This window comes from Cotesia glomerata, linkage group LG10, assembly GCF_020080835.1.
Source record: "Cotesia glomerata isolate CgM1 linkage group LG10, MPM_Cglom_v2.3, whole genome shotgun sequence".
Classification (NCBI taxonomy): Eukaryota; Metazoa; Arthropoda; class Insecta; order Hymenoptera; family Braconidae; genus Cotesia; species Cotesia glomerata.
In genome coordinates, this window is record NC_058167.1 from 6,521,048 (window position 1) to 6,591,908 (window position 70,861).

The following is a 70,861-nucleotide window of genomic DNA, read 5'->3' on the forward strand; positions in this document are numbered from 1 at the left end:
TTTGGAGTTTAATTTTGTAATCCAGAAAATAAAAGTAAAGTAGAGTCACTGTGTATGGAGAAAGAATTGGGTTGTGAGTGGGTGAGTGCTACCAGCGTTCCTTCGCATACGATTAGTCTCTTTGCGAGGTGTTTCGCTGGCGTAGAAGCCGTTGTATAGACGCCAAGTGGGGTACAGCGGTAGTAAGGTAGAAACCACAGTATAGTCGCTCCATAAGAGGGTACTGTGGGATTAAGTAAATTTTTTTTGTAAGCTCGCGGGAGGACATCGGTCTACGTTTAGTCACTGGGTCGACTACTTTCGTGAGCCGAATTAGAAGCCGTTGTATAGACGCCAAGTGGGGTACAGCGGTAGTAAGGTAGCAACCACAGTATAGTCGCTCCATAAGAGGGTACTGTGGGATTAAGCAATTTTTTGTAAGCTCACGGGAGGACATCGGTCTACGTTTAGTCACTGGGTCGACTACTTTCGTGAGCCGAGTTAACGAGCCTTTGCATACGATTAGTCTCTTTGCGGGGTGACAAAGCGGTAGCGTGAATTTGAGGAGAGTAGTAATAAGTTGTAGCATTAAGTGAGTTAGTTGTAAGTGAGTGTGTGTACGTGCAAGCGCACGAGTTGTTAAATTCTTTTGTTAATAAATTTTGGTACCGTTGTTAAATAAAAATTTATTCATTTTCAGAACCACCTTCCCCCAACTCTCTCTTCCCTGTAGATTAATAGAATCAGCTCTGGTATCCGGTTCCAGGAACCGAGAAAATAATCCTGGTGGCGCCCTTGTTAATTTAGAATCATTTTGCTAGGTATTGTTTTATTTCTATTAAATTAATTAAGGGGCCAATGAGCGGAAGTAAAACACCCGTTACAAACTTTTTGCTGGAGAAACTGCCAACTGAGCAAGTAAGATATGAATCAATGGACAAAGTACTAGAGGATGGAGAAGCTGTCCACTATCCTGTTGAATTCTTACACACTCTCAATCCACCAGGGATACCACCTCATGTTCTTCAACTCAAGATTGGCACTCCAATAATGTTGCTCCGCAATTTAAATCCGCCAAAATTATGTAATGGTACCAGGCTTCAAGTCAAGGTCTTACACAAAAATGTCATTGAAGCCATGATTTTCACCGGAAAATATGAAGGAGAAACTGTATTCATTCCAAGGATTCCTCTGATCCCATCAGATTACCACTTCGAATTTAAACGTCTGCAATTTCCTGTCAAATTTTCTTATGCCATGACGATTAACAAGGCACAAGGGCAGAGTTTAAAGATGACTGGTATTGATTTAAGAAATAACTGTTTCTCTCATGGCCAACTATACGTGGCATGCTCAAGAGTAAGTTCACCTGACAGCTTGGTCATTCTTCAACCAATAGGAAAAACGAAAAATTTTGTATATAAAGAAGTTTTAAGTATTTAATTTTCTATTTTTGACTATATTAATGATTATTTCTTTAAATTAAATCGATAGAATCAGAAAATAAACAGTAATTCAAATAATAAATATTCAAATTTTAAAAAATTTTTGGATCTACCGCTAGAGTGGTTTTTAATTCAATTATTTTAAATATTTTATCTATATAATAATTTCTTTTTACTGTTACAAAAGAAATGTTTATCAAGCTTTCAATTTTGTTTAGTGTTAATTGATTGGATACATTTATAAATTTCAAAAGAATAGATATAATAAATAATATATTTTAATAATTTTCAGGTTTATTGTAAAGCTAAAACTATGAACAATGTGTTTTTTGGATTTTAATTTAGGTTTCTAATATACAAAATTAGTGATCAAAAAAATTTTAAAACTATGAAAATAATAACAGTATAAAAATAAGAACCAATGCTAAAATAGAAAATGCTAGCAATATGCTAAAAAGTTCATAGTTTTAAATTTATAACCAATGTTCATTTAGAATTAGTTAATAAAAAAGGTATAAGTTAAATTACTGTCTTTTTATTTAGCACGACAGAGTATTGATGCCTAGGTTTAAGTTGTTTCTATCCAATCTATATTTATATAGATTTGATATGTATAACAAATTCTAAACTTGATGGCATTGACACTCACGTCGATCCATGGTGTAGGCCTACTGGGGATCCCGCCATGTAAAATAATGGGAACGCATCGTACGACACAGTACCTCCATGGTGATGTGGAAAGCTGTGTTATTTATTATTTTAACTCATATAAATCGATAAGACCCTAAGTAGTTGAGGGTGTGTTAATTTCGTAAAATCCGTTTATGATAAATAATTAGGCAGCTAGATAACACAATTTAATATTTCTTTCACTTGGCATGTATTTTATGCCACGCGAAGCGGGCGGGTAACGGCTAGTTATTATATATAAGTATATATAATTATATACAATCATACATGATTATATACCGAATTGTATATGAGGTTATAAATAATCATATATAATTATATATGACTATATATGGAGCAATATACAACCATACATGATTATATATGGAATTGTATATGAGGTCATATGTAATCATATATAATTATATATGACTATATATGGAGCAATATACAGCCAAGCAAGATTATATATAGTTCCATATATAATTATATATGGAACTATATATAATCATACATGATTATATAAGGAATTGTATATGAGGTCATATATAATCATATACAGAGTGTCCCAGAAGTAACAGACGCCATTGTAGCATCTGATAAACAAAATAATTCTGAGACGAAAAGTCCTTAGCCATTTTTTAATCAGACGCATAGATAATTAATTATTAATTAAAATAACGTCCTTTTATGCGTTAGAGAGAGAGCGCTAGTGTCAAGTCAAGTGCGTTCCAACGAAGACGCTTGCAAGCGTGAATGTGTAAGTAAATATGTGTGACTACGTTAGCTATAGAAACTAGTTAGTCATACAGTTAGTTGTGTCTTTGTTTGGCACATACTTTACTGGACACTGGCACTCTCTCTCTAACAAATAAAGAGACGTTATTTTTAATTAATAATTAATTATCTATGCGGTTAATTGAAAAATGGCTAAGGACTTTTCGTCTCAGAATTATTTTTTTCATCAGATGCTACAATGGCGTCCGTGACTTTTGGGACACCCTGTATAATTATAAATGACTATATATGAAGCAATATACAGCCATCCAAGATTATATATAATCCCATATATAATTATACATAAGTATATATAATTATATATGCTTATATATAATTAACATAGATAAAAATTTTTTCTTGGAAAAAAAATTTTTTTTGGTAATCACAAAAAGTGTAAAATGATGTTTATAATTACGTTTAAATAATTCTGAAATACAAAATTTGTTACATTTCCTATGAGATGTTTTGGTCTGCTCTGCTACTACCTAATAGTAAAATCATTATTTATTTTATTATTTAAATAAGTGTTATATTATAATGAGATTCGGTCAAATAAATAAATTATGAATTATGACTATCCAAATATATTATAAAATCAATTTTCATATTATATTTTTGATAAACCCATATGATACATTATGTAGATCATAGAATCATTGTCATCTAAGACAGCAGCACAGCAGACATAAACTTCAAGACGCACGGAGATCATTAAAGTTAAGCAGCATTGAGCAGGGTTAATAGTTGGATGGGTGACCGCTGGTGTTATAGCCCTAGCGGTTTCGGTGCCACCGATAAAACTCTGTGGAAACTCGTCCGAAATTCAGCGTAACGACGGAGTATAGCCGGCGTATATGGGGAGTAAACTCGGAGTATTGTGTGCAGTTGTGACACATAAAGACGATAGGGGTTACTTGGTGTTTAGTTGGTATCGCAACGGAGTTTGGTTGGAGTTCCGCTGGTGTTCTTATAAAGTTTTCCCTGAACTTTATCAGTGTTTTTTCGGATTTTCTGTCGAGTTTAGTCGGCGTCTTCACCGAGTTTTTGTGGAGCTTTCTAGGAGTATTTTGCGAGTTTCATCGGAGTTTTCCGATGGATAATGAATGAAAAACTGAAAAAATAATTTGGACAGACCGGGATTCGAACCCGAACCATTTGGTTCCACGTCAAAGGCTCTACCGGTTAAGCTATCCCAGACATCGTCCATACCTTCTATTCAGTCACCTAATAAGACCCACCGAGTAATAAACACCACTGTCTATCTTACGGAAACCGATTAAAGTTTTGAATTGCTTCATGTATTAATAAAACTCTAATTTTAGTCATGATAATATTGTTTCAGTGTATTATCAACTGTAAACTTTTGAAAATTTTTTTTTTGATGTCACTTTTTTTGTAGATCGTATATTTTACTTATAACCTTTATAATATATTTACAAATAAATAAATAAATCAATGAAAGGTATACCGTAAGTGAAAAATGATGTATTTATAGTCATCTTTGTGAAATCAAAATTAATTTTCATGCTATAAAGTATTATTAATCGCGAGTGAACTCCACAATAACACTATTAAAACTCCGAAAAAACAGCAGCGAAACTCTTATAAAGCTCCGCAAAACATCGAAAAAAACTTGACAAAAACTCCATAGCAACTCCGAAAATACTCGACAAAAACTCGACGAAAATGCCAAAAAAACTCCACAGCAACTCCGAAAATATTCAACAAAAACGCTAGGAAAACTCCATAGCGACTCCGAAAAAACTCGTCAAAAACTCCAACGAGAGGGAGTTAACTCCATAATAACTCCGCGTAAACTCCGAGTTTACGCTGAGTCGTCGAAACCGCTAGGGAGCCGTAAAATTATAGCTAGATATTTTTTTTTGCATTTTAATTGATTACAGAGAATTGCGTAGGACCATATTAAATATATACTCTATCCATAAAATTAACCCAATAACTAATTAGATGTAACAAATATATAATTAAATATTGTTATATATAATTATATATGATTAGATATGATTATATTTGGTCATTTTTCATATATAATCATATATAACCAATTTATATATAAATATATATAAATATTTTTTCTCGGGAGTTGCAGGGATGGCCAACAGGGTCAACCGTTTTCCTAATTTTTTTTTTTAATTATACACTAGTCACAAAAATTAAGGGATATAAAAAAATTCCAAATTTTTGGGTGATTTTCAACGAGCTGTTACTCCGAGGAAAATGGTCGTACAGAAAAAATAAAAAAAATAAATGTAGCTCCAAGTGCCTAGTTTTCAGAAATGACAATGAAAATTTTTTGTCATGTCCAGGTCCACGAAGCCTACATAGAAGAAGGACGATCGTAGTGTTATGAAAACGTCCACGAAATTACAGAAAGATAGGATAACTTATACTGCCACCAGAGAGCGTGTCGGTGCGACGGGTCAGGTTTTTCAAATATATATTATAGCTGTATAATGTCAGTGAAAAATAAGACATAGTTAAATATAATAACAAAACGATTAAATGTAAATTAATAACAACTAATAATGGTTTTAATCAGTAAAATTATAATTTTTAAAAATTTGGAACGATTTAGAGATAAATCGGTGCTTTTATAAAAAAATATCAAATAAATGAAATGAAAGGATCTTTTTTAGTAAGAAAATGAGTTAATTGATGTCCTGAAATGTCTAAAAAAAAAAAAATTATAATGATAACAAATAAAGAAATCGATGTTAAAAAATTTTTTGATCGACTGTAAGTTAATGAATCAATTAATTAATAAGAAATAAGATAATATTTAATTTAATTGCAAATTTATGCCATTTAAAATGTATAAATTTTATTAAATAGAAGTAATACTGATAAATTTTTTATGAATATTAATAAAATTATAACATATTTATCATCTACGCCAACTTTGCAGTTTTGCGGTGTTTTCTAGTCAGAATTTTTCGTTGATTCAAATTTTTATTGAATAATTTAGCCAGAAAGTGACCTCGCATGACTATAAAGTAATTAATGACTTTCACCATTAATTGCTTAGTATGTTTGGCGCACCCAACAGTAGGAAGCGACTGTCGTAATGATATCTTAACCAAAATCTGATGCATTGTATTACACTTAATAGTTTTCGTTCCTACAACAGATAGAACGTCTTCTTCAAGGCTTTGAATAAGGAGAAATAAATTTTCACTTGGGTAAATTAACGCACCGTCACTCATCAGTTCAATAAATTTATCTCGACCACTTGTAGATATACTTGTTGACTGTAAAGTTTCTATGCAGGTAAAACACTTAGAATATCGACTCGTTTTCCTCACCATGTAGCCAGCAATATACGCGATAATTTCGTCACTAGATTTAACGACATCATAGTCATGGTCATGATAAGAGTCTTGAAAAGAAGAAATATTTAACTTCTCTTGATTATCATTATCATCACTAGAATCACTATCATCCACTAAGCTTTCAAATGGTTTCCTATTGCATGGTTGCTGAACTTGATGCACTTCTTCGTCTTCTTCGTCACTAGTATTGACACGACTAACAGAAGGTACATTGCCAACATTTGTTCGCCCGTCTGATATGTTGCTATGGTTAATAGTATCACCTTCGTCGCCATGCTGTGTACTGAAATTGCGACCGTCTCCAAAGTCGCAAAAATCAATCCCTCCGTCAGATATACCACCGTCTTTATCAATGCCATCATCAAGTCGTTCATTAGGTTTAGGTATTTTCTCGTTGATACCATTTTCAACTATGGCATCAAGTTTTTTTAACCATTCATTCTTCGGTGCAGAAGCCAAAGCCAAAGAATCTTTTGTTTGCATTAACGACTGCAATAATTCACCAGCTGTAACATTGGAACCCTTTGGAGGAGTTGCAAGAGAATAGGAACACAACAATCGATATACTTGAGCAAATAGCATGACGTCGGAATGATCGTTACATCCACAGGCACTTCTCATAATTCCAAAGAACTTCTGTAAATGAACGTTTTATAATTAGATTTAGATGTGTCTACTCTCAGGTAAGCACGCACGGTAATTTCATACTTCTGTCCTATACTTCACTATGGTCTAGTGCAGTATAGTATAGGATAACAGCATGAAGTTACGGTGCGCACTTACATGAGAGTAGGCACGGCCTTTACAATTAATTGATATTATATATTTAAGTAATTTGTATTACTTCTACTGAAAGAAAACAAAAAAAAAACCTAGGATCGAAGGGAGAAAGAAAATCAAACATCAAGTAAAGTATATTTACCTCTAAAGCATCTTGAGTGAGACGTATTGTCATAAGATAATCGTAGTTACATTCGTTATGTAAAAAATCAATAAGTTCTAAGGTCGCCCCAAGAGAGATCTTTAATCCAGTCAGAGTGCTTGGGGTGATTGCAAAAAAAAATTTTCCAGGTAGTTGATCCTCGTCTAAGCTTTCCCGCAAGTCTTTGTACCTTTTCTTTTCTTCTATTGCATGTTCTTCCCATTCTCGGAGATACTTAATAAAGTCAGTGATAGCCTACCACAAAAACGTAAAAAAAAACTTAACACATTTATAGTTATTCAATATACAAACAAAATGTTTTCATGATATGCAAGTAAAGTTTGTAATAACACAATGAACCACAAGTATCTCAATAGAAAATAGCAATCAACGAAATGAATTAATTTTGGCATGCGATCCTGTTAACATGATAGTCATAAAAGAAAATATTGAAATGAAAATACAATGTGTGATTGAGGGGTAACAAAATGCATGTTAAATGTTTACTTTAGTTAATGAAATAATCAGAGAACTTAGTATTCACGTCTTTCAGTTATGAAATAATTTACTTACACTTATCACAATTATCGACGAAAGATTTATAATAGATAGATATAAAATACCTTTCTCATTTCACATGAAGGATCAGCGCGTAAAGCATTCATCGGAGTTCTTGAAGTCATAGCAGTAATAAGTCGATCAACCCTCTCCATAAATGCAATTGTAGATTCACATCCTCTAAGCTCGGGGCAATTGTCCGCATACATCTCCATTGTCACTCTCAATCGCTTTGAAAACAACTAAAATGAAAATAATTATCATAAAAGAAAATACAAAAAAATTATAATTTAATTTACCTTCATAGCCAAAAGAACGTTCATTTTTTGATACTGCTCCGGTTTTATGTGACCAGGTGTTAATTTATATGTTACGGATAAATTTGCTTTAAAGCTATTCTCGTAAGTTAACAGTGCCTCCCAATATTTACGGTAAACAAAACCATCTGGTGTCTGTGAATTGAAGTAATATATAGAATCTACATCTGAAAATTTATATCGAAATATTACCCAAAAGAACGGTGTTTCCATGATTTTATTTCTCAGGTTTTTTAGTAAGTGGGAAAAGTCCGAGAGGAACCATAAACGCCGACTCGGATCATGTGGATGCTGACAACTAAATTTGTAGTCTTCAATACCAAATAACTTCCATGCGCTTCGATTCCATTGAGCTCCATCACAAGTAACTGCATCAACTTTAAAACCAGCATTTTCCAGCAGTAATACACATTCAATTATCAACTTATGGAGAATTTCGCTGATAGTCGCACTTCGGCTGAGAAAGCAGCCTATCACTTGCACCCAATCACCTTGAAAAGGTTGAAACATGAATACTAGTGCGTGGTCAGCTCGAGTGTTGAGATCCTTTTCCGGTGTATAAGAACCCAAATCAACAAAACCATCGAGCTGCATAGTTCGTTGATTTAAGTTTGTAGCTTCACTTAATGCTACTTCATCAAGCAAAAGTGTGCCTAATAAATAAAGAAAATTATTTTTTATTAGTACATGTCTAATGAGAATTGTTGTTTTAAGCGTTATTAAAGCTTGTACAAAGTTTGAAAAGGATAGATAGAATAGGTTTTAAAGCAAGGAAGAGCGAAAGCTATTTACAGCACAATAGAATGATTTAAGAGTAAATGTAGCAATAGCGATCAGAAATTAATTTTGAGTCAGTTGATAATGTTTGTAAGATTATTCAATTATTAATTGCGAGAATGTCAATATTTTATTGTCATGTGTTTAGTTGTAAGCTTAAAAGTACCTTATTTACCATTGTTAGTTCTACTATCTGCTGCAACACGCAAGAAATAAGTAAAATTTAAAATACCCCTCTTCTCGTTTACTTCCATTCGAGAACCTTTTAATTTAAGAGTTTCAAAAAGAGCTTCAGAAAAACCAAACGCGCTGTCTAGTTTTTGAATGTATTTTTGAAGTGTATCTTTACAAGGAAGGGGTAAAATTTGTCTAGATCGGAGTCTATCATAAACAGAGGAACTCTTTATTCTAATTAAGAGGCACTCATATACCCACTCAATTGTATATCTCCGTTGTTTAGAGTTTTTAGCTTTTGCAGCTGCAAAACAAGCTTTAACCGTTTCTTGTTAAATAGGAGGCAAGTTTAAAATTTCTTGGTTGATTAGTGTTTCAGAAGCATGAGCACACCTTTGTCTTTCTTCTTCAACGGTTAGTTTTAAAGTTTCATTCTAAAGTTATTAAGAATTTTACGAAGGTTATGAATAAAATAACTTTCTTTTTACTTTACTAACAATCATGTAGAGAACGAATTACGTACCTTATTAGTTAAGCGAATATTTTTCTTTTTTACTGAGTTTAGCTTAAGTTTTAGTTTTTTATTTTTCGCATCAATATCCAATTTTGGTCTATACAATTGATTACCTATTTTTTTTCTCACTTGTCGACATGAGTCACATCGATATATTGCTGCCTGTTTCTTATATAGTTTTTTCGGCTCTAACAATACCGTACATGCTACTGAAGATCTACGATAAAATAAGTATTGTAACTCAATTAAAATGTATTACAAGGGAAAAAGTTCTTAGTACGAAAAAAAAATAGCTATAAATACTTTTTACTATCACATCCACTTCCACTACACATTTGAGAAGCTTCCAAAAACTCTAACAATTTCCAAAAATCACACATATTTGAGGTAACATAATCAATTTTTTTTGTTTGGTTGATTTTTACATTTGTGACCTATAAAAATATACAATTAATAAACTTCTGTATAAATTTAAGAAAAATATTCAAAAATGCTTACTGTTATATTCAAGGCTTTATCAATTTTCACACGGAACTTTAGGTCATAACATTTATAATCCAAATGGCAAAGAATAACTGCTGGTGGATTCAAATAATCATCAACCCAGCTCCATTTTTTAGGTAACTTTTGCGTCTCTAAATTTTTCATTAAATCGTATATCGAAAAGTTTGTGCATGATTCTGATAACTCGGAATTTCTACACTCGGCCTAAGTAAATATAACAATATTAGAAACAACAAAAAAAGGTTCTGCATTTAATCAAATTCACAGACATTTTTAATTACAATGGCAATGGAAATGTTATCGAATACTATCAATGTTTATGAGAAACAAATGGAATAATTTATGTAAAGTCTTCACTCAAAAAATTTTATAATATTATTATCCATTTCGTTTGAAAGTTATAATTATTATCAAAGCTTTTGTAGATACGGTATCAAATTCATATTACATAAATTTATAAGTAGGTAAAACTTTGGAAATATTTCCCTTCATATTATCGCGTCTTCCAAATCGATTGCCACCATATAATCTTATTTAAACTTTTAGACATACTTCTCCAATAACATTTGGTTCAATAGTACGATTTTCGCTTAGTAAATGAATTAATTCCTATAAAGAAATTTAGTTAATTATTAAAGTTTTTTAAATCGCAGATTTTTATTGTGTTCAAAAAATAAACCTGATTAACGACAACAACTTCATCATTTGTTACTGCCACACTCTCACATTTATTACTTGAAGTACTTTCCTTTAAAAAAACCAGTAAAATATAAATGAAAACGATAAAGTTATACCCAACAATAATTTCAATACATCTAACTGCTTTGGATCAAATAATCGTAAAATTCTCTCACATTTCTAGGCATTTTCAGTAACTAGAGATATTAATTGGAGATTCTATCACCTGGTCAGAATATTTTTATCCTCTGAATATTGACCGAATAGCATCACGCTTAAGAATAATTTTTTTTCCTTTCAGGAAACAAATTTGGTTTCTGACCTGGTATACTTATTACATCAAGTTTCTGATATTGTAATCTTCCTCAAAACATGTTTCATCATCACATATGAAATTGATTACATTTTGAATCGGACGCTAAATCTTGTCCCAATATTTGGCTCCATTGTCTTATTACTTCAGGATTCTACAAACAAATTATGTTAATTTTTGAATTGATTTAAGATATGTGTGGTTTCATAAAAAAATAATTTGATAATAGTAAATAATATTAACATGATAAATGCAAATGGAAATGATAGACAATTGACTATTTTGATCTCTAAACTCTCTTAAATGAAAAATGCAATAATAAATACAATTTTACGTTTTTTAAGAAACTTCTTTTTTCCCATTAATACATACCCTTGCAACCTTCAACTCATTCTGGAAACACTCTGAATTCAGAGTCAGAGTAGAAACAGACTGAATTCAGAGTATTTTCAGAGTGGTTATGTAACCTTTTTTTAGAGTAAAATCAGAGTGGTTTCAGACTTGATTCAGAGTAGATCAGAGTGAATTCAGAATGAATCCAGAGTGAATTCAGAATGAATCCAGAGTGAATTCAGAATGAATCCAGAGTGAATTTAGAATGAAATTAGAGCGTTTGTCGAATGAAACTATTAAATAATCAGAATAAGCACGAAAATTCTTTAGAGTGAATCAAAAGTATCCTCAAAATAGAACTAGAGTTTTTTCGAAGTGAACCCACAATACTTTTGATTGAGTCTTACACAGATTCATAACATATCTTTTAGAGTGTAATTTGTGTGGATGTAAACCAAGTCCTCGGTGAATACGTAATTTTTCTGAAATAGAAATTTAGGTAATATGATAGTATTTTCTGTATAAAAATTTAGTATCACAATGTTTGTTCGCGATGAACTACTTAACTACAAAATCGATAGATAGATATTATCTCAATTTTTAGATTATTTGTATCTTTTTGTTTTAAATTATTTGTTCGTTATAGGTTAACGAGTAATAATTATCTATAAGTTCTATAATTTTCTAACAGATAGAACACAGTTTTTCGATATCCTGGTTAGACGAGGTTTCTACAGATAAAGCTAAATCAAAACTCCAATCGTTTTATTTATACTCCTAATTATGTATTAAAAACATACATGCATACATACATATTTACAAATGATGTTATCAAATCTATGAATCAATCAGTAATTATAAAAAAAAAAAAATTGTATCTAATCCCGAAGAGCAAATGAAAATCTCCATCAATATGTTGGAATGACTGGTTTTGAAAAATGTCATACTAAGGGGTTTTTTTTTTCTAATAATTTCGAGATTTTTCAATCAGTCGATTTTGTACTGCCAACAATACTTTTCGATCTTTAAGATAATGTTTAAAATTACCCAAAAAAATGCAATTTAGAAAGTGAAAAATTGGAACCACAAATTTTTAAAACCGCATTTATACCGAGACATAATATTTCAAGAGCTCAAATTAAGTAGGGAATTGCAGGACCCTCCGTTGTATGAGATGGTTATCTCATTGAAAAAGTGAATACTTTTTATTTTTTAAATAAATATACGAAATTTTACCGTTAATTTTCCAAAGAACCATAAATTCTACTTCGAATTTATGACAAGAGTAGAGAAAATATTTTTTCTTTTCATACAATTGTTAAAATAGAGCAAAAATAATATTTAAGCGTTCACTAGTCTCATTTTAGAATAAGCCGAAATTTCGTCTAGATTCACTGTAACAATATTTTGGATTCACGCTGGTGTAACTCCGAAAAAACTATGCATCTATCCATAAAATATCATAAATTTATTCTGAATCGATTTATAATTTACTCTGACTTCACTCTGAAAACAATTCGGAGTAACCTGCCTAAATTTTATGGTTTCACTAAAAAAACTATGAAAATACTATGAATTCGTTCTGATTTAACTTCAAAAATATTCTGAAAAAAGGAAACAATTTAACTCTGAAATTACTCAAGAATCATCGAGGTTACAGAATAATTTCTAAATAATTCCAGAGTGTTTTCAGAATGATTGTAAAACCGCAAGGGCAGATGTTTCAATGTTCTATCTCTTCGAAATACTGTATAATCTTTCAAACTAAAAATTGAATTATCATGAGATGGTTTAAGCCAAGTTTCTGTTAAAGTTATGATATGAGGTTTTATTTCCGCAACTAAATTTATTAATTGTGCAATATGACCATTTACACTATTTATATTTAAATATAAATAGATATGATTGTATTTGATTTTCGGAAATTAAAAAAAATTTTATTGTAAATTTGAAAATTAAAAAAAAAATTTTGGAACGTATTTAGTGTGCGTGGTTGCAAAATATTCTACTTTTAATGAAATTTGTAAAATCTTTTTACTAGGACTTTAAAAAAATTGAAATACACAATGACGCACACCAAGTACGTTCTAAAATTTTTTTTTTAATTTTCAAATTTACAATAAAATTTTTTTTAATTTCCGAAAATCAAATACAATCATATCGGTTACTTGGATTTTTTTATTTTTTTATTTTATATCTTTTTGTAAAGAAAAAGAAATTTTTTATCTTGATAGTCTTATGAACGTGGACTTGGCGCGATTTTTTACAGTGAAACTGTTTTTGTTCAGATTTTAGTATTTTTGTAATTATAATAAAAATTTACAATTGGTACCAACTTAAATCTCGCGTTGGCTGCATTTTTTATAGCAAACTATCCCCTTGAAGCTACAGTTTATGTCAAAACAATTCCAGCGCACCCTGGCGGATGTAGATGCAAGCTGTGAAATGTATTTTTTTAACTGTAGTTTCCCATCTATTGGAAGATTACCATGAATTCTCGAATTATTTAGTCTGTGGCATGTCACTTTTTACATAGAAAAAAAGTCAGGATCGAAATTTTTGAGCTTGCTATAGTTTGTGCTGATAAAATTTAATAATTTCAAGTAGATTAATTGTTATAATTGAATATAATTAATTAATATCAGTAAAATAAAGCATGAATTACTGTTATAATATAAAATTTAGGAACAAGAAGTACCGTAGAATTAAATAAAATTTTGCAACCTCAAAATACCGTTCTGCTTACAGTAAACACAGTCGGTAGTCTCGCGCTTCGTTTACAACGAATTTGAACGGAACTTGGCGCCAGATTCTACCGAATCTGTGGAAAAATACCGTTCTGCTTACAGTAAACACAGTCGGTAGTCTCGCGCTTCGTTCACAACGAATTTGAACGGAACTTGGCGCCAGATTCTACCGAATCTGTGGATTAATAAATGCTCGTGATGATGATGGTTTTTCTTATTAGTACGGAATTTTTTGATATGCCGCGAATAAACTCAAAATTATAGCTGATAAATATGTGCACTTTATATTCTTGTTAATCGTAGGCAGTGCTCTGATATTTATTCAACAGTAAAAGACAATTCAGATACTTAAAGACTCAATATGGTGCCTTACAGAAGCTGCAGTAAGATATTGGGAATGTTATTGTCTCATTATGATATTATAGACAACTCTAAAGTTCCGTATAATGCGACATTTCCATTGAGAGATCATAAATCATCAGACATCATTTAAGCCGATTTAAAGATGAACAGCATTAATGGAAAAATTTTTGAAAGAAAAAAAAAAGATATACTATTGAATTGATTGCAATGGACTCGGATATTAGAAAGATATAGAAACAAAATTTCATCCAGAGAAAATTAAACAAGGAAGTTATCCTGTGCGGTCACGAAAGTATTTTCTTGTTTAATTTTACAGTAAAACGTTGTAATTATATAAAAATTGAAATTATTATTGAAGAATAAGAGCCTTAATGGACGCCTTATAAACGCCTAATAAACTTTAAATATATTTATATTAACAAAGATAAAAATTATTATTTCAAACAACTATTTAAACAAAGGATAGGCAGAGCTCGGATAAGAATTAATATTAAATATATATGTATAGTTGAATACCTTAAAAAGAACGACTATTAGAGGAAAACTATCTATATCCATTTATTTTTCACTATTAAAACATTCATTTACTAATTGCGATTCAAAATTTAAATTGATATGTCATATTATTCTAAATTCAAAGATTCATATGGAACAAATTTTTTATATTTAATTAATTTCTAATTACACTATTTTCCACTCGTGCTAATTCTATTTCAAAGATATTCCAAAATTAAAAACCAAAAAAAAATTTTAATACATTCAAGATCCTGCAAATATTTTTTTGCTGCATTGAATACCGTCAAGCAATTCAAAATCGAACGACGCATTTAAAAGTTATAGTCATTTGAGAATTTCGAAAAAATCGTTTTTTTAGGATAACTTTGAATTTCTTTGACCTCATCAATTCCAGACTCCAAAAACATTTTTCAGCCTTAAAAAACTTCGTCATATGTCGCCTAGAACTAAAAGTCAAACGACGTGTTCAAAAAAACTTAAAAATCAACCGCACTTGTAAAATTTTTGGGCGTTTGGAGCTCGAAAAAAGCGGAAAGTTTCAGGGATGGCCGACAAGGTCAATTGCTTTTCAGATTTTTTTTTTATTTTTTATTACAGATAATTTTTACTCTTCGGTAGAATTTTGTCTCATAATTTAAAAGAAAATAAAAAAAAGTCCGATCGAAATTCATCGAACTCGAAAAGGATCTATTTCAACCATGGTTGATTTTACATGGAATGACCTGTACATATTTTTATTATTTTATAGAATGTTTTTGATAAAATGATAGCAATCGTAAATAAATATTCGTTATGTTTTGTAAGATGAATACGATAATTATGTACTGCTTATTAAATATTTATCAAAAAATTTTCAAACATACAAGGAATATATTCCAATACTTAGATTCAACCAAATATTTCATTAAATCTAAATGTACATCATAATCAAAATTTCCCAACAAAAATTTTCAATTATAAAGTAATTATTAGTACTTCTCGGTAAATTTTTTCAGTCAATAAAGTAGGAAGTTAAAGACGCATTTTTTCGCTTATAATATTCCTTACTCTGAAGATAAATCTAAATATATTAATATAATTAAAATACTAAAGAATCCAACATAAACGGCTATGTAATATGATTATTACAAAACTTGGTCTACTTTTGCTGAAAACGAAGTTCTGTGATAATCATAATAACATTATTTGTAAAAGTATTCGGCCCGAAGTTAAGACTTCAGTGCTTAACATGTTCGCATAATACTCATTACTCTCAAAAATCTAAATATTCTGAGGAAGAATATATGGAGTAAAAAAAAAGTTGTTACTACACAGTAGAAAAAAAACATTAGATCATCTAGGTCTTGTGTGTATTTGTGTCGAAAGCGTAATGAATAGGATAAAGTAATCGTTTCGAGAGTTACAATGCATCATGATTCGCTCATACTCCATTTTTAGAGTTATTATGCTCGGTAACATAACAAAATAAATTGAAATAATAAAAGTATTTTGTAATAATTTAATTCTTCCGGGAAGAAATGTATAGAATTTAATTAAAGTTTTTATTATTACAAATAAAAAATAAAAATTACATTACTTGATAAAGCAAAAATGGTTTTATTTATAATTTATATATCTATAGTAGTCATAAAATATATTTGTTCAATAATTATAACGATTTAACATCACCAGTAATTATAGTATTTTCTTAAATCACTGGCATTTTACTAATTATACGTATAATTTACAAAAAATAATTATCTGGATAAATAATAATACATAAATAACCAATTATAAAATAATCGATTGTAAAAAAATTTATGTAGTTAGTGATATCATAAATTTTTGATTACCACAATATTGAGATAAATTTACAATTATTTATACATATTAAATAATTATATTGTATTATTTATACTTTTAAATATAATTAATAAACAAATTGCTTGTAATTATTGCATTAGCTCTAGATAAATTTCTAAAGACGTTCTATAATCAATGACCACAATAAGTTTAATTTGTGAGCCAAAGAAGAAAATTTAAGAACGTCGAGCACGTGATACCTCATTTGTTATACGCCTGTTGCGTATTTTTACGATTAACAAATTATTACATCTATCTGTTCCATATATTTGGACAGAAGATCATTTTTAACAGCCAATTTTATGCAGTAACGATGCCATTCGAAATACTCTCATCCAAGCAAATATTCCAGTTGATACAGTATTGTTAATTATTCGATTAGATGAACATCCATGTACTGAATTTTTACTTCGAGATGTCCTCGAAGGCGTCGCAATCATAGATGCAACCTCACTTTCTGATTTTCGTTCTTTTTGTTGTTGTTGCGGTGAGTACTTCATTCTAAAATAAAAAATCCGTGTTATTATTATCATTACTATTATTAAATTTTTTAGTTTATCATTAAAAACTCTTGTATTACACTTTTAATCATTAGATAAATAATATTTTATTGATTTTTGAAAAAAAAAAAAAATAAAAACATTATTACATACATAATATATATATATATATATATATATAAACTCTATGTAATAAAAATTTGCTCTAGATTTAAAGACCTTCACCCTTCTGCTTGATTACATAGTGTCGCAGTTATCCAGGAGCAGCTTATTCACTCTTACATTACATAGATAGAACTCCAGTATTCGAATATCACGAAAGTAGGACATGGCTCCTGTTGCTACCCGTTGAATTTTAAACTTTATAATTTATGTCATTATAACATAACATATTGTTTATTATCATCACTATCTATTTTTATATTGTAACAAACATAAAATATTAGAAGCTTATTCCAGAATTTATTACAACGCAAATTAATGTACATAAGTATTGTTATCATGGGTACTTAAATATTTGACTATAACATACTGTATTTGTTTCAATTAATAAAGTCGATAATTGAAAATCTAGGCCTGAATTTTCTTATCATTTTGTATGCACGATAATAGCTATACAATCACCAGCTGACGATTGATAATTTGTCTATATACAAGTATATATTTCTATTTTTTTTATCATCAAACGCAACGATTAATTGAGCAAAACATCTAGTTTAATAAATAAAAAAAAAAAAAAAAAAAAAAAAAAAAATTAAGTAAATAAAGCTTTTTATGGTAAAAGTTATTTCATGCCGATATTTTTTTTTTATTTTCAACTATAAATACTCGACATTGCTAAAGATAGTTCTTGCAATTTTGCTTTATTAACATTATTGAAACTCATGTAATGAAATTATATGAACTAAATATTAATTTCGTTGAATTTAAGGTTTATTTTTTATTTCGTAACAAGTGTAAAAATGTAATATATCAACAGAATTGATATAAAACAAAACTGCTGACCATGAATGAATATAAATAAAAGACTATGCATATACACTTCTGATACGTGGAATGTCAAAATCAAGAATAACAGCTATTAATAATAGAAGGGTGGCTTATGATTTTAATAAGGGGTAGTATTGCGTGGGATGTATGATCAAGTCATAAAAGTTGAAAGGTGTCCCTGTCTGTATGTCGCGCAAACGCCTTCTTCAGTCAGCTGATTCCCTAGACCTACTTTTTCAACTGATGATGTGATGATGTAGGATCCACACACCATCAAAATTATGTATACCAACACATTGTTACTTTCCCTGATAGCCAGCGCTTTCTCAGTAAGTGTTGACTTCCAGTAGTTACGGTTAATTTATACATCAAGTTGGCGGTAATTCTTCACTCAACAACAGTTGTAAGCAAATTGACGGAAATCTACGGCCGCAACTTGAATACAAGTTAACAATCAAACTTGTAGTTAAATTTCCTTTCAACTTTACTACAATTTAACGGAAATACTTGTACAGTAAGTTTTGACGTCTATTTGCAGAGTAAGTTATAGGTAACTAATAGGTAATCGCTCGCTTTGCCAACTCTTTCCGTCAAGTTTGCTTCAAATTGCGGACGTAGATTGACAGTAAGTTATATGTAAGGTGGCTATCAGGGTTAATACCTTAATAAATACCAGTATGAATGCACAAACACATGACACTCTTGGATATATCTAGTAAATACTAGCTAGCTCAATGCGTTACGTATTTAAACGATTGATGTTGAAACACGTTTTATATATGTGTATATAAAAGACATGGAATTTTGGACTTTCATTCATGTTCCGTATGTTCTTATTGACTCAAGTGTCATACTTTCGTTTTTATAATCTAATAGAATCGACATGTACAGCAACAAAAAAAATATCTGATATAGACACCAATAAGAATCGGTGATGTGAAACCTTAACAGTGAATAAATCTACTTGATGCTCATTAAAATTTTTTTTTTTTAACATATACATTTTTTTAATAGGACTGTTATAAAACTATCATACTGTCAATTGAAATTTATTGTGCTAATTAAATTCATTGTAACTCTATCAAAGTTTATTAACAATTAAGAACTTAATACGGAAACATGAAATAGCGTTTATTAGTAAACATTACATTAGTGTCACTATTATTATGTAATAATTATTGGGATGCGTTTAAATTAAGATAAGGAAATCGCAGCTATATTTATTGATTATAAAATAGTGTAATTATCGAATTAACGTAATAAATGATGAACTTACCTTTTTATTTGTTTGTTGTCCTGTTGAATGTTGAATAAAACAATATTACACTGTAGAGTCTCTGCGTGTTGTGGCAAACGGAGGTGCAGTCGGGTATCAAAACCTTGCTAGCGAGCAATGGTAGAGGTGAGAGATGGAGGTGGAGCAGCGTAGGAGAGGCTCATACTACCATCGCACGTGTACCCGGACCCCACTAAACATAAATGGAAGCTGGTATCTCCTGAAAGTGGGGAATGCTCTTGTAGCGCCGACGCTGCATCGACCCGATAGTTTTCGGGTGAATTCACGAGGAAAATCCATTGTATGTCGCTATTGTAAACTTATTAGATATCAAAGTATTGGTGACCTGAACTTAAAGGCCACGTGCGCACGAAAACGACCTAATTCTTAGGACTAGAGGAAGATATTACGACAGATACAAATGCTCAAGTTTCGATAACATCAAACGTTTTATCATATTTTTTTCATTTGTTCTGAATTATGAGCATCAACTAATTAGGCTATTCTAAATTTTTAAAAATAATTTTGTAGTCCTTCATAAAAAATATTATTATTTTGAGTTTTACTTGTATACCGTTATCTGGTTTTTACAAGGCTGATATCCCCACTCTTTTTTGGGGAATCAACTATATCTCCACTCTTTATTGCAGCTGTGGACCGACTTGTGCCTTCTGTATACGGAAGCCGGGTTGGCTCATTGGTGACTGGTAGACTAGTGGCACCGCGCACGGGCACTTCCAACATGTGCACGCGTGCACATGTGTCCGTGTGCAGGATAAATGCAGATTTCTACCTTATCCCGGAACGGTCATTAAGCTACGTATACTTTTCATCTGTCTTTTAATTGTCAAATTCTGTGAGCAGCGTTACTTTGTGCATTAAGATTAGGCGTAGCTAAAGTTTTGTTTATAGCGAAATGAGAAAGTAATAAATGAATTTCAAAGTAAAAATTAGAAATGAGTTTCGTTAAAATTAAAAATGAAAATGTTCATCACAGGTAATTTTACGGTAACATTTTCATTTTTAATTTTAACGAAACTCATTTCTAATTTTTACTTTGAAATTTTTTTATTACTTTCTCATTTCGCTATAAACAAAACTTCAGCTACGCCTAACCTTAATGCACAAAGTAACGCTGCTCACAGAATTTGACAATTAAAAGACAGATGAAAAGTATACGTAGCTTAATGACCGTTCCGGGATAAGGTAGAAATCTGCATTTATCCTGCACACGGATGCATGTTGAAAGTGCCCGTGTGCGGTGCCACTAGTCTACCAGTAACCAATGAGCCAACCCGGCTTCCGTATCTGTACCGTACTCACCCTGATCCTCACCACTCGGCTATTGGAACAGTAACATGGGAAAACCACAGAGAAAACCTATGTTAGTACAGTCGGAGCTGGGTTAAGTCCCCTGATAGCCAGCGCTTTCTCAGTAAGTGTTGACTTCCAGCAGTTACGGTTAATTTATACATCAAGTTGGCGGTAATTCTTCACTCAACAACAGTTGTAAGCAAATTGACGGAAATCTACGGCCGCAACTTGAATACAAGTTAACAATCAAACTTGTAGTTAAATTTCCTTTCAACTTTACTACAATTTAACGGAAATACTTGTACAGTAAGTTTTGACGTCTATTTGCAGAATAAGTTATAGGTAACTAATAGGTAATCGCTCGCTTTGCCAACTCTTTCCGTCAAGTTTGCTTCAAATTGCGGACGTAGATTGACAGTAAGTTATATGTAAGGTGGCTATCAGCTACAGTGATTGATAAGGAAGTCTTCTTTATCGATCACTGGAGCATTAGGCCCCTCTCCTAGTGTGCAGAGATCCCTCGCGCTAGCCAACGCCGACTAGAGTGGTCACCCATTCAAGTTGTTGCTTAAATGTGTGATCGCCCAAGTCAGACGTGTGCCGCCCAGCTATCTCTGCCACTTCCAGAGGCTGGCAACGTAACGCACATATTTTTAATTATAATCACTGAAAAATTTTGGTGCGTGCTGGGATCGAACCCGGGTCCCACTCTTTCGAAAAGCGAGCACCGAGCCGACCAGGCTATTGCCAGCCTTCATAAAAAATAATTAAATTTTTAAAATAAAAATTAAAAATTATTATCAGCTATTTTTCGATTTTAAATAGTATCAAAATATTTTATTGTAATTCGATACTCACTTATTTTCATCATTATTTTCAGGTGGCTTAATAATTTCCATAAATGTTAAACTGTTGATGGAATCATTACAAGAAGTTGAGGAAACGGATGATCTTGGTGAATTTGACAATATATTTTTCAAATTATTATTCTGCCATGAGTACCGAGTCTTTATTGCTGAGCTGATTTCAGGTGAGTTGGGAGAATCCGACAAATTAGAATATCCAGGGCTTTTTAGACTTTTTAAACTGCCTGAACTGAACACCCGAGTTAAACGGAGTCTAAGACTACGTCGTACTGGATTACGTTTAAATTCACTTTCATTTGATTCGTCATTATTTAAATGTCCATAATTACTGCTCATTATGACAAAAATATGTAAAGTAGTTATTTAAAAAAGAAAAAAAAACACTAGAACTGCTCTACTTGAGAGTTACATTAAAACTGGTAAAAAAATTAATCTGTTTACTGGCTTCTATTCGCTAATTGGGGTAAACCAAGACAACATCCGTAAGTTACGACCACATCCTCCTTTTTTTTTCCTTCTTTTTATCAACCCAGTATTAAAAAAACATTTATTATCACTTATCACTAAAAATTTTATAATTAAATGGGTAATTCCGTATTGATCCACATTTAAATTTATACTGAATATTTATTAATGCCGACGAATCAATCTAATTTCATTAGTTTTTGAATTTGTATTTTAAATCTATTGACGAAAATATAAATGATTTATATGAATTCATTTTACAAATTAAATACAAATAATTATTTATGACAAAGAAAATTAAATTTAAAAAAATGCTTACGATAGAAAAAAAGAGTTAAGTATCTTTATGTTTTTCGGCAACAGGTTCAACTCGATCACTACTATATTGATACCAGGACGTAATCTATTGTGTCCTATGAATCATTGTGCAAAGTAGGTTTGAATTAGCAATAGCATTTAGAAATATTAGATAAATGTGAATATATTCCTGAAAATAAATTTTGTGTGTAAAGAAGTATTTCACCAATTTTTTTAAAACAATTGAACATGTGTAAAAAATACGCCGTAAATAATTTTTGTTAATTTATGCGGTATTTATAAAATTTCAAATTTTTTACTTAAAACTTTCTTAGATAGGAAAATTATCATAGTTAAAAATAATGATTACCCGTCAGAAACTGAATATTTTAAACTTCAATATTTTTGCCGCTCCAGGATAATTTACAACACAACAACTCATTGTTCAAAGATGCTCTAGTATCTCTCAAACACTTTTGCTTTGATTAGGACATGCATTTAACATAAAAAATTTTTCCTGAAAAATAATAAATTGCATAAAACATTCAATCAATAAAGGAATAAATTATTATAATCTAAACTTTGAAATTATTGCGAATTTCCAAAATAAAATTAGTAATAGTACTGAAAGTAAAAGTAAAAAAAAAAATTTCATATTTGTGTAAAAAGAAGATGCCCAAATTTGATATTAGAAAGTCAAGTAATACATAAAGTGGCTTAATGAAATTTTGTTAAAAGTTTAAGTTGTCGGTTTATAAATGATACGTCAAGCTTACATAAAATCAAATCTAGTTTTAAGCGTGATCAAAAAGAATCTTTTTCTAATAGACTATGGACTGATTAAAAATTTTTCTTCAATCGAAATAAAAGTAAACCCAAAAGATTTGACTGATAAATATTGTAATTAATTTATACTTATGATATCCTTGTCGAGGCAATGGAATGTATTGTTCCCTATCTGTATTATTAAGTATTTGGTCACAAAATAAACTCAGGAAGTTTCAAAATGTTAATAGTTATCAGAATTTTGACCCTTATCATTGTTGACTAGATATGATGAACTGATGTTAGCTTCTCTATTAGAAGTACGTAGTCACATTTTGATGATTTTTAACTGAATGCCGAGGTCTCTATAAAAGAGAATCAGTTATTCATTTCGGATAGTATAATTATTACTATAATCTGCATCTTTACTTGCACTACACTTATATTACGAAAACTTTTACTGCGGATCATCAAAAAATGTCCCAAAATCGTTTTTAGTAAGGTATTATCGATAATTGAATTATTATTATTGTCATTAATCGTCATCAAGAATCATATTTTTGAATAATTATTTTTATTTTTGCTTAATAATAGTTACATTTAAATCTCTAATAAAAAAATTGAATACTTAGTTTATTTTTTGAATTGATTTAATGCACAGATAAATTAATTAATACTGTACTTTTACTTCTAATATTTCGGCTTGCTTTCATCACAATCACCATATTGGTTTTTTCTGTCAACGTTTTGAAATCTTTCTGGCTTCATCAAGAATATTTTGAACAGATGCTTGGTTCCGTGTTGATATATAAATATTAGTAACAGCAAATTTATCAGTTTTGAGAATATTATATAAATTTCTTAAAAAACAACAATTCATAATAATAATATAATTGGGCTATTGAAAAACTAACATTTATTTATTCAATAATTTGGCACGGTTACACTCCAATCCTCGAAAAATACAATAAAAAACACCCCAAGCGGCACAAAAATTTTTTTGGTGATGTTTCGTTTAATATAAGTTGACAATTATAAATTTCTAACTTCTTGTTAAATTGCGTTAAATTAAATATCTGAAAAAGTCAACATTTTTTTTTGTGACGCTTAGGATCTGTAGAAAAAATCTGAATGGCGGTTTATCCTGCAGGCCATTCCTGTAACTTCCTGCTAAGTTGAGTTGTTCTAAGCTGAAAGCATTCAAAAATATTATAGTGTTGATTTTTAAGTTTTTTGAGATTTTTGATCTCTAGAGTTCAAAAATCTGAAAAAGTCAGAAAAGTTATTTTCTAACTGGTAAAAGCATCACATCAATTTTTGAAAAGCTATAACTTTTGAACACTTTGATAGATTTTAATTTTTGACACGGTATCCAACGCATTTTTTGAGATCTAAAGACATTGTACAAGGTGAAATATCGATTAGTTAAGAAATTCAGAAGTTATTATTAAAGAGTCGGAAGAAACATTTTTTTCGAAATATGTTGACTACGATATCACAGTAACGGATGAACCGATTCTGATCTGCCAAACGGCATTCGACTTCATTTTTTTTTAAGATTAAGAGCTGATTAGGTTATGGAGACGATTAGTTTAGCAGCTCGAAAGTTATTTTGAAAAAACATGATTTCGACAAATTTTTTTTCGATTTTTTTGGAATTTCTCAAAATCTGTCGGGCCGAACCGATTCAAATTTTTAGGAAATCCAAGTTGAGTGGAACCCTTTCGATTGCCGTCAACCACGTTTCGATCAATCAGGCCGTTCAAAAGTAATAAAAGGTTTACACACACACACACACACGCGCGCGTCAATAACTTCCCTAGTTTTTTGAGGCTTTTCACTTTTCTTAGCGTGAAGTTATAAATGTTTAAATTAGTAAAAGTAAATTTGAGGTTATACATCCAACTTAAAAATTAAATTTTATAATAATATTTATAATATAGACATGGCTATTCATAATACGTAAAAAAGGCCCTTAAATCCACGCTGCGTGAATGTAAAGGCCCTTATATTTACGCGGTGTGGATTTACCAGGACGTTTTTATGTGCGAATAGACGCGTCTATTAATAGAAGTGTGCACTTCTTTATAATATTTATGAGGCTTGTAATAGTTAGAAGTTATAAAGATTAAAAATAATATATTCATTATTGAAATTAATGATTTCATTATGATTGAATAAGTACCAAAATCAAAGAAAGTGTCAGTAATGGGGTCTTTTACCCTATATGACAAGACTAAAAACTAATAATTGAAAAAAAATTTTGAGAGACAAACTTATAGAACCAACAGACTATTCAAAACTGCTTCAAAAGCTTAACATAACAAATTGACTACAAGTGAAAAATATATAAAGTCGTGAAAAGGCACAAATTCATGTCAAGATCTTTCTGATGACATTAAATTTAACTATAAAAATGTCCTTTAAAATAAAGACATGTTAATCACAAAATTTTCCTTATTTTTAAACTCCCCGCTATATTCGAGGTCAAAGCTAAAAATAGTTAAAAAATTTTCGACCAAGTTTTGAGTTCTTCGAGCACACACACGTGCGTGCAAGAACATCAGGACATCTTCGTGGAAATAATCAGAATTATTTCCTCGGGCCTTAAAACGTGAAGATGGCCTTAAACCAATAACTTCCCGAATTTTTGAAAATTATTGATTCGAATCTATTCAAAAATACTCGCAAAACTTTAGATAATAAATGAACTAATACTGAAAATTATATGAAACCTTGAAAAAGCACAATGATACTAAATTCATCTTCAAAAGACTATTTTATCATTTAACTACGCCGAAGACAAAATTTATCTTATTCTTTTAATCATATAGATAATATTTCTTTGTCGGTATTACTGAGATACAGAATTGTGTACTTACCTGTCTCTTCCAGTATATTTTGCATGTGTAAAAATTATAATAAAATCATCAAAAGAGTTGAACAGGTTGATTATTTTGATGAATTTGGTATTTTAAAATTTTTTGAACTTAATACCCGAATTAAATAAATTCTAAGACAATTTCGTTTAAATTAACTCTTATTTGGTACGGCATTATTTGTTTATAGATACTACTATACTTATTATAATAAAAATGAATAAAATAAAACAATTCAAAAATAAAAAATTATAACTGTTGAACATAAGGGTCAAATTCAAATTATTTTGAAAAAAAAAAAATATATTTTGTTTACTGATGTTTATTTATCAATCGGGATAAACCAAGGCAACAACTGCAAATTATGACCAGATTTGCTTTTATTTTCTTCCTACTTGTCGACCAAGTTGAAAAAAATATTTTTCATCATCATATTATTATTAAAAATTGTCTAATTAAGTGTGAAATTTCGTTTGGATTTATGTTTATTTTTACCACGAATTTCTGAGTTGCAATAAATAAATTCAATGAAAATAAAAAAAACAGACATGAAGTTGTTTTAGAATTTATATTTTGAATCTATTGACGAAAATGTTGATGAATTACATGAATTGACTGTACACAATTAAAATAAATAAATAATGACAATGATTTATTTTGATCACAAAGATCTAAATAAATTTCAATTCGTTAACAATTGAGATTTTCGTTTTCTCAAAATGCACAAATTGATATCTTTATACTGTTCAATTATCTACTTATTTTTAATAACATTTATTTACTAATTTCCCATAGCAACATCCCTAAAATTATTCTTCACGAAGACCATCGAATAATTCCAAGATGTTCAGGGATGGATGATTCGCATAGAAAGAGAATTAACAGGAGAAAATGTTTACCAATTGACTGGACAGAGAATACGCAAATTTTAAAGATGATAATTTAACTATTTGATCAATTTGCGTCTTCATTGATGAAATTTGTTCATGCATTGAAGTTTCAATTTATATTTTACTTGCTGGCTTTCTCAATGTAAGCAATAAGGTCAGCCCGTTCTTGGGGTTTCTTCAATCCGGCGAACACCATCTTTGTACCTGGAATGTACTTTTTCGGGTTCTCCAAGTACTCGAAGAGCGTATCTTGGTTCCATGAAATACCTATTAAAATGTTCAAAATACAAGGGTTAATAACAAAGTATTATTAAAGACTTTTTTTTTAATCTAAAAAATATACCTTTAGCTTTGTTGGCTTCGGTGTAAGTGTATCCAGGTGCTTGACCTGTCTTTCTACCCCATATTCCATGTAAGTTAGGACCTACTTTGTGTTTGCCACCTGCCTCAATGGTATGACATTGAGCGCATCTTTGAACGAAAAGCTAGAACAAATCAATATAAAGTTATTTACTCAAAAATGAAACAAATTATAATAATAATAAATATTTTACCTTCTTTCCTTTTTCAAAATCACCAGCAGGAACTCCCATTTTGCGTTGCTATCTGTAATAATAAAATATGATTTAGTTTCTCACATAAAATTCACTAATTATTCATTTCAACTAAGAAATTTCGTGATATTGATTGTATTATGAATAATCAATCAAATTAGCGTTTCATTATGACACGACAATGACACTTTGAATCATTCATTGTTACAGCATCTGTATGACGTATGATTATCTAACTTTAGAATATATTTATTAAACTCGTACGTCTGCGCGAAGTCATTTTTTTCTTTCAATCAATTATTTATCAATTTATTTTTCAAAAATTAGATATTAAATTAATATCAATTAATAAAATCAATAAATTAATTCATAAGTTAAAAAAAAATATACATTTATTTCTTGATCAAAGTCGAATTTGACTGTCTTGACCTTGAACTAATAATGCTAACATTCAAACTAAAAATACTTTTGCTTAAAAGTAATGTATGCATTTTTTTCAATTAATTAGACTTAACTTTTTTTTTTTTTTACTTTTGTTGACCAAATCAAGATATTGTGACAGAAAATTTTTTAAAATAAAAGGTGAGGGCGCGTGGCAAAATATGAGGCAGTAGGACATGGCTCAGGGCCAGACATATTATATAATACCCAATTGACATAATTTTTGACTAAAAAGAAATAAAACCAATAATAAATATTGTAAAAAATTCAACGATTTAATTTAAAACCAAGCGTGAATTTGAGGTTTCAAACTAACGAAATAGAATTCCACGTGGTTGAATTCAAAATTAATCATAGATTTTTCCAGACTTCCGCTTTTTTTGAATGCTATCCACTAAACAATTACTCAAGTTGAGTATTATGGTGCAATAGGAGCGACGAAAAAAAAAATTACTCTAAAAAAACTTTGAATTTACTATTAGTAAAAAAAAAAGAAAGAAAAAGTACTTTTGATTTACATACCTGAATTGTCTTAGCACCGATAGTTAAACTAGACGTTTGTACTTGCTTCTCGTGACTGAATCAGTCGAATCGATGACACACGCACTGATGAAACGTTTTTCTGTTTCCACTTGCTGGTTCTTATCTATGGGCTGATGGGCTGATGCAACTCATGGATGAAACTTGCAACACATAACCGTCGCATCAATTGAAACATTGCCTTTATGTTTAGTTTAAATTTTATTCAAAGGTGACGCATAGACTATAAAAAAATTGCAAATATGTAAAAACATTGAAATCGAACTTGTATAAATTTTATTTCGGAATAATTATTAATATTGCTAATCCCGTACTATAGATATACTTATATAGAATTTTAGAGTAATAAATATGTAATTTAATATTTTTAATATAGAACAAGAACATAATCTAAATTTAGCGCTAATTGATGAATTTCATGAGAGCTGCGTAAATAAATTACAAAATTGCAAAAATAAAATTTTCACCATTAATATTTCTAACGTTATGTTATTACGGTTAAACAGTTGTCACTAAAATAGAGAAAGACATAATATCCATATGATGCTTCTTAATAATTTCTTACAATTTAATTAAAAAAAAAAAGTATACTTTAATTGTAGACATATGATGGTAACCAATCATTTATCATGATAACAATATTTTAATATTATACCATCGAATGAACAAGAGAATCATCTTCGGGCTTTCTCGGGTCTCATCACAAGACCTAAGTAAATTGTTCGGGTAGATTCGGGTTCAATGTTGATACCGTGATCAAGTTTCCACGGAGCTTAGATAGATTTTTTTGGCTATACTTAATATTTTTAAAATTTTTAAAGTAATTAAATCGATAATTTTGAAAAATGGTGAAGAAATGTGCAGTTAAAAATTGTATGAGTGGCAGTATAGCAAAACGAAAAATGAAGTTGAAGCAAAATAATCGTCCAACGGCTTTATTTCAAGTACCAAAGGTAAGATAACCTATAGTTTTAAATTATTTCCATTTTCAAAATTAATAACTGTGATTTAATAATAATAAAAATTTAATTTTTATTTCATGTAATGGTTTAAAATAATAATTAATGTATATTTTTTTAACAATGATCACTGTTAGTGACAAATAACAGTATATAAACAATATGTTGTTAGTAGGAGTGAAATGTATAATTTATAATGTTTTTTTTTTTTTTTTTTTTTTTTTTTTATATAAATACTAAACGTAATGAAAAGAAAGAATTTTGAAGTCTGTGTTTAAAAAAACTAGAGTCTAGAAATAAGATAAAGTTTGTGGATTATTAATTTCATATACTATACATTTTCATATTTGGACTTTGAAAAATTCTATCCATTCACTTGCACTAATAAAAAAACTAAACTTTGGGAAAAAAAAAAAAAAACAATATTTAGAAAAATTAAATTCTTTAGGTCGAAGCATTAATGTACATGTTTTCAAATCAACATAATATTAACAAATAATTAATATGGAAGTAAATGTTTTTTCTGTTTGAAATTAGTGTCCGAGCATGTTGCAAAAATGGAATTTGGCATTGTCACAGCAACTTCTTCCTAAAAACTTCGTTTGTGAATTGCATTTTAAAGAGGAAGATATTAATAAAAAATTTGACAGAATAATTTTGCCTAATGGTGATATTTACGACATCAAAAGCCAGATTTGATTTAAAAGTAGGTGCGATTCCAGTGATAGTAAATAATACTACTGATGTTAATATGTTACAATGCACGGATAATACCAATACTTCTATGCATGTAAACTCGGAGCAGATGATTGTAGACAAAGAAGATAATGATATTACTATAGCTGAAGACCAACAGTATGAAGAAAATAATGTAAGCAACAATTTGTCCGAGTCTAGCGAACAGATTTTTAGTTCAAGAATTATTGACGGAATAACTGCAGATCCAAATTGTTTCGAGGCTGCAGAACTCGCAGGACAAACCAGCACCGATGAAAATATTTTTCGGGCACCTACTATTGACAATTCTGAAACTTTTTCATTATCTGTCATAGTACATCTGAGAATGTAAAGTAGTTAGTTAATTTGAGATGAATTAGACTTTAATTAGTCAATTTGACTAACTACTTTACATTCTCAGATCATAAATACTTTTGATCCTCTTGGATCAACTCACTCGATCTTTCAGATCAAACATACATTTGATCCTCTCGGATCAAAATTCTCAGATCTTCTCGGATCATCATTAACAGGTCGACGGTTAACCTAAATAACCTATCGGCGGCTGAGATCATCTCTCACCCCTATTGTATCTTCAATACAATTATTTCACTTATACACACACATATTCATATCATATACGACTGTATCTATCTTCGAGGAGTTTTTCTCTAGTCATTACTAGAGTTTTCTCCCATTGGGGAATAAATTATTTATAATTATTCGCCCCAACACCGAGTGTTTTATTTTAAATTTAGAATTCCTGATCCTGATTCCTGAATACTTAAGAAGAGAAAATAATTACGGAAATTCTCCTTCTTGGAGAGTTTACGACAAAACATCTTCACTTATGAGATCGCAATTTTTTCAACTGAAACTTTCAATGCTCATTACAAATTTTTTTTTTCAAATCAATTATTATTTATTTTTGTAAGAAAGACTGCGGAATGTTATAATGATTGCACATTAAAAGTTACAATTAATATTAGTTTGAATAATTACATGGATAAAAGGTGCATTCGAGCTAATGCAATTTATAAGTTTCTGTCTAACGAAAATAGTTTTAACTTGTATTATTATTCTGATAATTAATTACTCCATTAATCAGCCCCACATATACTAACATCTAGACTGCTATGTGTTAAGAGCTTCATTAAGTAACGATAAAATTGCAATCTGTGATTATTGAATTTCAAGTAGCTAGCTAATTGTAGATATATAATGCTTTCCTGTGGCTATTTTGTTTGCAGTGTTAACTGTATACACTGTGCTTCACTACATAACTATCGCTTTTGCTAAATAATGATTGCAGTTTTCTAAAAAAAGTTCTTGAATTGTATATATTATCAATGTTTTTCTGTTTACAGGTACTTTATTAATTGATGAAATTGCCTTAAGTGAAGCTGTCAAATTGAACACTAAAACTATGGAGTTCAATGGCTTTGTAAATTTAGGTGATTACACACCACAGAAATTGGTTAATAAGAGAGCTGACCATGCACTTGTTTTCATGTATCAACCCTTCCGTGGTTCTTGGGTTCAAGTTTTAGGGTATTTCTTGAGTAAAACTGCAGTGACGAAAGATATTCTGCATAAGTTAATTATAGAATGTATCATTCAGTTAGAAAATGCTGGTATGAAAGTAGATGTTGTTACCTCTGATGGTGCTCAATGGAATCGTGGAGCCTGGCAAATTTTTGGTATCTCCGACCAAAAATGTAGTTGTACTCATCCTTATGATACAACTAGACAACTGTGGTTTATGTCCGACTTTCCTCATCTGCTGAAATGCTTTCGCACAAAAATTCTTGAAGGGTCATCATTTTGGGTAAGAAAGAATCTTCTAACATTCTTTTTGAATAATCATATGTATCTCATGTAATATGATACTTTGGTACTTCTTTTAGACTCCAGATGGTATGGTACAAAAGAAACACTGGGAAGTTTTATTGCAACATGAGCTTAACTATAGACCTAATTTGAAGGTATCGTACAAATTGAGACCTCAGCATCTAAACTCCGAGGAGTATCAAAAAATGAATGTTCGTTTAGCAGAAGAGGTATAAAAAATTTTCCTGATACGTTATATTTCCTTGATAGTTGAAACTAAAATAACAAATTGAAATATATCTATATTTAATAACTAATCTCCATGCTTTTTTTAGCTATTTTCTAAGCAATTAAGAGTAGCAATGGTGGCTTGGCAAAATGAATGCACTGAGTTGAGAGATTGTGGACCAACTGTTAGGTTCATGGAAAGAGTGGATAATTTGATTAAAGCTATGTCTTCTCTTACCCCGGAAACCGGTGTACAACCCAAGGAAGAATGCCTGAGGAGAAAGGTACCGTATTCATTACAATAAATTCATGTTAATTTTGTATTTTAGTGCAATTACAAACGATAATAAAATCTATGTGGCCGATCTACCAACGAACAAAACAAATTTGGAATGACTCCAAATCATTTTTTCTTCATCACTATATCTGTCCTAAAGTGTAAGTACAAAGAAGTACCAAGAGAAAGGAGATAAATTCTAGATACACTCATTTATCAAGCTCTTCATATCCTTAACCCTATAACAATAAGTAAAATCATGTGTTTATCATGTGTGATTTTTTAAATCTTGTCATTATTGTTAAAGATTTCTTTTAGTTGATTGAATATGCTAGCATACTAAAAAATATATGCAACTTTCATAACATTAGACGCTTACATGTAATTATTTTTAATGATTTCGAATTTTTAGAAATTTTCTTGAACTCTTCATTGTTTTACGGTGTTCTAGTATTTTGTGTTTTCATGCATTTCTTCAAATATTTTTTTATCACAACATCTGTATTTGCAAAAATTATATTTTTTGCGCCATAACATTGCATGATAATTTTATTCATCTACCTAATTTATTAAAAATGTTATATTTTGACCCTGCAGGTTATTGTTGAATTCCTCGATTCTTTAAGAGAGTGGGAAGCTAAAGCTATTGAAGAAAACAATCGACGTAAGCAACTGATAAGAGAAAGTAAGAGACAAAAGATAGACCACAATGATGAACCTGGAATAAATTATCTTGCTGTTACTAAAAGTACTTTAACTGGGTTAAAGATCACTTTAGCTGGAACGATTGAACTACTGGACTTTTTGCACGTGCAATGTAATTTCGATTATTTAATGACTGCTCGACTCAATCAAGACAAACTTGAAGTAAGTACTATTGATAAGAAATAGGTACAGAATGAAAAAATCTTAGACTCTCAAATAAATTTTTTTATTTTATGAAAATTCCTTCTTGCTCCAAATCAATTTGTCTTTCTGAAAAATTTTAAATTCACATAATTTTTCTGTGTTTAAGATTTAAAAAATAATTGTAATATTAACTTTATAAAAATATGTAATATTTATTATTATCATTTGTAGCAATTTTTTGGAATTGTCAGAAGCGCCTGTGGATGTAATGAACACCCAGATCCTATTAGATTTGGACAGATGTTTCGATTACTATGTTCTTACTCATTAGTAACACCATCGAAAAGATCTAACGTAACTACAGTTGAATTATTATAGTCATTGATGGAAACGCGGGAGCCACTGAGGCTAAGCAAAGATAAAAAATTGAAATGGCTTGAAAAAATTGATTCTATTATCGACAGTGGATTTACAGAAGATGAGAGAAATGTTAACAAAAATAGTGTTGCAGCTGAACCTTTCGAGAATTTACTGTATTTAATGACTCAAGTGAAGATGATCTTGACCAAGACTTAAATTATGATGCTGTATTAAATTCGCGTTGTAATGATTATAGTTCTAAAACAAGTGTACCAAATAAACCTTTCGAAAGCTTAATTGATGAATCAAGTGAAAACGATAATAACAACTTTGTTTCTAACTCAGCTAACACGATTAAACCGTGTTCTAATGATCCCCATGAGGATCATGATTATGATGTCACTCAAACCAATGAATACGTCGTTGCCTATATAGCTGGTTACGTTGCCCGAAAAATGCACCGATTTTCGCGGTGTGAAAACTGTCTCAAAAGTCTTGAGTCCGAGACATCATCTGATAGAGATAGAGTTATCGACTTAATGGGTGAACACTGTAAACGTCCAAGTGATAATTTATTTCTTCTCATCCAGAAATTAGAAAATACTGTTTTAAGTGTTATCGGGAATAAAACTGTAAAAATCGATACGATGAATCAAATTGTTGATAAAATTTCAACAAAGAAATCATTACCTTTCTTAGGATGCAACGAACATCAATCAATGTTGATGAAAAAAATTTTAAGTTATTTTATTACGATTAGGGGCCACTTTTTAGCAAGCCATATTAATAAAAACTATAACGAAAAAAAAATGAAAAATAAAAAGTTACGAAAAATTTCGAAGATAGTGTAAATCGTACTTATGTAACTTAATCGTACTAATTAAAATATTATTTACGTGACATAAGCTTTTTGATAAATTATTATCGTATATATATATTTATATATTTATTTTGTATTTGTGTTAAATTAAAAAAGCGTATAAAAATATCATGTAACCTATTTAAGTGTTTTTATTAATTATTCACTATTCAATCTAATTTTTAAGTCTCTATCTATTTATTATTTTTGAAAATTCAGAAATAAAATGATTAATTATTATTATCATTTTTTAAGTTAAAAATAATTTCTACGTTAATTGTTAACAAATATTATTTAAACTAAAAAACGAATACTTTCAAACTATTACTTTAATTTACTTTGCTCTGCAACTCGGCTGCCCAATTTCAAAACACTGTAACTACCATTTAAAAATTTTTTTCAATTTTTCCCATTAACAAAAATTTTGCCTGCCATATTGATGAAAAATTTGATTTGTGAATAGAAAATACTTTAATATAAATATTTTTAAAAAGAAATACTTGAAATTATGGTTTAAAAGTTATAAAAAATGCAACAATACTAGAAAAAATCAGGTATAAAAATTTTGCGGTTACTGTATTTTAAAATTGGGCAGCCGAACTTTCCCTGAATAAAAAAAAGTATAGAGACAAAGAAAAAACTATTGAAAAGTATTTGATTGACTAGAAAACCAATACTTTTCAATACTTTTGTCTTTGTCTCAATACTTTTTTTTATCAGGGTTCTTAAAATAAAAATTAATATGTAATTTTTATTTTTAATTCCTATCAAATAACTATTTCACCATACATAATAATAATAATTTAATTATTAAATAACTATTAACTAAAAAGTAAATCTTTTTGTAATGCATTTGACAATTTCAAGACATATTGAAATTATAAAGCAATATAAAATTAGAGGTTTCTTTTATAATTAATTAATGTATTATTAATTTACGGAACATTTACGTATTTTGAATAATTTCACCCCATGAATTACAGTTTTAATTATCCTTTTTTTTTATAACAATTATTTAATCCTAATCATTATTTTTGGTTATGGATAAAGTATTTGATCGAATACTTTTAACCGCTAAATTTAAAAAGTGGATCGAGATAGTAGTAGCGCGCTCTGTAATGAAACTTTATTTTCCCCTTATTTCGAGGACATCTTTATACATTGCGTGCGTTCTCCTTCTATCTAAGCTCCATGAAGTTTCTAACGGTTTCGAATAAGTATACCTTCATACAAACATATATCTACCTATATATTTCTCTATCGAATGTATTTTTAGCAAGTGTTTTCGATTAAGGTTGTCACAAATTTTGTACGTCAGTGTATTGTATGATTGGGTTTGAATTTAAATCAGTAAACTCTAATCAGGTAAAAAATTAACTCTTTATTTTTTTATAATTAAAAATTTTATTCTTATATCTATAATTTTATCTGATCTACATACCTAAATTTATTTTTTTTTATTTCTTATTTTTCTTTTGTTACATGCAATTGCATATTTAAAATTGCACAATAATTGTAAAATTTTATGTATATTCTCTCATTGCCACTTGGCCTCGGCTTTGGCATAATTAAAAAATAAACTAAACATACATAGTTTCACTAAGTTATGTGTACTGTACATTGTAAAAAAAAATGCAAAGAATGATTGAGAGAAAATTATATGTTATTATATTTAGTACGTGATAAATTTCTTATTATTTTGTTTGCTAATTAAATTTCAACAACACTATGCATAAATAAAATAATAGTTATACATACATATATATATATATATATATATAAATCCAGCTGCTCCAAAAGCACAGAAATGGCAGTAGAAGTTGGAGTTTCAGTAGATGATGATAGCCCTAAGACCCGATTTGTAAGATATCTTTACATTGGTAAAGAGTATCCAGTTTATTATTCAGGAACATGGACCAATCAAAATCACTTTACAATGGCCAAAGTAACGTCTATTGTCGAATTAGCTGCAGACAAAGATACGGAATTATTTCCAATTACTAACATAAAACAGGTAATTTTTTAAATTACAAAAACAGTAAATTTTTTTTATAGGCGGACAGTTAAAAAGTATGATAATATATTCACTTTTAGTTATTGGAATCAGGATCAGTACCTAAGCCTGAAACTTTAATATTTGCTCTAGCTGTATGTGCACGACAAGAAAAAAGTGAGAAATTACGACAAGCAGCATATAATTTTATTTCAGAAGAATGTAAAAATTCAGAACAGTTTATGTTATTCATTGAATATGCATCTCAACTAAGTAAACAATCATCAATTGCTAAACATGGTTACGGACATGGTTGGCGTAGTATGGTAAATAAATGGTATTTATCTCATGATGTTAAAAATTTGGCTGAATGTGTTACAAAATATAAAAGTAGGCACGGTTGGAAACACAAAGATATTATAAAGCTCTCTCATCCAGTAACTAAAGGCCTTGGTCCAGACATGCAAGCTGTTTTTAAATACATTATGTTTGGTTTAGATAAAGCAAAATTGGAATTCGGCAATGAAACAAAAGCAATAGAAATTTTACATTTTATTGAACGGGTAGATAACTTTCGACAGTGTGAAGATGCTATACGAGCTGCAGGATTAATTAGAACATGTAATTATAAATTAGATCATGTTCATGCTAGTTTAATTAATTCGCCGGAAGTTTGGGAAGCTTTAATCGAGTCAATGGATTTGCCTACTCTTGTTGAAAATCTTCAAAGAATTCATAATCTTGGTTTACTTATACCATCATCTCAATTAACTGAAAAAATATTAAGTGCCATCACAAACAAAGATCAAATACTAAGATCGAAAATTCGTCCTGCGGTTATTCTTATGGCTGTTAAAACTTATGAAGATCCAGATAAAATACCAGTATTTACAAAACGAAAGTTAGGAAGAAAAAATAAACTTAAACATCGACAATTACCTAATCCAGATAAACGTATTATTGATGCTTTATATTCGGCTTTAAATATTTCATTTGCAAACATTGAACCAACGGGTCTAAGAGTTTTAATAACTGTAAGCACAGAAAGCTGGAAAAAGAAACAAATTACTCAGATGTCAGTTGATACTTTCAAACCCTGGGTACTTGAAGCTGCTTGTATTATTGCACTCGGCTTATTACGATCTGAAGATAAAGTTACTGTATCCGCTTTTACTGCCACTGAAGGTTTAAATGCACGACCAGTTCATCTTGACAAAAATGCAACATATCAGGAAGCCTACGAAAAAATGCGTGTCCGAGTCAATGTTCCACCAAATCTTGGTAAACCAATTCTTTGGGCAGCACATCATCGAAGAAAATATGATGTTTTTATCAATGTTGTCGATAAGATGCGTGAAAAATATGATTTTACATCTCGAGCTATGGATCTTTACAAGAAGAAAATGAATTTACCTAACACAAGGTAATTAATATTTATCATTATTTGCATTATAAGTCTATTACGATTTTCGTTATGAAAATAACATTAAATTTTATCGTTTGCTATATATCATAGTGATTATTATATAAAATTAAAATGTATATTAGAATGTTGAAAAAAAAAAATTATTTTCATTTACAGATTGGTAAATTGGGTTGTCGGCACTACATCAACATACATGGAAAGCAAATATGTTAATGATGTGTTAACAGTTTGTGGTTTCGATGTTCATGTTCCAAAAGTTATTGAAGCTTTTGCAAAACGTCAATTTTAATTCGCGATAAGTAAAAATAAATATTCATGAACAGAAAAAGAAAATCGTAAGTAATGGCCTAAAATAATCATAAACAGCGATAAAAATTACAATTAAGTTTTCACCGTACTAACTACTACTTCTAAGTTTTATTTATATTTCACAATTTTCAATGGAAAATTTTTAAATATTTTTAATTTAATTTGCGACGAACTTAAAAGCTATTATTGAAAAAATCAGAAATTATCAATATTTATGTATTGAAAAGTATAATTTACTAACTTCTAGTTAACAATGTACTATTTAACGAATATATTAACTGCATGTTTTTAGAATATACTGCACAAAATATGAAAATTAATAATGTTTTTAGTAGCTATTTTTTGAATCGATTATACAGATAAAGAAACGAAAAATAAGTAAAATTTGAAATTTTTCTTTAAAATACAGTTGGTTATAAGTTTTATATATTCTGAAATTAATTCGATATTAATTGAAAAAAGTTTAAAAATACTTGAATTTGACACTTCACAAACTGACAAACTTGAATAGTGATTATTAATTTACTTTTTAAGAGTTTTTACTTTAACTATGAAAAAAACAACTATAGTATCAATTAATATATTCCAATCTGCAGCATAGATATGTAAAAACCTATTTTAAGATTACACAATAATAACAAAAATAATAACTTAATGAGTAGAATGTACCTTTTTATATCATAGAATACGTTTATATCTATAAATATGAATATAAAAACAAAAAAAAAAGAACAAGAAAAATACAAATTTTAAAAATGCGCTTAAATATTATCGCTAATTTGTTTAAATAAAGTATTAGAAATCAATAATGACAAATCACAGTGTGGTCACATGAAAAAAAAATAAAAAAGAAAAAAAACAGTGTGAATACTAGAATGATGAAAATTTAGATTTAGAATAAAAAATAATAGAAAGAAAGGGTGTAAAAAATAAATGGAAAATGATTCGCTTACTTATAGGTATGTCTCTGAATGGTATTTAATAATTTAGGAAAATGACTTTTTCTGTCAAATATCGTAAGAAAAAAAAATAGTAAGAAACAAAATAAAATATAAAAAAATAAAAAAGAAAGAAAAATTTCTTTTACTGTGATACGCATTTAGCCCCAAAGAGTTATAGACTTACATGAGTTTTATTTAATTGTTATATGTTTGATATATGCCATATTCAAAATACTAATGTCAAAGCAACAAATATTTAGTACTCCTACTAAGATTTAAACAACTGTGATATGACAGTCGATGTTTGTTTATAATGAAATAAATAAAAATAAATAGTGAGAAAATTAAATCAGAGACATGCCGTCGAAAATACTGTTATTTAATTAATACAATTATTACTCTGGATTTATTTAGATAAATAAAAAAAATGTAAATCTAAAGAATCTCATTTGTCGATAACACAAGTACACCCTCTAACGCTTCTTGTTATGAGGCGTACAAAACTACTGGCGATACTTAACTATAAATTTTCACGTATTGTTTTTTTTTTATTTACAAAATTTATTTATATTATACCTTAGTATACAAATATTGCAAAAAAAATACATGTTTTGTAAACCCTGGATCTTGTTATGCGTTTCGCTTGTTGCGTTATTAAATTAATTGAATCGTGATAAAACAAAAATAAACTATAAATGTATTTATAAATATTACTCAATAATTCATACAATGAAAAGCATATATTTAAGTTAAATAATCAATCAATTATAAAGGACGACCGATAAGAAAACGATAAAGTGTAGAAATATAACTATACATGTTTCAGTAAAGTTTTATTTTGCTTTTTCTCTTGGTCATGTCCTGGAATTATTAAACGAATTAGAAAACGAAATCAAACATAATTTTTACGAATTTACAAACGCCAAGTTTAAGAGGCGTTATAAAAATAAACAAAACAATACATTTATGTGTTCAATCTAACAATTAGAATATACGAAAGAAAAATGAAAATTTTAAGAAAATCATTCATTAAAAATCAGTTATAAAGTTATCATGTTGAAAAATATATTTCTCTAATTTTACAAGATATACATACTAGGTAATCAAGTTTAGGTAAATAAAATTGGAAATGAAATTTTTAATAGCAAAAATACAATAAGAATCTTTTCTTTTTGGCTGCTATTATTTTACGATCGTTATTGTTTGCTTTATTAAATACATAACTGGAGGAATAGTAGCTCCACATTATATTACAACAAACTATATTGATTTATTTTATGCATAAAGATTGTAGAAATGCCTTACATTATATCCCCCTGTTATGGGACGTTGTATCCCGATAAACAGAATTCAATAAAAAAAAAAAAAAAAAAAAAAAAAAAAAAATTAAATACATAACGTCCTAACTAACTAACTAAGAGATAAAAATATTTATCGAATATAGTAATCGAATAACCATGTATTTATTCGTATAATATATACTATTTGCATTAATATAATATAGTGTATTTTAAAGATACTCTCATGATGTTCCCCATTTTTTTATGAATGTAATTATTTATTTATTTTTTTTTTTTATTTAATATAATCATATTTTAATGTACTCATAGTTAAAAAAAATAGTTGCAGTTAAAATTTTGTCAAAGTTTAGATTTACAAAATAAACAAAAATTTATTAATTTTTATAAATTAATAGAAATTTTATTTGATTCTCAGAAATTTTTTCTTACAGATTAAAGTTTAGCAAAACGATTACTACATTAGCTTCAATATTCTTTTAATTTGTTCTTAGTTTTAATAGTAAAAGTGTGAGGTACTTTAAACAAAAATATCCTTATTTGGAGTGGATAAGTATGAGAAAAAAATTTCGGAGACAAAAAAATACTTTGATGAAAGTAAAAGTAAAAAAAAAAATTACCCGTGATTAGAAACATACTTAACAAAAATTTTGTAACTCTTGATGCATTAACTAATATATATACTAGGGTGCTTCATTTGAGACGACTATTTTTTTTTCTCACTCCATTGACGAAATATTGTTCTGAACATAGAAAAAAAAATTCTCACCAAGGGATAGTTCTTAATTTCAATTTTAAGTACTCGCTGGATGAATTTAAAGTTTTCCCATATAATTAACCCGTTAAAATAATTTTTTTTGCTTAAATTATCTATAGCATAGCGACATTTCATGATATTCATTTGACCATGGGCAGAAGTTGTAGAGGAATCCTTCCTCTTTAAAAGCTCTGACAGCTTATTTCCAATTTATGAGTTACCTTGCCAGTAAAAAATTGTACATTCGATTTTTGCTAAAAAGTCGTGGTTTTTTTATTTTTTCTCTTAAACTATTGATCTGACACCTAAATTGTGCAGGACATTTTTTGTAAAGAATTTAATTTTCTACAAGATAGATTGATAGCTGAACCCTTTCAATAAATTGCCTCTGAGATAAATTTCATTAATTACAAGAAAACAATAAATGACACTATTTTATCGTAATTTTTATATTTTTTAATAAAACAACAGTTGATAAAAAAAATTATAACATTGTATATTTTTATAATCAAATATTGTGATATCGTTATAATGCCTAAATTTTTAAAATTTTTAATTGTCTGACAAATATTCTAATAAATATAGTTGTTACATAGAATATATCCAAAATATATGATCATATATAACTCCGGCACACAAAAAAAAGTGGTATGTACTTTGGATTGCACCTACCTATCGAAATTAATATTGACCCATTGAATCCGAATTTCAAGTCCGTTTGACCCGGTAACCCTCCAATTTTGAGCATAATGCAAAAAATCCCAAAAAAATGCATAAAACTGCAGTCACAGCGATGAAAAAATTCTTGTGGACCCGGATCAAGTATGATTTTTATGTATTCCAATTTAATGAAACTAAATCTGAACGTTAATTAGCCCAGTGCGCCGTTAACGTTTAAAAATTAAAAAACTCTCAAAAAACCAAAAAAATTGGGAAAATTGCAGTTACAAATTTGAAAAAAAAAACCTGTAAAACACGATTAAATACTATTCTTGTATTTTTCCACGCATGAAATACAAAAGAGAATAACAAACGGAAGAAAAATTTACGGCGTAGATCGTTTGAGAACAAAAGAGTTCGATTTCAATGAACAGTTTGAAATTCGAGAAAATCGTTCTCTTTATTCTAGTTATACGTCATTTTTTATAGATATTAAAATTTTTTATATTTTCAGAATCTTAATTTATATTTTATGCGTAAAAAAACACAAAAAAAATATTTAATCATGTTTTATAGATTTTTTCTCATATTTATAGCTGCGATTTTCCCGATTTTTTTGGTTTATTGAGATTTTTTTTAATTTTAAAACGTTAACGGGGCAAGAAAACTTCAGATTCAAATTCAGTGGAACAAAATACATGAAAATCATACTCAATCTGAGTCCAAAAAAATTTTTATCTCTATAACTTCAATTTTTCATGATTTATTGCAATTTTTTTGGGTTTTTCGTTTTTTATTTCAAATTTGGTCAGTTCAGCAGGCTAATTAACGTTCAGATTTAGTTTCATTAAATTGGAATACATAAAAATCATACTTGATCCGGGTCCACAAGAATTTTTTCATCGCTGTGACTGCAGTTTTATGCATTTTTTTGGGATTTTTTGCATTATGCTCAAAATTGGAGGGTTACCGGGTCAAACGGACTTGAAATTCGGATTCAATGGGTCAATATTAATTTCGATAGGTAGGTGCAATCCAAAGTACATACCACTTTTTTTTGTGTGCCGGAGTTATATATGATCATATATTTTGGATATATTCTATGTAACAACTATATTTATTAGAATATTTGTCAGACAATTAAAAATTTTAAAAATTTAGGCATTATAACGATATCACAATATTTGATTATAAAAATATACAATGTTATAATTTTTTTTATCAACTGTTGTTTTATTAAAAAATATAAAAATTACGATAAAATAGTGTCATTTATTGTTTTCTTGTAATTAATGAAATTTATCTCAGAGGCAATTTATTGAAAGGGTTCAGCTATCAATCTATCTTATAGAAAATTGAATTCTTTACAAAAAAGGTCCTTTGCAATTTAGGTGTCAGATCAATAGTTTAGGAGAAAAAATAAAAAAACCACGACTTTTGAGCAAAAATCGAATGTACAATTTTTTACTGGCGAGGTAACTCATAAATTGGAAATAAGCTGTCAGAGCTTTTAAAGAGGAAGGATTCCTCTACAACTTCTGCCCATGGTCAAATGAATATCATGAAATGTCGCTATGCTATAGATAATTTAAGCAAAAAAAATTATTTTAACGGGTTAATTATATGGGAAAACTTTAAATTCATCCAGCGAGTACTTAAAATTGAAATTAAGAACTATCCCTTGGTGAGAATTTTTTTTTCTATGTTCAGAACAATATTTCGTCAATGAAGTGAGAAAAAAAAAATAGTCGTCTCAAATGAAGCACCCTAATATATACGCTATATAATTTTTATCATTTCAAACTCAATGAATTACGAATAAGATTCAACATCAATATTTTACAAATTACAGAAACTTGTAATTACAGAAACGTTTGTATACTCAAACAATAACATTAATTTGATTATATTAAAATATATTGTATTTACATTCACTCATACAATCGCGTGCATTAATTCGGGTAGTTTTCTATGTTTACAGTTTTTTTGCTACTTCTAAATTTGGCCGTTTCTAAACTCTAAACTTTGAAATCTGTAAATTTAGCCGTTTGTAAATTTAGCGAAACGTAAAAAACGATATCACTAAAATGAGAAAAATATAAATAATTTCAAAGATAATTTATGCCTATAATAAAATTCGACAAAAGAAAAAACGTCCATGTAAAAAAATAAAATTCCTAAATAAAGCCGTTTGTAAAATCAGCGAGTTAAAAACTTGGAATTATTACAATAACGCTAGCTTTAAAATAGCCGAATTAAAAAAAAAAAGAATTATTAAAATTCTTTCAAATTAAAATGTAAACAGTTGAAAGAAAGAAATATTTAAAAAAATGAAATTAAAAAATTGGAAAATAATAAATTTAGCCGATTGAAAACCTCGCCACGTGAATTTAGTCGATTCTAAACTTGGAAATTAATAAAATTAGCCGTTCGTAAACCTCAGGATTCTAAAAACTAGCCGTTTCTAAACCTTGCGATCATAAAAATTATATCATTTATAAACCTCATAATTTATTAAATAATCCTATTATTATTATATGAGAGGTTTCCATCTATATACTGACTCATCATGACATCTCTGGAACCATAAACCCTTGAGACTTGAAACTTGGGAGGAATATTCCTTTTGCCGAGTACATCAGGTCAGCTAAGAAACTAATTTTAAAACATTTAAGTAATAATTTCGCTGAATTTCAATCCTATAGCAGCTATAGAATAAAAGTTTTAATTTTTTTGAACTTAACAAAATATTCCTTTGAAAAGGAATATTCCTTTCAAATTTCAAGTCTCAAGGGTTTATGGTTCCAGTGATGTCATGATGAGTCAGTATATAGGTGGAAACCTCTCATATAATAATAATAGGATTATTTAATAAATTATGAGCTTTATAAATGATATAATTTTTATGATCGCAAGGTTTAGAAGCGGCTAGTTTTTAGAATCCTGAGGTTTACGAACGGCTAATTTTATTAATTTCCAAGTTTAGAATCAGCTAATTTTATTAATTTCCAAGTTTAGAATCGACTAAATTCACGTGGCGAGGTTTTCAATCGGCTAAATTTATTATTTTCCAATTTTTTAATTTCATTTTTTTAAATATTTCTTTCTTTCAACTGTTTACATTTTAATTTGAAAGAATTTTAATAATTCTTTTTTTTTTAATTCGGCTATTTTAAAGTTAGCGTTATTGTAATAATTCCAAGTTTTTAACTCGCTGATTTTACAAACGGCTTTATTTAGGAATTTTATTTTTTTACATGGACGTTTTTTCTTTTGTCAAATTTTATTTTATAGGCATAAATTATCTTTGAAATTATTTATATTTTTCTCATTTTAGTGATATCGTTTTTTACGTTTCGCTAAATTTACAAACGGCTAAATTTACAGATTTCAAAGTTTAGAGTTTAGAAACGGCCAAATTTAGAAGTGGCAAAAAAACTGTAAACATAGAAACCTACCCGAATTAATGCACGCAATTGTATATATCTCTAAAAAATAAAAATTGAATTGTGTTCAGTTACGAAAAAAAAAAATATTTAGCTAAAAAAAGAAAACGTGTTGAAAGAAATTCATTGTGATGTTATTTTTTATACCGAAACTAATTCTTACTAACAAAGTATTACGTCTTCATACTGAAAACATATTGGTGCTGTAAAACGAACTTTAAATAAACAAAATACTAATGAAACTAATAAATTATTTTTTAGGCTTCATAATTTTGCTAACTATTTCATACAAAATGTTTATTTCATTAATATATTAATTTTATTATTGTTAGATGTTATATTACAATTTGTTATAAAAGTCTGACTTAATATTCTTCTGGTTAACACACGAATTGTTAAATTTTAATTTTTCATTCCTTTATTTATTAAGTTTTAATGCTGTATCATTAAATAGGTTGATTTTTTGGAGTGCAAAAAAGCATGAAAACAATTGTTAATTTTGTAAACACTTGGCGTTGAGTAATTTTTACTAATTATTAATAAATTATAAACATAATTACGATTTGTATGAAACTTTGGATTAAAGTGTTTTAATTGAAAAATAAATGTATCGTATTTCATAATTATTTCATTAAATAATTTGGTACTAAATTTAAAATAAAGAAATAAAAATTTTTGAAAAAAATGATTTATTTATAATTATTTTCATATTAATACATTCCTAGCATATTTCACACATTCAAACATACAATTTACATTAATATTGTATTTAATTATCTTGCACGCTTTGTAACATTTGACGAGCGACAAAAATCACACGCATTTTTAAGTTCATTTATTCTCAGTTACATACAATATAATCATACAAAAAAAAATATATATATGTTTACTTAACAATAAATTAAAAAATCCAATGAGAATTAAGAAAAACCTCATCAGTACAAAATTTATAGAATAACATCTACATATTTTTATCTCATCATAAGGCTAATTACCTAGAACAAACTAGAATACATTACCGTCGTTGAGATTTGTAATATAATTATAATTGTAATTTTATGATCTTATATAAATGCTCGACGGTATAACTCCTTTTGATAAATAACTTCGGAATCAATTAGCTAATGTTAATTGAAAGAGATAGTAAAAAAAAAAAAAAAAAGAAATTAAATATTTAATTTTCCGAAGCAATTATCGCAATAGGAAGCTTTAATTTTCTCTTAATTAATTCAGTCTGGATTTAAGATGAACTGGTATTTGCTTGTAACTAGCTTACAATTCGTCTTTGAGATCATCATCGTCACCGCCAGTTGGTGGAGGAGCACCACCAGCACTTTGGTAAAGCTTCGCGATGATGGGTTCAACAATTTCAGTAAGCTGTTTCTTCTGTTGTTTGTATTCTTCAGGGTCAGTATCCTGGTTTTCTTCAAGCCACTTAATTTTCTCGTCAACAGCAGTCTCTATTTTTTCTTTGTCTTCCTCAGAAATTTTAGATCCAAGCTTTTCTTTATCAGCAAGTTGATTTTTGACTGAATAAGCGTAAGATTCAAATTCATTACGAGCGTCGACACGTTCTTTAAGTTTTTTGTCTTCATCGGCAAACTTCTCAGCATCTTTAATCATTCTTTCGATGTCATCAGGTGTAAGTCTGTTCTGGTCATTGGTAATAACAATTTTCTCACGGTTACCAGTTCCTTTATCTTCAGCAGATACTTGTAGAATACCGTTAGCATCAATTTCGAAGGTTACTTCAATTTGAGGAATTCCTCTGGGTGCTGGTGGGATACCGGTAAGATCAAATTTACCAAGAAGATGGTTATCTTTGGTCATTGGACGTTCTCCTTCATAAACTTGAATTGTAACGGTATGTTGATTGTCGGATGCAGTAGAAAAGATTTGTGATTTCTTGGTCGGGATAACAGTGTTTCTGGCAATTAATTTGGTCATAACACCTCCAACAGTTTCGATACCCATAGTTAAAGGATTTACGTCAAGAAGAACAATTGCGTCGGTATCTTGTTCTCCGGAAAGAACTCCAGCTTGTACAGCGGCACCATAAGCAACAGCTTCGTCGGGGTTAATACCTCGGGATGGTTCTTTACCATTAAAGAATTCCTTAACCAATTGTTGAACTTTTGGAATTCTGGTGGATCCTCCGACAAGTACGATTTCATCAACATCTTTTTTGTTCATGTCAGCATCTTCAAGTACTTTTTGTACTGGTTTCATTGTACTCTGGAAGAGATCCATGTTCAATTCTTCAAATTTAGCTCTGGTCAAGGTCTCTGAGAAATCATCACCTTCGAAGAATGATTCAATTTCGATTTTAACTTGATGACTGGCACTGAGAGCTCTCTTAGCTTTTTCAACTTCACGACGAAGCTTTTGAACAGCACGATTGTCTTTTCTGATATCCTTACCCTTCTTTTTCTTGTACAATTTAATAAAGTATTCCATAACACGTTGATCGAAATCTTCACCTCCCAAGTGAGTATCACCATTAGTTGCTACTACTTCAAAGACTCCGTTGTCAATTGTCAAAAGACTTACATCAAAAGTACCACCACCAAGATCAAATACGAGTACGTTTTTCTCGCCGTCTTTTTTGTCCAAACCGTAAGCGATGGCAGCCGCAGTTGGTTCGTTGATGATTCTCATCACAACAAGACCAGCGATCGCTCCAGCGTCTTTAGTAGCTTGTCTCTGAGCGTCATTGAAGTAAGCTGGTACAGTAACAACTGCATGAGTTACTTTTTTGCCCAAATAAGCCTCTGCGGTTTGCTTCATTTTTCCAAGAACCATAGCGGAAATTTCTTCAGGAGTGAAGACTTTGTCTCCGTCTTTCGTCTTTACCTTAATGTGAGGTTTGCTGTTCTTTTCAACTACTTTGAATGGGAAGAATTTTGCATCGTGTTGAACTGTTGGGTCTGACCATTCACGACCAATCAAACGTTTGGCGTCGAAAATAGTATTTTCTGGATTAGTGGTCAGTTGATTCTTTGCAGCATCACCAATCAGACGTTCTCCTTCTGCAGTAAATGCTACATAAGATGGAGTGATACGGTTTCCTTGATCGTTGGCAATTATTTCAACTCGACCATTCTTGTAAACACCAACACTAGAAAGAAAAAAAAATATTATGAGCAATTTCGGTACTTTAAATATATTAATAAATAATAACCAAATTTAATTTAATTACCAAGAGTATGTTGTTCCCAAATCAATTCCAATAACTGTTCCAATGTCGTCATTCTTCTTACTATCTTCTTTCGAAGATGCAGTAGCTGCAATTAGCCCTAACACCATTAAAGCTAATATACCCTTCATTTTTGTTTGTATTTTGTTATCTGTAAAACAAAAAAAAATTAATTAACACTCTTAAATATAATTTAAAGTAAAAATCATAAATGTTTTTTTAACAGTACAGTCGACGCTCTCTGTATTGGACCTCTCTGTATTTGACCACATTCTTCCTCTGTATTTGACGATTTTACACAGCTCTTATGGACAAGGACGAGTCAAATACAGAGAATGGTCCTGTACGGGCGAGTCAAATACAAAGAGCGTTGACTGTAAATGTAAATTTTTCAAACATCAAAACAGTTATCTTTTCATTAAATGTTGTCCCCACCCACGTAAGGGGTGGCAGAACATTCTAGTAGGTCATCATTCAATTCACAAACGCATAACCGTAAGTAAGCTAAGTTAATTTCATTCAAGATAGTCAAATTTGAATAATTAAATTGATAAGAATGATTGATTTGTCGTATGTATAAGCAATTATCTTAATTTATTATTAATGAAAAAACGAAAGAAAAAAAAAATTCATCAAACCAAAATGTCCCGGCGTTATCAGCTTAATTAAACGTTAATTTTACGTATTATCAGTAAATGAAAAATAAAGAATAATTTATTTACTAAAAAACACACAATAAGTACAAATGATTATTTTTACTCATTATTCAATAACTGTTAAAACTGATTTACGCCAAAGAATTTATAACGGAACATCAACAAGGAACCCTCTGATACGTGGCAAACATTTATTTTATATTATATGCAAATCAATAAAATGTGAAAATTAATTTAACAAATTGACAGATTTCAAATAAATATTATTAAAGAAAAAATAAAATATAATAAAATGAATATCTACCAATAAAGTTGAATAAATTTTCAGTAAAACTTAGTAATACAGTGAAATAACACTACGTAGTAAATACCCTTGTTTCACGTTCTTTGATTCTCGGTTGACTGTCTGGTGGACGAGCTCAGCACCGGCATATTAACAGTTAAATTTGTCGTGGCTTCTTCTGATTGGTGGATAAAGATACGTAGCAACGGAAATATCAAATTTGATTGGTTATCACTGCTTCAGGTTGGCTATTGTTCATTGGCCCACGTTTGTATCCATAGTATGATCACTGGCACAAATGAAAATAACATACAGTACATGTATATACACGCTATCTTTGGATATGGAATGTATTTTACTAGAAACTGCTCGGCGTTTCTTGATTGGTCCAACACTACACGTAGTGGCAGTTACGTATTATCAAGAATATTATTTGGGTGCTTCGACACGTCAATCAATTGAAATTTATCTGTATAATTTATTATTCGAGATAAATTTTATTTATAAAATTTTTTTATTATTACTTTTACTCTAGAATTTTCTGTAAATTTTTTAAATTTATATTTAATATATAAAATTATGATATATTCATGTGTTACTTACATACTACTTTTTTTTTTCTTCTAATTCTTTTACTGTATGTACTGATAAATTTGTCATGCGCGAAATCTTATATCATATTTTAAATCTAATCTAACAGGACTTAGCTTCTTGAAAATGACATCAGCTTTAGTAAAAATTAATTAAAAAAAAATTATTTGATTAAAACAGCAGAAATCAAAACATTAAAATCAGCAGTCACTTCACCATTTTTTAATATTATTTAACAAAAAAATTATTTTTTAAAATTGTATTTTGAATTTTTTAAAATTTCTACATGTCAATTTTTTTAGCCTTAGTTTATTTATTAAAAAATCTTTTGAATTATCAAATATCTGCTAAATTAATTTTCATGCAGAAATCTAAAAACTATTAAAAAAAATTTTTTTAACTGTATGCAATTCAAAACCTAATTGTTGAAAAAGAAAATGAATAATAACAATAATAGTCTAATGTCTACTATTTTTAGTATTATAGAATTTTAGAAATTATTATATTAAATGCTTCAAACTATTTATTACTTATAATAAAAAAAATTATCGTGTTAAAAAATACTTAAAAACAGTAAAATATATGCTAAATATATGAAATGAAACAATTTTCAATTGATAAGATATTTATTTATTTTGTATATTTTTATCCATAAGTAATTTCTAAACTGAAAACATATGTATATAGAATTCTATAAAAGAATTACAAAATTTGTACAGCAGACTCAATATTTACTCGTTGGAATCAAAATATCTAAAATATAAGGAGTAAAATAAGTAATAATACAATCAGCACCTGCTCGCTGCATTGAAGTTAATATTTCAGTGAGCACATCTTTAAGATTAATAGCATTACTTTGAGCAGCATGATATATCATAGCATATTCACCAGATACTTGATAAATAAATAACGGATAATCTGGATAAGTATCTTTTGTTTTACGAACAATATCTAAATAGGCAATTCCCGGTTTAACCATCAACATATCAGCCCCTTCAGCAACATCTCGTGCCTGTTGAAATAAATAACTCATTAATTATTTTTTTAATCTATAAAAAATAATATAAAAAAAATCTATATAATTACAGCAGCTCTTGCGGCTAAGCCTGTACTGTTGGGAGGTAGCTGATAACATTTTCTATCTCCAAATTTAGGAGCTGACTTTGACGCATCTCTAAAAGGTCCGTAGAAACCAGATGCGAATTTCACAGCATAAGATAAAACAGCAACTTTATGAGCTAGATCTGCCTTGTCAAGAGCTTTTTTTATGGCTCCTATTCTACTATCCATCATATCTGATGGTGCCACTATGTGAGCTCCTAAAACCGTTTAATTATTTACATTAATTTTTAAACATGAAATATTTTGTGAAAAATATAACAATTATAAAAAATTTTAGAAAACTAAATATTAAGCATTCAAAATATTAAATCTTGTTATATTAGCTATATTTATTTGCAAAGAAGGCTAAGTGAATAGCAATGTGACTCCTATCAGCGTGATTATTATTGTCACTGTTGTTTACGCAACAGTTATTGATATTTATTGAAAACAAAATAACAAACATTAACTGATAATTTCCTAAGTTTTATCAATAAAAATTAAAAACTATAAAAATATTTCAATTCACCTGCTTTAGCATACGATACTGCAATTTCAGCAATCCTAATTATACTTGCTTTATTATTAATTGTGCCATCTTCATAAAGAATCCCACAGTGACCGTGATTTGTGTAAGGACACAAACATACATCACACGCGATCACTAAATCAGGAAACCATTTATGTAACAACGGCACTGTTTTAATAATCGGATTATCACTGCAATCAGCACTTATTCCAATTTGATCCTGTTTGAAATTAATATTTATAATTTTACTTTTCTATCCAAATTATATAAATTAAATTTAAATAAATCGAAAATTTTCATCACCTTTAATTCATCATTAATAACTCCAAACAAAAGTACAGATCGTAATCCTTTGGCTACTAAAGGCTGAAGCATTTGCTTCAGATGATTGATTCCATATCTATATATACCTGGCATACTAGCGATTTCATTTTTTTCATCAGGAACATCTCTGAAAATATGAATAAACAATTAAAATAAAATTTATCGTATTAGAGTGAGGTTAAAACTGAGTACTTATACTTACAAAATAAATATTGGATACATAAGATTTGCTGGAGTTAATTGGAGGTTTTTTGAATGCCATTCTCGTAGATAAGGATGAAAGATACTGCTGTGGAGCCTGTTTTTTGCTTCAATTTCAGTCATAGTTTACAATTTTTTAGATTTGTTATTCTTGCTTGTGAATAAAAATATATACATATATATTATCCTGTAGGTATACAGTCGAATACTTGAGTATAAACTAAACTTGATAAATTCAAGTAACTATACTATAATACAATAAATACAATGAATATGCAAAATATGATAAACAGAAAGGCATTTACCATAAATCGCAAGTCATAAAAACAACTGTTGAAAATAAATAAATGGTTCTGAATTATTATTAATTGACATTTTTTTAAATCACTTATTAATTATTATACCTAATATTATCGTAGAAACTCTTATCAGTTATTTTTAAATACTATAACTCAACATATAATTTATAAATAACAACAAAACACTATTAACTTATGTATAAATGGTATATTTTTTCATCATTTTAGTTTTATATTATTTACATATATTCATTTATATATTTTTTTCGTATAATTTACGAATATTAAAAAAATTAACTACGATTTATTTAAAACAATGATATAAATATATTTATTTTCGTAAGAATAATTACGAAATTATCAAATAAAATATATTCAATTTATAGTATAAAATAATTATCAACGGTAACATGAGCAAATACTTTTATATATTGTTCAATAAAATTTATATAATTATTAACTTGGGGTGTTATCTATAAAAATCCAAATTTGTTTGATACACACATTATTTTTCTCCCATATCGGTTACACTGTGGAGTTCAGCCACTATTTCTGATGCTGATTGATCAGCAATAGCAGATAAACTAGATGGTCGTCTCTCAATTGTTGAAATTGAATCTGCAAGTAGTTCAATAAATTTATTAGGTAAAAAATTTTTTTAGTACTATCGACCTGAATTCATCAGTTTAATTTTAGTGAGTTTGAAACATTTTTTATGATAACAAACAATTTTTAAGATAAGTTTGATTTTTTATGAGATAAAATTGATTTGCAAACAAAATCAATCAAATAAAAAATAAAATCAAATTAGTAAAAACTAATAAATAATCTCAAAAATTTTATGTTTTAAATAATCGACTGGCCAAAAAAGTTTTTCTTGTCCAATAAAAAAATTTAAATTTTATAAATTATTATTTCAGTGATACTTGTCAACGAAACTTGACAAAATAAAAAATATTACAGTAAAATTTCATCTAAATTGCGACATGAGAATCATTCATTAGAAAATTTTATCAATTTCTAACTTTTGAAAAAAACCGAAATATTTCATAAGACTATAAGTACTATATTCTTTAACAAATTTTTTTTGTATTCATGTCAATTGGATGATGGATCATTCGTACTGACCATGTACTTCATGCATTTGATCTTGTTAAAAGTGTTATTAAACAAGAATTTTTTGTTATTCATATGGTAGTTTTCACATTAATTTACTTTCTGAGTTAAAATTAAAATTTTTATCAATTTGAATTAAGGGTACTTTTTCAAATTTTTTAGATGGATATTTAATAAAAGTTTTCTGATAAATACTACTGATCACAGGGATTGAAAAAAAAAATTATGCCTCAAGTTAAAAATTTAATCTGATTCATTTAAAAATAGAAACTTGGACAGTATTCTTTTAAATTTTGGCTTTTTAATTATAAAAATGATCTACCTGAGCATCCTGGACTGCAGGAAATATTTTTATTTTTTTGTTTTAATTCTTTCAAATTAAAATAAAGTAGTATAGGTGAAAATATCCAATATCCGATGGCAGAACCAATAATTAATGCTATACAAATATAAACATTGTATGTCATTACAACTAACATAACAACATAACCGATTGTTGTTTGAGCTGAATAGTGTAATACTTCAAAAGTCCATAAAATTATTCCCCACCTAGAAAAAAGACAATTTTAATAGTTTCAAGTTAAAATATTTTAATATGAACAATTTTAAATTATTGACAAAAAATACCTTTGAGAAGATGAAGAGAATCGTGGAAACGTAGGTACAATTTGTGATAATAGCGAAGAATTTTCAGTAGCTTGTGAATCATCTACTGCTAGTGCAGCTTTGGTCAATTGATGTAATTTTATTTGTAATGTTTTCATTGCTTCGTAAATAATTGCTATAGCAATAAGACCCAAACATGTGCAGAAAAATCCTCTAACAGTTGTAACATTGAATCCATTGAATAAAAATGTTCCGAGATCGGTGCCGAACCAGAATGACATATGCATCATCTATTAGAGAAAGAATGTAAATTATATAATAATAAATAACATTTGAATATAATTATTCTAAGTATTATTATTTTAAGTACTCACTATAGTAATTTTTTTAATGTAAGTATATAAACGTAAATAAATGAATCGGTTTTACGACAATCAAATGATAAAACTGTGATAAACATGACATATCTATGAATACTATTTAATTGTAGCGATACTACCTAACTTTACGTTACTCTTTTAACATAACACTTTCAGATCGTTTTCATAATAATAATAAATTGATTAATCATTTTTCATTTTACTGCTTTAAAGAATTGATGAAAATAAAAGTTGTTTTTAAAATAAACATTGTATTTTTCATATACATTTTGAATTGAATTACTTATTTTAATTTAGACAATTCTACTCCTTGTTAAAAATAAACTTGGTACTTATTATATTGTCATTAGTCTTGAAAATAAAAGATTGGATTCTAGATATTTTTAACATCGCTATTTTTTGAGACTTTGATCGTAAAATATCAAATACGATCGATATAAATAAAATATAAATTAATTTTAAATTTTAATATATGTTTATAATCTTTAAATTAAATGCTTAATAGGATGCTGACACTTTCGCAACAGACCATAGCGCCATGTTGGATTCATAATTGCTGCTTAGCAACCAGTGGCCTAAATTATCGTTTAAAAACGTAAACATTGACTTAATTTGTTTTTTGGATATTACATACATAGAAATATCATGAAATTTCAAAAGCAAAAAATAAATAAGCTGAGCTGAAGCTGGATAGTTCCATTCTAGTCATAAACATGTTTATCGATTTCACTTTCACTTAACATTACGAAATCATCAAGGATATAATGTAATTAAAAAAATAAATAAATACTCTAAGAGAATGTACTCCTTATATTGAATTCCAACAGTTTACTAATTTTTTATTATTTAAAAAAGAATAGTTTAAGAAAATATTATTTGGAATTATTTATAATAAAAAATTGTAAATTTCTATGAAAATTTTCCATCCAGAGAAATGTTAAAAAACTATGAATAAACTCAGACATAAGAAAAAACTCAGTTTTAACAAAAAACATGGTTTCAAAAACTAACTCCAAAAATTGATTATATGTCTGTTGATTACAGTATCATATGAATTAAATCAGTAAATATAATTGAAGTTGAAATTTTTTTATTTGAAATAATTATAATACATGCAAAATAATTTTATATTAAAAAAAAAAATAATAATAAATAATAATTTATACAGAAAAAAAAAACAATTATATTTAATCAGTAAATATTTTGAAAACTCTCAAGCATCACATAAAAAACTGTTGACTTTGGTAAATTTTATTTAACAAGAAGTCAAAAATTAATAACTGTCAACTTAAATTCAACAAAATATATATTGCCAAAAAAATTTTTGTGCCGCTTAGGGCTATAATAATTTTATTTTTAAATTAAATAAGTTGACGCTTAAAACATGTTATAGGTGGCATTAGCCGCAAAGTGATAAATATTTACATATTTACTCCAATATATAATAATAAACTAAATAAATTTCATTTGTAGTATGAATTTTTAAATAGCAAAATTTTATCTAAGATTTACACTTCTTAGAAAAAAAAATTTTATTTAAAAAAATAAATTTGTTGGTCATTATTATGATTCATTCTGACACAATTTTTGAGTTTTAAAAACTATTTTCTATTTTCAAATAAAAAAAAATAATATGAGTTTAAAAAAGATGTTAAAAATAATTGATTATATTATAAAAATAATAATTACTGGAATAAAATTTTTCATATTTCGAGTGAAATAATAATTGACGAGTAATAGTTTAAGAATAAAATGAAAGGTGGCGAGATGGCTGTGTGTGATAGATGAAAAAATCGCGCCCTCTGTTGATACGAGGTAGGAGTGAGCGAGAACGTGGCTAATATCAAGGTATCGAAGGTAAGCCGAGTGACCTGTTTATTTTTGGTTTTTTGTTTAAGCAACTTGCTTTTACATCGGTTTTTTTAACGAGTAATGCGTTTCTCGGGTGCAAAACGTCCTGAGCTTTACCCGAAGCGATTTTGACCAAGACAACGATGACCACGGAAACGTAGGTGAAGCTCGAACGTGGGGCGACGGCTTGCGGCCATTGGGCATTTTGTCTCGTCGTAAGCCTATCCCACAAAAAAAATATTGTCCTGTCTATAAACTTTCTTCTACGTATTTGAATTTCATTTTAAGGTCGCATTTATATCTTTTAATATCATATACATTTAATTATCATCGATCAACAAATATTTCACGCGAATCTCATCTTCTCTTGTGTCATTTATATTTACTCCATCAGAACACTTCTCGTTATTCATATAAACCTTCGCCGCGAGTTCATTTACTCAAGCTCATTCTTAACCTTCATTTTGCTGTACTCATAATTCATATCTCATCATAAAATACTCGTCGTTTTATTAAAATATATAACCAACTTTTCTGACGCATCATAACACACTTCACTCCTTACCTTTTACGAGATGATTTAACAAGTTTATAACCGTTATCTTTTACTTAGTATTAAAAAAAAAATTTTTTTCTTTGGAGCTTTTTCCAGTGAATTTAAAATAATATTAATAAATATAAATTGTCTATCAGAAAGATGAGCAGCTCAGAAGAGGTGTCCTGGATTTCGTGGTTCTGCGGACTCCGAGGAAATGAATTTTTTTGTGAGGTTAGTATTTCAATTACTTACTTTGAAAACATTTTGTTGTTTAACACTACTTTTTGTTGTTTATACATGCAATCAATTACTTATCTAAATACTTTTTAATTTGTTTTTAGGTCGACGAAGATTATATACAAGATAAATTTAATCTTACCGGATTAAATGAACAAGTTCCACATTATCGTCAGGCACTGGACATGATTTTAGATTTAGAACCTGGTAAGTTAATTTTTTTTTTTTTACCTATTTTACATAGTAGTTAATTGGTTACTTATTTATTTAATTGTTAATCAGACGACGATTTGGATGATAATCCAAATCAATCGGATTTAATTGAGCAAGCAGCAGAAATGCTTTATGGCCTCATTCACGCTCGCTATATTTTGACGAATCGTGGAATAGCTCAGATGATTGAAAAGTACCAAGCTGGTGATTTTGGCCATTGCCCACGTGTTTACTGTGAGTCTCAACAAATGTTGCCACTCGGATTAAGTGATGTTCCTGGTGAAGCTATGGTTAAAAGTTATTGTCCTAAATGCATGGATGTTTACACACCAAAAAGTTCACGACATCATCATAATGATGGTGCATATTTTGGCACTGGATTTCCTCATATGTTGTTTATGGTTCATCCAGAATATCGACCTAAACGTGCTACAAATCAATTTGTTCCTCGGTAAGATTTTTCATCCTTTATTTATTTATTTATTTTTAATTATTGAGTTTATTTAATTGAACAATTTACTAAATTTTATATTTATATACATTTCTAGATTGTACGGCTTCAAAATCCACCCTTTAGCTTATCAAATGCAACAACAATCGGCAGCAACATTTAAAGCTCCATTACGTGCACTTTATAATAATGGCAAACGTTAAAATTTAACATCATAAAAATAACAGACAAAAAATAATTTTCGAGTGAAGCGTATTATTTCATGATTAAGAAAAAAAAACAAATCATTTTACATTATCTTCAATATTATTTCAAATAAACAAAAAAATATTTTTATCTCTTTTATCTCTTTCTGTAAATTTGGATTTTAAACTTTTGTAACTTATAACTTTTTTTTTTTATTATCCATTATAATTGTATCATTTCATAAGTTATATGTTATAAATTTTTTTTTTCTGGGTTTCGTGGCAATAGTGACGACGAACGAGGAAAAAAAAAAATACTAGAAAGTAAAAGAATATGAAAGAGAAATAATACATTAATTTTTGTAGTTCATCAAAGTGTCCCCGATTATTTTTACATAGAAAAGTTTTCATCCTTATAAATTTAAAAATAATTCTTTATTGAAGAAAAACAAAATCGTAAATATCCTTTTTTGTTTGTATAGTTGAACATTCAAACATATTTAAATAGAATAAGACTATGTGAAAGACTAAGTACGAAAGTCGCACGATTATAATTTAGGGTAATTTTTATAATATCTAAGGTGGAACAAGTGAATGAATGATAATTGAAAACCAGAGATTAAAACGGCTGTTGCGTGAAAAAATTAAAGTTTGTATTTTTAGAATACAGTTACATTGAGTTTACTTTGAATGTTTATTTCCAGGGACATGATTGAATATTAAGAATAATAATTATAGCAATTAATAATATAAAAATAGTAAATTGAATGTAAGTAATTGGTTAATTAGTGTAATTCAAATTAGTTAGTATAATGTTATATTAAAAACAAAAATAAGTCAAGTTTTGCAGACATTAATAATAGATATACTTTGAATATAAAATTAATTATTTTTAATCCTTCTTTAAAAGTTTGTATATCCAGAATTTTTCATTCACCCCGAACAATTGCTATTTTTGGCTATGTTTTATAAATGAATCATTGTTGTATTTTTATTACTTTTTTCATGAGATAATGATAGTTAATTGATTATTTAATTGTCCTAAATTTGACCTTTTCTTTAATTTTTTTGTTTCTCGTAATAAAAATTTTCTAATTGTAATAAATTACTGTAAATTAATATTTTGGATGACAAAGAACTCTTGTAACAAATAAATGTAATTTTATTAATTATTACTATTCTTTGGATTCATTGAAATTACTCAAGTAAAAATTTTAATTCTGCTTATCATCATCATTAATAATTATTTTTGATAAAAAAATAGCCAATAAGTGATTCAGGTTTTGGAATTAACTTAATTGGTAGAAAAAATCGATTAGGTTTGTTTATAGTAAAAAACTTAATTTTCTCTATTATTTATATGATTATTTATAAAAAATCTTAGTAGTTGAAATTTTTTCGAATACATTTTGAAAATTTAAGAGTATGTAATCGAGGTGTTGAATAAAATAATTGAAATCAAAAATGGAAGTAACTTTGTAGTTATTCCAATCTACATTTTTTATTTTTTACGTTCATTATAGGTATAATGATTTTGTGAAAAGTTTATAACTATTTCCAAGACAAAAGTAAATAGTTAATTAATTTGATGAATACACAACCGCTATTAAGCGTTCAATCGTAAATAATTAAATATTAATAGAATTCAAAATATGTGTCATACAATTGAATAATAAATTATGAGAACGATTTATTATTGATATAAAAAGTTCATAATTACAATAAAGAATTAGCAATGCAATGAAAAACTTTGAAATGAATAAATAAATATAAAATTATTTATTTAGTTCATTATTTTATTAATCATAAAAATCAAACAATAATTCATTCAGTACCATTACTTCACAATAAAATAAATGTATGAAATTATATAAATTAATGAATTGACTAATTTATTATTTTTTTTTTTATTTACAAAAAGAACGTGGCTATTCATACATAAAACGATAAAATTAAATTTAAGAAAAGAAATTATCAGTAACCTCCACTATCTGAAATATTCTATAATTGCTCATAAGTTGACAGTTTAAATTATGACAAGTTAGCAGTCGCTTGACCATTTTTTAATAAACAAATTTGCTCCGAAAAATTATTTCTAAAAAATTGCATTTTTTATTTATTCAATTTTCTAAATGTCAATTTTTTTTCTCATTTTCACTGACATAATTTGTTTGTTAAAAAAATTCTTAAAAAGATGATATATATCTGTTAAATTAATTTTCATTTTAAATTCGAATTTGTGAACAAATATGTGAACAAATATTTTGGAAATGATTGTTTTTTAAATTTACGAATAAAATCAATAAAATTTTCTGTTATCCATAATCTATGAGGGTAGAAGCAGGAGCCGTTCACCCAATGCTTTTAGATAATAGGACCGAATTTCGGCAGGCAGCAGGACTGTTCATTACCAACATAATTCCGGAGAATTGATAGTTTCTAGATTTCATTGTGTTATATCCGATGATATAGTAGATGTCGATTTGATGCATTACGCGGCAAATTCACTATAATTTGAATTATTTAATTTAATTTATAATAAATTATATATTATAAATAATGAATTTTGTTTATATACAAAATTTGTTGTAGCACATAAATTAAAGTATAGTAATCTCCTTAAATAAACAATCAACAAACTAACGTTGTCAACATTTCTCAGAACTATAAAAGTACCCGAACAAGCTTGCTTGTGTTACTCGACAATTAAACCTTTGTGAAAACTAATAAAAGAAAAACCATGTGTTAAATGTCCTTCAAGGGTTTGTTAGTTACATATACATTCTCGTTAAGCATTTTCAAGAGGTCGTAAATTATAAAATAGAATAAGACCATAGAACCAAGCCAACAATAATACTATTCGTTAAATAAATAACTGATAAACTATTGGAGTTACGTTTAATAATATTAAAAATAATAGTTAATATTTAATTAAAATAACAATATCTCATATTAATTAATAAACCAAAATCATAATTAATCTGCAACACATATATTAAATTTAAACGTCTTAATCATAATAATTTAATAAGTAACGTTTATAAATTAATATCTAAACTTATAGCTATGATAGATAAACTTTACATAATTATATTTATAACATTTATAATAATTTAGTTATAATAATAATAATAATAATAATAATAATAATAATAATAATAATAATGTTCTAAAGTTAATACTTTTGTTAATGGATAAACCATAAGAATTTAAGATATAATTGTGAGCCCAGGTATACATTTGTGTATGTACCAAGCAAAATATATGTAGGCACAGACATGGACGTATGGAGGGTAGAGGTACCTCTACCCTCCATACATGGACGAGAATAAGTATTAGTGTATAAGTTAAAATAAGTATTAGTATATATATGTTAGAATAAGTATAAGATGTAATAGACTAAATATATTGGTTTGAAACATAGAGGGGGAAGTGAAGCCGGGAACCACAGACTTCGAGCCGATACTTTTGTAACTACACTTCTCCCTGCTTCTCCCTGAGAACTTTAACTGAGCACTTGCTGTAGCTGAAACCACCGAATAAAATCAAGCTCTTCGTTAATTATTGTTTATCATTTAAAACAGTCCATCTAACTAAAGTTTTCCATTTTCTTCAACTTAACCCAACAGATTTCATTATCAAAAGCTGAATTAATAAACAAAAATAAATTTTTTGCCCTCCGGGCGGAAAGTGGCAACTTTCGTCCCGCTGCGCTAAACAAAGTTGCCGCTTTCCGCCTTCGTCGAGCAAAAAAATAGTATACACTCCACGGGAAGTAAATAAGAAAGCCTCAGATCACATGTTTGTCAACCTCGGCTTCGCCTCGGCCGACAATTACATGTGATCTGAGACATTTCTTACTTTACTTCCCTAGGTGTGTAATATACTATTAAATAGATCCTGCGTGACTAAAACTATGGAGGGTAGAGGTACCTCTACCCTCCATAACTAAAACTCACACCTCTGTCCAGAAGGGGGCAGTACGAGCAATCTAGTGACCTTACTGGACATGACAATTGGTTATTTTTTATTATTATAGTGAAAATGTCAGCATTGTAAGATGATTAGGAGCGCTCTCTATTGAGCATTACGATTGGAGGAAATAAAAGCGAGGAAATTTGAAAGTAATAAAAATTAAAATTAATTAAAAAACAATAACAATGATAATTATCAAAGCAACTAATTGAACGAATTTCGGAAAAAATTAGATTTTGAAAAAGGTAATAAAAAAATTTAACAAATCTTGAAGCAAACTTTTAAGCAAAGTTTAAAATTTACCTCATACTCAAACTTCGGAGTGCTGACAGTAGCCGATTTTTTTTTGGTTTTGAAAAAGGATTTTATTTTTGACATTTTCATTATACATATATAAGTAACAATATCCTTATAAACAACTTAATCACTAATATACTTTATTTTGAACTGTCATCACATGATGCTCTAATCAAAAATATTTAATTATCTATATTATAGTTTTATATTATTAAATATCATTTAACATAATTAATATTTTGTCTTGAACTATTATTAAATATTATCATATTGCTTTGGAAAAATTAAAAAATAAATAGAAAAAACCAAATGCTTACTTTAACGTGCCTTATAAGGCGGGGGAGAGGATGGGAAGGACAAAGGATAAGGAAGTGATGGGTAGTGTTGACTATTTACATATGTGCAAAAAATCACAGAATCTTTTCTTGAAGCAGCATGTACTATTGTCGAGGTCTTTGGACTCTTTTTGGTCTTGGGCGCCTTGATCGTTGTTGTAGGCGCTGGAGCTGTTGTTTATATCTTGCTCTTCTTCTTAGCTCGTCCAAGTATCTGGCGTCTCCTTGGAGCCACCAGTACTTTTCGTTCAATCTTTCTAAACAGTTTTGGTCCCGTTCTGGTAGTGTCGTTGAATATACTACGGAACTAGCAGGGATGTTTTCCATATCAATATATATGTTTTTTCTCGCGCAATGTCTTCGCAGATGATAAATGATCGGCACGTTGTTCTCGTCTTGGATGCAGCCCATTTGGTCCAAATTTGTGAATATCTCAGGTGGTGAGTAGTTACTCTTCGCCATTCTTCTTACCATTTGACAGTAGCCGAACAGGCTACGACGCGGTTTTCAACGTAATGATACCGAGTTTGAGTCCTGTGCTAGGATGGGATTATTTTTTTTTTTTTTTTCAACGACAATCGCGCAATTTTAGAACAGAATTTTATTTCTCAAATAAAAATGAAAATAATGATTAGCGAGTTCTAATGAACGGTGTGGAAATACAATTATCAGGTAATGGAAGGAAATTAAATACAGTTGAATGGATTTAAAAAAATTTTATTGAAAATTGAAAAAGTAAATAAATTAATTACAGTCCATAAATAATAAAATTAAATTATATAAACTTTTTTCACCTTAGGAACAAACTGCTATAGGGAAGTAACTAACAGTAAAAGCTTTATTTAGATACAAATAGACAACATTGACAATAAATTAATATCGATACTTAAATTCTACAATACAAAAATAAAATAGATATACATTCATAGATACATTTATATTTATAGATAGATAGATATTTATTATTTATGCTAAAGGCGATAATGGCCGGATGGCAAATACAAAAATTTTAACTATTTATTTTAATATTAATTGATTCAATTTCAATTTGTTATTTTTTAATATAGATTATGATTTTGATTTAACTGAAAAGATAACTTGAAATAACGTCTTAGCTTATTTACAAAATTTAAATAACAATGCCCTACTTTATTGTTTACAGTAAATGATTTTAGTTAATTTCATACGATTTTCTAATAACTTTAAATGAAGAACAACCATCATGATATCTTATAGTGATTTACTTAATATTAGCATTCAATAATTTAAATATCTAATTTAAATAAGTAGTCAAATAATTTTTCGAATTAATGTTATACTAAAATGATAAAGAAGGATGATCGCTGGTGAATAATACTCCATAATTTAATTGACTCTTTGGTTAAATGAAAGTTATACCACTTCTTTTCTGGAACAAAAAAATAAAAAACCGTTATTAATTTGGTGTTATAATTAATTTATTAATTAATATTTATATATGAATGCAAATTTTCAACTTATCTTTTTTTTAATCGTTCTAAGCAATCTCAATACTATATACATTCCGTGAATACTTGGGCAGCATTGTTCTTTTCATCTAGAAGGCAATAGAAAAGTAATTTTAGTAACCATGATTAAACATTGTAATAAAATATATAAATAATTCTGTCAAGCAATGAATAATAGATAACTTACTTCTTTGACTATCCCAATAAATTTTAACCGAACGATTATTCTCCATCTGTGGCTCCAAATGAAAATTAATGAAGATTAATTTTTACTTACAATTTCTCATCCTTTGGCAGTCGATGTAATTTACACTGGTCTTTTGGCTTTTTATGCCTACAATCTTTTACACAACAAATTATCATTTTGCAATTATTTAGCAAAAATAAAAGAACAAAAGATAATCACCGACTTATTCTGAAAAGAAATGGAAGCTATTCGAGAGAATAATAAGAACAAAATTGACGAAAAAAAAAGGAAATATGAGATGATAACGAATTTGAATATAATATTTTATATTAATTAATAAATTATAAACAGAAATATCGAAATTTGAATTTAAGGTTATAAAATTGGAAAAGAAAAAAAATGTTTAAAAAATCTCGAGAATATTATAAAAAAATATTAAAAAAATAATATCGAGGTATAAGCTTAATAAGTGAATAAATAAAAAAATTGCAATCAATATTAATTTGTCAAAATTGCAAAAAATTCGAGATAACCAAATTTATCACATGTATTCGCAGTAAACGTGGTAACAAGAATCTGAACAAAAACAGTTTCACTGTAAAAAAATCGCGCCAAGTCCACGTTCATAAAACTATTAAGAAAAAAGAATTTGTTTTTTTCTTTACAAAAAGATATAAAATAAAAAAATTAAAAAATCCAAGTAACCGATATGATTGTTTATGATTTTCGGAAATTAAAAAAAATTTTGTTGTAAATTTAAAAATTAAAAAAAAATTTTGTAACGTATTTAGTGTGCGCGGTTGTAAAATATTTTAATACTCTTAATGAAATTCGTAAAATCTATTTACTAGACTTTAAAAAAATTGCAATACACAATGACGCACACCAAGTACGTTCCAAAAATTTTTTTTAAATTTTTAAATTTACAACAAAATTTTTTTTAATTTCCGAAAATCATAAACAATCATATCGGTTACTTGGATTTTTTAATTTTTTTATTTTATATTTTTTGTAAAGAAAAAAACAAATTTTTTTTTCTTAATAGTTTTATGAACGTGGACTTGGCGCGATTTTTTTACAGTGAAACTGTTTGTGTTCAGATTTTAGTATTTTTTGTAATTATAATAAAAATTTACAATTGGTACTAACTTAAATCTCGCGTTGGCTGTATTTTTTATAGCAAACTAAAAATAAAAAAAATCTGAAAATCGAAAAAAGTGGGGCCAAATTCAGTGAGCCATCCTCTTGAAGCTAGTTTATGTAAAAATAATTCCAGTGCACCCTGGCGGGTGTAGATGCAAGCTGTGAAATATCTTTTTCTGCCCTCCAGGCGGAAAGTGGCAACTTTCGGCCCGCTGCGCTAAACGAAATTGCCGCTTTCCGCCTCTGTCGGACAGAAAAATAGTATACAAACCTATGGCAGGAAAATAATAAATATCTCAGATCACATATATGTCGACCTCGGCTTCGCCTCGGGCAACATATATGTGTTCTGAGACATTTCTCATTTTCTTGCCACAGGTGTGTAATATACTATTTTTAACTGTAGTTTCCCATCTAATGAAGGATTACTATGCATTCTCGAATTATTTAGTCTGTGGCAGATCACTTTGCCCATCGAAAAAAAGTCAGGATCGAAATTTTTGCGTTGCTATAGTTTGTGCTGATTAAATTTAGTAATTTCAAGTAGATTAATTGTTATAAGTGAATATAATTAATTAATAACAGTAAAATAAAGTATGAATTACTGTTATAATATACAATTTAGGAAAAAAAAGTATCGTAGAATTAAATAAAATTTTGCAACCTCAAAATACCGTTCTGCTTATAGTAAACATAGTCGGTAGTCTGGCGCTCCGTTGACAACGGATTTGAACGGAACTTGGCGCCAGATTCTACCGAATCTGTGGATGGCGGAATATTTTTTTTTCATTATTATTATTATTTTCAGTACTACCACTGTATTGGCTTGAAACTTTCGAGACTTTCATTTTATAAGGTTGTCGTCCATTAGTCCTGCAGCTTGGACAAAATTGGGTATGGTGGGGGTAAAGAGTGAACGGCCCCTGGGTAGAAGTTCTACCCTCTACTTCTATAGTATAATCTTAAACAGAATTAAGCCTTATTTACAAATAAATACCAAAGTCTATTTTGAAATAAAATAAAAACTATTCTTAGATGACTACAGTCACGCCATCTGCTCGTGATACTTTTACAGAAAGCCAATCATAAATCATCTTGAGAATTTAAATTTCTCTACAGATGACAAAAAACCGGTACAATAGCCTCACTATTTTCAGTGTTGTCATAACATCAACAATATTTGTGTTTAGTTTTTAAAAGTCAAATTGAATATCCACTCGTAAAAAAAACTCATTTTTATCAATATATGTAATTACTAGTATAAACTATGAGTTTGTTGTACCAACAACCCACTTGAAAAGTATTATTTTGTTTAAGGACAGGTGCTGAGAGATGCATTTTCTAAACAAAGACAAACAAAGAAAGTTTTTTATTTGGTTTTCTTACACAACTTCTGTTCGTTATTTATTTATTCACACAACCAAAATCAATACTAAGATAAACGCAGTTATTAATTTAATTAACAATTAAATTTACATTTTTTTTTTAGTTTATTAACTATTGTGTTGTCGAATTTGTTTAAATATGAGTCAAGAACTGAAAAACGATTCATTGAGTGTTCAAAATAGTTCAACTGCAGGTACTGTAAGTCATCAAAGTTTATCAAGATGTAAATCAGAACCTGTTAGAATAAAAGAGTTCATGAACTTATGTGAGTTTGATGGTGATGACGATGACGACGATGATGATGGTCATGACGACGACAGCGGCGAAAAAACTAAAACTTTCGATGATGATATTGGAGAGTCTGAATTAGATGATTGTCAGTCTTTACCACCAGACGAGAATGAATATATAAGAGACCCACATTTCCAGTATAGTTCAAAGGATGAAAAATCGCCCGAAACTGTTGTGAATATTCATGATTCTGGTATGAAAAAAATTGATTTAGCAGAAGGCAGTCATAGTTCATTAATAAATTCAATGGCAACTGTTCCAGATTTTATTCAATCTAAAATTTCCAACATTAATATACCAAATCATGATAGGCTTCAAGATTATAAGTACTCGAATGATAATGTTGATGATTTAAAATTATCTAAACAATTATTCATCAGTAACTCACCATCAGATTTAGCCAAAGAAGATATTTCTTCTACAGCTTCATTATGTTCTAATCAATCGGATAATTCTGTGCAGAAGCAGTCAAATATTTTGTCAGCTCAAGTGTCTGGACTATCAACAATTATTAAGTCAAATTCTAATTTATCAAATTCAAATTATATCATGAAACAACCTAGTATCATGTCTGAAGTCTCTAATGTTATTCATTCGACTCAAGAAAGGCGGGTTCAATCTACCTCAAATTATAAGATCGAATCTACTTCTGCTTTAGATCGTCAACCACTTACTAATCAATATCAAATTTTGTCAAATCAATTAGCAACAAAAACTCCACTGAAGCAAAATCCTCCAATTAGTAGTTCGAGACCAGTACCATCAGTATCACACAAAAATTTATTTCAAACACCACAAAATAAAACAAATGGAGATTATGTTAACTCATCTCATATTCAAACACCAGCAACTATATTTTCTCATTGGACGCAAAATAATATGATGAGTACACCCTTACAAAACAGAATGCTTGGCTCTGGTCAGACTCCCGGACAATCACTTAGTTCTAAAAGAGATTTACAATGGTAATTGATATTATATTTTCATAATAATTACTACTTTTAATTTTTAATTATCATTTATTTTTTTTGATAGGCAAAGAAATTCAGATTCTTCAGTAAAAGGAGCCAGAAGACCATTAGCAGAGACGTCAGAAAGTCGAGCATCAGTTAGAAATTTACCATCACATGGAAAAACTCTTGAGATTAACGAGAATCAAAGTCGTGAACATTTAAAAACTATTCCTGAAAAATTATCACTTGTTTCATCTGTTAGTGACTTGAAAGAAAATAAGCAACCACCTGTCCGAGCTGAATTAAAATTTCAGTCATCGGAGAATGATTCTCAAAAACATTTTGTTACGTCAAGAAGTAGATCAGCAGAACCTATTCCTGATCATTATAACACTGAAAAAAAGAATACTACAGGTGAATATGTATCTAAGAACTATCCAGTATGTAATTCATCAAAACATACTGAATACGAAATTGATAAACATCGAGGCGAGTTGAAGAATAAGCCTACAACACATGTCTCTGATACTTATTCTACTGAAAAACGACATACCATGGGAGATCATATACCTAATACTTATAAAGTTAATCATCAATCAAGACGTACTGACTACGAACTTGAAAAACACCCAAGTGAATCAAAAGGTATATTGACAAAACCTCTTTCTGAAAGACACGCAAGTAATAGACCTACAGTGGCCCTTGAATCTGTAGCAGCACGTGAGAATATAAATAAAAATTCAGCGGTTGATAATGTCAAAATTCAAGCATCAGTACCTTCAAGTACGAAAAAATCTCAACACGGAAAGACAATTACTGTTAAGAACAAAGAATATATGATTCTAGGTTTCTTAGGTCAAGGAATGAGTGGAAATGTTTATCGTGTACAAGACCTAAAGACATTTGAATTGAGAGCTATTAAAGTTGTTGATCTATCACGGATGGATAAAGAAAATATGCAGAGTTCAATTCAAGAAATAAATATGCTTTGTAAGCTGCAAGCTCCATGTATTGTACAAATGTTTGATTATGAAATAATAGGTCAAACTATTTATGTTGTTTTGGAAATGGGTGATACGGACTTGAGTAAATTTATCAAAACAATTTGTGCTGAAAAAAAATTACCAGTTACAATGATATTGTACTACTGGACTGAGATGTTAACAGCTGTTAAATATATCCATGATCACGGTGTTATACATTCAGATTTGAAACCAGCTAATTTTTTACTTGTAAGAGGTAGATTAAAACTCATTGATTTTGGTATTGCTTCGACAGTTCACGGTGACATGACATCAGTTATAAAAAATGTAACTGTTGGTACTCTAAATTATATTAGTCCTGAAGCATTGATGGATGTTGATGAAACATCACATCAAAACAGTAAATACAAAATTAGCTACAAATCTGATGTTTGGTCTCTTGGATGCATTTTATATTCTTTAGTATTTGGTTACACTCCTTTTCAACATATTCGTCAAAATTGGGCTAAAATTGGAGCTATTACAAATCCGTCAACTAAAATATCATTTGATCTACCACCTAATTCACAACCAATACCTTCAATTTTGATAGATGTTATTAAAAGATGTTTGAATTATAATCCAAAAGAAAGACCATCAGTTTGTGACCTGATAAATATTCAATATATATCAATAACGAGTAATAATACTAATATTTCTAAACCGAATATTCCTCATAACACTTTGGTAAAAATAAAACAGGCATTGGATGAAAACGAATGGCGTCAATTCATTGAGGTAAATAAAAGATAAAGTTTTGTTGACACTAAGTACATAAAAATTATTTTACTCAATTATTTATATTTATTTTATATTTACAGATGATGGACAACAGAATAGTTTAAGTCAACTGATATTCTCAATAGGCCCGATTATGTATATATAAAAAATCTATATGAATACTTATAAAAAAAAATAATAATAAAACAATCTAAATTAAACGTTTTTATAGTTTGTAAATGATGAAATAATTTCATCAATAATTAATAAAATGTTTTTATATCTACTTTACAGTTTTACAATAATTTTAACATAAATAATTAAGTTAATAGTTATTAAATTAAATTTTTTATTATCTGTTATACGTGGTTATAAATGTTTTTACAAACAACAAAACAACTATCGCAGTTTATCTATTTAAATTAAATGTATCGACATACTTAATTGTAAAGATACATACATTTTATAATTAAATAACTCAATTAGAAAATAAATCAAAATTATCAAAACAAAAGTGGTTATGTTTGTTTCAACTTATTATAATAATTATCGATTGAATTTTAATAATTGTTAAAATTAATAACGGATGGTTCACAGCCGCACAAATTTAAAAACAAAAAAAAATCTTGTAAAAGTTACTCAAGATGGAATTTTTAAAAAGTTTAAATCATTTTCTTTCAATAGATACTACTAACGAGTACTCTTGAAATGACTGAGATTACTTAGCTTATTAATAACTGTTAATAAACATGGAAAATACATTCTATCAATCATGCGTACTCAATGAGTACCCGCTAGAATAATTGTTTCGATATAGAATTATCAATTACCATTATTTTTT

The 70,861-nt window shown here is 28.6% G+C and overlaps 9 protein-coding genes and 2 long non-coding RNA genes across 22 annotated transcripts in view; 4 read left to right on the forward strand and 7 right to left on the reverse strand.

Annotated features, from left to right (window-relative positions):
* The first annotated feature begins 837 nt into the window (after positions 1-837).
* LOC123273387 (ATP-dependent DNA helicase PIF6-like) lies at positions 838-1,764 on the forward strand. The gene is made up of 2 exons (XM_044740787.1): positions 838-1,338; positions 1,717-1,764. Exons 1-2 carry the CDS (start codon positions 838-840, stop codon positions 1,762-1,764), a joined length of 549 nt encoding a protein of 182 aa, XP_044596722.1.
* A 3,934-nt stretch (positions 1,765-5,698) lies between these two features.
* LOC123272579 lies at positions 5,699-10,796 on the reverse strand. Of its 5 annotated transcripts, none has more exons than XM_044739471.1 (11): positions 10,669-10,796; positions 10,542-10,598; positions 9,984-10,193; positions 9,789-9,919; positions 9,495-9,702; positions 8,973-9,405; positions 8,213-8,673; positions 8,003-8,155; positions 7,769-7,945; positions 7,146-7,400; positions 5,699-6,859 (listed from the first exon to the last, which is right to left on the reverse strand). In XM_044739471.1, the coding sequence occupies exons 6-11, from the start codon at positions 9,049-9,051 to the stop codon at positions 5,783-5,785; spliced, it is 2,202 nt and encodes a 733-aa protein (XP_044595406.1). In that variant the 5' UTR covers positions 9,052-9,405; positions 9,495-9,702; positions 9,789-9,919; positions 9,984-10,193; positions 10,542-10,598; positions 10,669-10,796; the 3' UTR covers positions 5,699-5,782. The 5 variants fall into 5 exon arrangements, with proteins under 5 accessions (XP_044595406.1, XP_044595408.1, XP_044595407.1 ...); XM_044739473.1 differs by having other exon boundaries at positions 9,233-9,405; positions 10,669-10,795; XM_044739472.1 differs by having other exon boundaries at positions 9,030-9,405; positions 10,669-10,795.
* Positions 10,797-20,959: 10,163 nt separating this feature from the next.
* On the reverse strand, positions 20,960-38,932 carry LOC123272617. Its single transcript, XR_006511106.1, has 3 exons — positions 38,909-38,932; positions 31,040-31,046; positions 20,960-21,305 (listed from the first exon to the last, which is right to left on the reverse strand). It is a non-coding gene; the product is annotated as an uncharacterized LOC123272617 (long non-coding RNA).
* On the reverse strand, positions 23,887-26,357 carry LOC123272616. The gene is made up of 2 exons (XR_006511105.1): positions 26,137-26,357; positions 23,887-24,444 (listed from the first exon to the last, which is right to left on the reverse strand). It is a non-coding gene; the product is annotated as an uncharacterized LOC123272616 (long non-coding RNA).
* On the reverse strand, positions 26,696-28,699 carry LOC123272614 (cytochrome c). Its single transcript, XM_044739531.1, has 4 exons — positions 28,541-28,699; positions 27,578-27,629; positions 27,367-27,508; positions 26,696-27,290 (listed from the first exon to the last, which is right to left on the reverse strand). The coding sequence occupies exons 2-4, from the start codon at positions 27,614-27,616 to the stop codon at positions 27,145-27,147; spliced, it is 327 nt and encodes a 108-aa protein (XP_044595466.1). The 5' UTR covers positions 27,617-27,629; positions 28,541-28,699; the 3' UTR covers positions 26,696-27,144.
* On the forward strand, positions 35,819-40,692 carry LOC123272585 (60 kDa SS-A/Ro ribonucleoprotein-like). The gene is made up of 4 exons (XM_044739484.1): positions 35,819-36,002; positions 36,426-36,651; positions 36,732-38,053; positions 38,213-40,692. Exons 2-4 carry the CDS (start codon positions 36,445-36,447, stop codon positions 38,343-38,345), a joined length of 1,662 nt encoding a protein of 553 aa, XP_044595419.1. The 5' UTR covers positions 35,819-36,002; positions 36,426-36,444; the 3' UTR covers positions 38,346-40,692.
* Positions 40,693-46,139: 5,447 nt separating this feature from the next.
* Positions 46,140-52,545, reverse strand: LOC123272580 (endoplasmic reticulum chaperone BiP). 2 transcript variants are annotated; one of them, XM_044739478.1, is made up of 7 exons: positions 52,350-52,545; positions 52,127-52,274; positions 51,824-52,043; positions 51,280-51,512; positions 50,989-51,205; positions 48,667-48,778; positions 46,140-48,585 (listed from the first exon to the last, which is right to left on the reverse strand). In XM_044739478.1, the coding sequence occupies exons 1-7, from the start codon at positions 52,469-52,471 to the stop codon at positions 46,740-46,742; spliced, it is 2,898 nt and encodes a 965-aa protein (XP_044595413.1). In that variant the 5' UTR covers positions 52,472-52,545; the 3' UTR covers positions 46,140-46,739. The 2 variants fall into 2 exon arrangements, with proteins under 2 accessions (XP_044595413.1, XP_044595412.1); XM_044739477.1 differs by lacking the exons at positions 50,989-51,205; positions 51,280-51,512; positions 51,824-52,043; positions 52,127-52,274; positions 52,350-52,545 and adding an exon at positions 49,624-49,757 and having other exon boundaries at positions 48,667-48,814.
* A 485-nt stretch (positions 52,546-53,030) lies between these two features.
* Positions 53,031-54,971, reverse strand: LOC123272609 (probable low affinity copper uptake protein 2). The gene is made up of 4 exons (XM_044739524.1): positions 54,744-54,971; positions 54,391-54,659; positions 54,086-54,312; positions 53,031-53,265 (listed from the first exon to the last, which is right to left on the reverse strand). Exons 2-4 carry the CDS (start codon positions 54,657-54,659, stop codon positions 53,153-53,155), a joined length of 609 nt encoding a protein of 202 aa, XP_044595459.1. The 5' UTR covers positions 54,744-54,971; the 3' UTR covers positions 53,031-53,152.
* Positions 54,972-56,492: 1,521 nt separating this feature from the next.
* Positions 56,493-58,594, forward strand: LOC123272606 (casein kinase II subunit beta). 5 transcript variants are annotated; one of them, XM_044739517.1, is made up of 5 exons: positions 56,493-56,606; positions 57,294-57,369; positions 57,480-57,582; positions 57,658-58,039; positions 58,137-58,594. In XM_044739517.1, the coding sequence occupies exons 2-5, from the start codon at positions 57,298-57,300 to the stop codon at positions 58,240-58,242; spliced, it is 663 nt and encodes a 220-aa protein (XP_044595452.1). In that variant the 5' UTR covers positions 56,493-56,606; positions 57,294-57,297; the 3' UTR covers positions 58,243-58,594. The 5 variants fall into 5 exon arrangements, with proteins under 5 accessions (XP_044595452.1, XP_044595451.1, XP_044595454.1 ...); XM_044739516.1 differs by lacking the exon at positions 56,493-56,606 and adding an exon at positions 56,613-56,757; XM_044739519.1 differs by lacking the exon at positions 56,493-56,606 and adding an exon at positions 56,624-56,761.
* Positions 58,595-66,613: 8,019 nt separating this feature from the next.
* LOC123272574 (serine/threonine-protein kinase mph1) lies at positions 66,614-70,228 on the forward strand. Of its 3 annotated transcripts, none has more exons than XM_044739462.1 (4): positions 66,614-67,518; positions 67,588-68,290; positions 68,361-70,038; positions 70,122-70,228. In XM_044739462.1, exons 1-4 carry the CDS (start codon positions 67,173-67,175, stop codon positions 70,143-70,145), a joined length of 2,751 nt encoding a protein of 916 aa, XP_044595397.1. In that variant the 5' UTR covers positions 66,614-67,172; the 3' UTR covers positions 70,146-70,228. The 3 variants fall into 3 exon arrangements, with proteins under 3 accessions (XP_044595397.1, XP_044595396.1, XP_044595395.1); XM_044739461.1 differs by having other exon boundaries at positions 66,614-67,043; positions 67,138-68,290; XM_044739460.1 differs by having other exon boundaries at positions 66,614-68,290.
* Positions 70,229-70,352: 124 nt separating this feature from the next.
* LOC123272586 (nucleolar complex protein 4 homolog B) overlaps positions 70,353-70,861 on the reverse strand; it is a 2,595-nt gene continuing 2,086 nt past the window's right edge. The window contains exon 4 of the mRNA XM_044739485.1: positions 70,353-70,861. This exon is cut by the window's right edge and continues 516 nt beyond it. The gene's annotated coding sequence lies outside the window, so the exon portion shown is untranslated.

Bases quoted from the DNA above. Each gene is read 5' to 3' on its own strand.
- LOC123273387 (XM_044740787.1), top strand. From the start codon at position 838: ATGAGCGGAAGTAAAACACCCGTTACAAACTTTTTGCTGGAGAAACTG. The intron at 1,339-1,716 runs GTAAGTTCACCT...AATAATTTTCAG, and splicing joins TATACGTGGCATGCTCAAGA to GTTTATTGTAAAGCTAAAAC.
- LOC123272579 (XM_044739471.1), bottom strand. From the start codon at position 9,051: ATGGAAGTAAACGAGAAGAGGGGTATTTTAAATTTTACTTATTTCTTG. The intron at 7,946-8,002 runs GTAAATTAAATT...TTTTCATTTTAG, and splicing joins ACGTTCTTTTGGCTATGAAG to TTGTTTTCAAAGCGATTGAG. The intron at 6,860-7,145 runs GTAAATATACTT...GTTCATTTACAG, and splicing joins TCACTCAAGATGCTTTAGAG to AAGTTCTTTGGAATTATGAG.
- LOC123272614 (XM_044739531.1), bottom strand. From the start codon at position 27,616: ATGGGAGTTCCTGCTGGTGATTTTGAAAAAGGAAAGAAG. The intron at 27,509-27,577 runs GTAAAATATTTA...GATTTGTTCTAG, and splicing joins ATTTTGAAAAAGGAAAGAAG to CTTTTCGTTCAAAGATGCGC. The intron at 27,291-27,366 runs GTATATTTTTTA...ACATTTTAATAG, and splicing joins CGAAGCCAACAAAGCTAAAG to GTATTTCATGGAACCAAGAT.
- LOC123272585 (XM_044739484.1), top strand. From the start codon at position 36,445: ATGGCAGTAGAAGTTGGAGTTTCAGTAGATGATGATAGCCCTAAGACC. The intron at 36,652-36,731 runs GTAATTTTTTAA...ATTCACTTTTAG, and splicing joins CAATTACTAACATAAAACAG to TTATTGGAATCAGGATCAGT. The intron at 38,054-38,212 runs GTAATTAATATT...TTTCATTTACAG, and splicing joins ATGAATTTACCTAACACAAG to ATTGGTAAATTGGGTTGTCG.
- LOC123272580 (XM_044739478.1), bottom strand. From the start codon at position 52,471: ATGACTGAAATTGAAGCAAAAAACAGGCTCCACAGCAGTATCTTTCAT. The intron at 52,275-52,349 runs GTAAGTATAAGT...TCATATTTTCAG, and splicing joins ATGTATCCAATATTTATTTT to AGATGTTCCTGATGAAAAAA. The intron at 48,586-48,666 runs GTAATTAAATTA...TTTTCTTTCTAG, and splicing joins TTGGGAACAACATACTCTTG to TGTTGGTGTTTACAAGAATG.
- LOC123272609 (XM_044739524.1), bottom strand. From the start codon at position 54,659: ATGATGCATATGTCATTCTGGTTCGGCACCGATCTCGGAACATTTTTA. The intron at 54,313-54,390 runs GTATTTTTTGTC...TCTTTTTTCTAG, and splicing joins TTCTCTTCATCTTCTCAAAG to GTGGGGAATAATTTTATGGA. The intron at 53,266-54,085 runs GTAGATCATTTT...AACTACTTGCAG, and splicing joins CTGCAGTCCAGGATGCTCAG to ATTCAATTTCAACAATTGAG.
- LOC123272606 (XM_044739516.1), top strand. The intron at 57,370-57,479 runs GTTAGTATTTCA...ATTTGTTTTTAG, and splicing joins GAAATGAATTTTTTTGTGAG to GTCGACGAAGATTATATACA. The intron at 57,583-57,657 runs GTAAGTTAATTT...ATTGTTAATCAG, and splicing joins GATTTTAGATTTAGAACCTG to ACGACGATTTGGATGATAAT.
- LOC123272574 (XM_044739460.1), top strand. From the start codon at position 67,173: ATGAGTCAAGAACTGAAAAACGATTCATTGAGTGTTCAAAATAGTTCA. The intron at 68,291-68,360 runs GTAATTGATATT...TTTTTTTGATAG, and splicing joins TCTAAAAGAGATTTACAATG to GCAAAGAAATTCAGATTCTT. The intron at 70,039-70,121 runs GTAAATAAAAGA...TTATATTTACAG, and splicing joins AATGGCGTCAATTCATTGAG to ATGATGGACAACAGAATAGT.